A 72089-nucleotide genomic window follows, 5' to 3' on the forward strand; every position below is an offset into this window, starting at 1 on the left:
AGTGCATGGATGGATCTATGATTAAAATGACTGTGTTGCAGCTTGCATAAAAGTAAAAAACTATGTTTTTTGGTGGTTGGTACAGACTACACCCCAATCTCTAAACAGAGATGGCAGTGAAGGCACTATCAACCTTTTCTTGGAGCTCCAATGAATTACAATCCTCCTATTCTAATCTAAGCAACTGAAAGTGATTTAACCATAAGCTAATCCTACTCAATCTCATTAAAGAAATCAAATCAGCAGACTGTGTTCTTGAAGTGCATGTGAAAACAAAGAAACAAAGTGCTGAAAAGAAAGGCAAATAATACTACAAAGAAGAGGAGGTCTATTGCTCTCAGGTTGGGCCCTAACCTGAGAGCTATAGCTCCCTTAAAAGCTCAGAATTAGATCCAAATCTGCTTGCCTTTATTCATAATCAAGAGTCTAATGTCATGCCAAAACTGGCTTACAAAAACAAACACCGAGCTGTAGCTCGTGCTCAGAAATTACAATATTAGTTCAAAAGTTCAAAAAGCTCCTATCAAAGGCTACGGCCTTCATATTTATACACAATGAAGATCAAGCTAGCTTCCTCCATTCGTGGAGCTTGGCTGTCCAACTGAAAGTCAAACTGCTGATCTTGTAGAATCCGTTGGCTGCCTTTAAGCTCGGTGGGGAGAGCTGTTGGAGCTCGGAGTTAAGGTGAAAATCACGAGGAAGGTCATCAAGACTGTGGACAACCTCCCTATGAACCCGCAATGTCACCTTTGCTGCCTCCTTGTCTCCATTTGCGTGGTCTTTTGCTCTCTTTAATGCCAAAAACCTGAAATCATCATGTATTAGCCACATAGATATAATGCCTGCCCTTCTTCCTACAAATAACACGAATATACTAAGAAATGAATGCATAAGTGATAAAAGATGAATGGTTGAGCAAGGTAAGTAGGCCAAATGAGCCCAAATTGTACCAAAAATTGGGGCTCATCAATCCCCATGAAGAAATGTTGTCTTCACATCCATCTGTTCTACCTCAAAATCAAAAGCAGCAACAATAGATAAAATTCGTCTAATAGAAGCTACATTGGAAACAAGAGAGAAAATATATCACCCAAGTCAATTTGCTACACCTGGAATAACCTTTTTCTACCAACTGAGATTTGTATTTCTCCACCTTGCCTTCTACATTCATCTTCTTCTTAAACACCCATTTGCTTCCAATGGGTTTCCTTCCAGTCGACAACTCCATCAAATCCCAAGCCTCATTTTTGTCGAAAGATGCCAATTCATCAACCATGGCCTCTTTCTAGAGTTTTCCAGCCTCTGAATCTACTGCCTCCCTGATAGTTTTGGGATCACCATCAGTAACAGATAAATCAAAATTTGAACAGAAAGCATATGAACTATACCTTTCTTCCTACCTTCTTTCTCGAATTGGGCTAGTCGTGGAAAGAATATAACACATACCCAATAACATTACTATTTTTACTTTGCATCTTTTACTTTAGAAGTATTAATGTTGTTATTGCTAAGCAATACAACTATCATTTTTCTTGTCACATCTTAGACATTTTCAACCTTTTTATCTTTTTTAATAGTGGATATCATTTTCTGTGATGGTATCAATAAAAGAATTATGTCCCTTCTACTAGCTTGTTTTCCCAAGTACTAGGAAAATAATAGAAAATAAGACCATATGCTCTTTTTTTCCTAATTGATAGAAAATCATGCTTATCCTAAAAACAAGAAAAAAAATACAATTTGTCCCTCAAAATGAGTTAGAACCTAGTAAAAAATAGGGTTAAAATTTTGACTAAATCTAAGGTTTGATTAACTCTTAAAATATGAAAAGTACAAGGATTATAAAAACCAACATTAAAACAAGACATCTATCCCCAATTATGCAACAATATAAGTGAGTGAAGGATATTTTGCACAATGAATTCTTTTGGGTTAAATATGCAACAAAAACCTAGGGTTTTAGGTTAAGAATATGCAATAAAACCATAGAATTTTAGGTCCCAAAAAGTGCATTAAAATCCTAAACATCTAGAGGTTTTGATGGTTTAAAATTAAATGTATGTTAAACAAAACCCTAAATTTACCCTCAAATATAGAATAGAATTTGAAATTATAAAATATGATTTACTAAAAGGAGAATATTATTACCCACTATATCATTTTGGGAATATGGGGTCAGTTATGGACTCCGTTGAATAAATATAAGTAGATCAAGGGTGATATATCAAGTTTTATAGTATAAACCATAAAAGATCTTCCTAATACCATACTTTCAAGGGAAGTTACTCCACCGTTAACCTTCCAAGAGCTTTGAATGAAGGGTTTTTCATGAAGAAACAAAGATAATGCACCACTACCACTAGAGAAGTACAAAAAAAATCAACAAGATAGAGTGAGACTACTAAACCCTAGCCCAATACCATGATCGACCGAGGGGTTTATCAAATTCCCTGCTCACATGGAAAAGCATACATTGGCTAAATAGGGAAATCCTTTAAGGCTTGGCTAAAAGAGCATATAGTTGAGAACCAAAATAATCAAATCTTGAAATCGATTATAGTTGATCATTCCCATAATACCAATTACCTCATCAATTTTGATAACTTAAAAAAAAAAAAAAATCATCTCCTTTCTACCTCATTAAATCATTAGAGAAGCCCTTGAAATAGAAAAGAAAACAAACAATTTCAATTGAAAAGATGGTTATAAGCTCAATCAATCTTTGAAACTCACTATCCTATATATATCTAGTAATCTCAATTCTCCTACCACTTATAACAAACTTGGTGAAGTAAGAAGTAGGACATCGAGTTGGTGAAAGAAGAAGCAATAATAAGACCTAGTAAAGGAAGAAGTAGTAAGTAGACTTAGCAAGGAGTGATGTCTCTTGTAGGTTGGTGCCTACAAATATTGTTTTTCGTTAACCATATTTGGTTGTTATATATCAAACATATCTATCTATCCATATGGAATATATTATCTCAACTTACTATCAATGTACCTAATAGTCTTGAAGCTCCTAAGACTTTAGGCCTTGGTGGTCTGCTTTGACCACTACTAAGGATCTCCTCCTCAACAATAATGGCCCACTAAACTACCTCATGAAAATTGTGAGGCATTAAAATCCTCGCCTGTTCTTGAATGTTGCAGTTCATAAGATACACTAACTTGTTTACCCTTAATTTTTTTGTGTTCAAGTGTGAGGCATGCCATAGTAAAACCATAAATCTGGCCTCATATTCTATTATGGATCTTCCTCCCCATCTCAAGGCATTGAACTTGTTCAATTTCCCTTTTATAAAAATTTTAGGTAAATAATATCCTTGAACTTGTCCTAAAAAAACTCCCATGACACTTCTGTAATGTCCATACCCAATTGTGGTAGAAGTGTCTTCCACCATAACAATGTGTTTCCTTTTCTAGCTATGCTTCAACTACTTTGATCATTCATAGACCCTAAAAATTCCATAAATTTTAAATTCTCTAACTCCCTATGCATATGGTTTCTAGTTTGGTTTTTAGACCCTTATGCATGCATTGATGTTCCTCCCTAATCCCACTCCAAGTGGTTCATTAAGGTGTCTGACATTATTTGAAAAAAACACATCATGTTTAATGCTTCTCCTATACAAATATGTTTCTATTCTAGCACATTCTCTTCATCTCTAGGAGGGGCTATGCGAGTAGTCTGTGAAGTAAGCACAATGCTACATCCTCTTGTAGCTCTACCCCTTCCTCTTCCTATTCTATCAATATTACCTATCATGACAAACTATCGACAAAATGCAAAAATTATAATGGTTCCATGGCTCCAGTGCACAAACCATGCTTTGATACCACATGTAATGCTTATTGTAATAACCTTAAAATTTTACTTTTTTTTTTTAAATAAAAAAATATATATATTTAGTATATCTAAAATAAATTTTCAAATTAATGTATCTTTTAAATAGTTGTCTAAAACTATATGATCAACCAATAAAAAATTTCAACAACTAAGTATACACATCATACCATATATAATAAACCCATTATAAATCCTCTCCTTATCCCATATATAACTATGATTCTATTACAATAACTATATGATAACTTATAATTAATGAACTATATAATTTTCTACTCAATTAAATGCCAAAATCATTTAAAATCTATAGTAACAATTTAATTATTATGTTATAAAATGGATTATTCTAAGTCACGCATTACATTGTAACGATATATATATATATATATATATATATATATATATATATATATATATGTATATATATCTTCTTTATCCAAATTTAGTGATAACTTCCAATACATATGCGTGTTTTGCAGTGGGGTTTAAAGAATTAATTTTCTCTTCACAATTTTTTACTCAACTCTTTTTACATAAACACATATTGTTATTTCATAGAACTAAATTCAAGTTACCCACATTTAAAATGATTGGATAGTTTTAAGAACATAAGTACATATATATTAGAAAAATGTTAATTACTCTAAACCACTTAGTCTTATTAATCTAAATTCAAATCTCATGTATGTATATATATATATATATATATATATATATATATATATATATATATATATATATATATATATATATATATATATAAAACAATCTTTTAAATCATATTATAGCTCTATTATTTATTCTAATTAAAATTATAATGATACAAACAATGAGAATTAAGTCAACGATTTATTATTACAGATTATAAGATTAAAAAAATAAATAAAAAGGAAATATAACATGAAATGCATTGTGTTGGAAATATTGGTTTTGGATTTTTGATGCCCAGTTTGGATACCCTATATTTGAAGACATTTTTACTCTAATTTCCTAGCTCAAATTGGAGATATGATATGTGGTTGGAACTCTTATTTTAATACAATTATAATGGTATATATAACTCCCTCTAACTCCATATGAATAAGCAGATATGAAAGATTTCATCAGGATGACCCAACCAAAATACAAGCTATCAAACCCAACCATTTTTACAAATTGGATCCATAAATGACCTTAGAAACACTATTAATAATGGGTATATGAGTACATTTGAAGTTTATCCAAGAAAAAACATATTGGAGATGCGCAAGGGGAGATGAGGAATATTTTTGGGGTGATTTTTGGAGTTTAAATTTGGAAGCAAAAATGTGATTTATGGGGTGAATGAGTCATTGTTAGGTCCCTATAATATTAGTGTAGCCCCCACATTGTTATTGTTGTGCCCCCATAGAAGACCACTATTTTTCTTGTTGTGCCCCATAGAAATACCATTATTTTTATTGTTGATCCCTTACATTATTATTATTATGTAGGCCCTAATTATATTTTGACCCCTTAGGCTCCTATATATACCAAGGAGGTCTTGTCATTTAAATCATCAAATAATTGTTCATTCATGTTATGTAAAAGGAGGTTTTCCCCTCGAATAAGCTTAATCTCAAGTCATAGAACTATTTTTTATTCTAATTTTATTATATAGTTACATAACATTTGGTATCAGAGTTTTGGATCCTAGGGCTTCATTGCTTCAAACAGGTCATTTTGTAATTTTCACTATAAAGTTTTTCATATGAGGCTTTAGAATGTGAAAATTTTATCACACGGATTAGAAATCATGGTGAACTTAGTGTAAAAATTTGAAATCTTGGTTCGCTATATTTTCATATTTATTGCCCAAGGATTTTAGGGTTTCTACGTGCTCTAGAATTCAATCTCAAATAGGAAACTTAGGGAAAACAACATAAATTTCTCTTCGAGCATCTGATTTTAATTTTGTAAATAGTTACTAAATTTGAATGGAATTTAGTTTCTTTGGGAAAAATTACAGGGCCAAAGGTCATAAAAGTGACACGTGGTAGTCCATACAAGTCCATAATCCAGTAATCCCGGGAGATTTTGTATAGATTTCTCTTGAAGAATCCAATTTAAGTCTAAGTTGCAGGGTATGAAATAAGACACATAAAACTACCGCAGGATGAACTTTCATACCTTGGGATGTTGAAATTACAGAGATAAAATGTTGGAACTATGGCTAATGTCTTGTCCTTGATAACAACCTACTTGATAAAGATGTCAACATTGTGATAACATGATGATTATGGAACTTATGTAGACTAGTACAAATGTTACAAGTGATATAGACAGAGAAATAGTTCAAAGACAGATGGATGTTAAAGGTGAAGTTTTAGAAAGTATACGTGGATCATATGCAGAAGGGTCACATACATACATAGGTACCGTAAGACAAAGTCGCATACAAAATTCAAACAATGCTATTTTGGATAACAGGGGTCATTATGATGGTATTAGTCCATAGTAATTAGAACAAAAATGATTATTTGATCCCGTCAAAGAATACCAACGACATTATTGAGGGATTTACCTAAGGTATTGGCTAAGACAAAAACTATATAATTAGGAGATGGAGACCAAGGTGTTAGGTGTGCAAGTGATGAATTGTTTATGAATGGTTTGATTTGAAATAGGTGTGCAACAAGGAGCATGGAGATGGCTCAAATCTGATAGATCTGAAAGGAATACATATTGCTTGGTATATTTATGTTTGTAGTTAATATTGATAGATCTATGATGATATGAATCTTCATATAATGATGTATGATTGTAACAATAGAGTGTTGAGATTTGGGTTTGACAGATGTTGCGAAGGTATGATTCAATGATTTTAGATATATACGCAAGTTTGCTTCTGAATGGTTGCGTACATACATGGATCCATTTTGTAGGGTCACGTATATATTTTGAGATATGGTTTGTAGTTTGTTGAGATTTGTACGTGGGTGTTATACATGGTAGTTGTGTACATACACTGATACATTTCATTGATGTCACGTATAGATTCTATGGTTTGCAGTGAGACTTGATGATAAAATTTGATGAGTTCTTCTCTATTTGTTGTTGTCTGCCAATGATGTCTCTATCTTGATAATATGTATCTGAAAGTGATGATTGAGTTAAATGTGGAATGGTAATGATGCTATAATGTGGTGATATTTGATTGGTTTAGTGATCAGTGATTGGGTGAGCTGATTTGTGACTGGTTCAATGGTCTATGAATGGTTCAATGATTGATTGAATATTATAATTATTCATGATTCAATTTTCAATAGTTTAATATCTCTACACAAGTGTTATATAGAGGAAGCATATACAATAGCGAGTTTTATTCAATATAGTTGTGTATAGATTTTGATATTTGTTTGGTCGTGTTGGGTTATATTAGAAAATTAGAAAGGTAGAAAGATTTTCTTATTCTTTGATAATTACTTGTGATGTTTCTTATTGTTACAATTCTTTATATCTTCTTTCCTTTAGTTCATCAAGCAATTACCAAAGCAGTAGTACATAAAACAATAGACACAAGATGAAGGCACTATGCCAAGGAAAAACCCCCCTCGAGGGAAAAACCAAGTAAATAAATTCTTCCTTTCAATTATATTCATTGAGACTCTTCACCCTAGACCAAGAAAAGACCTTTCCTCCACACCAATTTAACCTCCTATAATTTTGACCCCTTTCCAGCAACTTCGACTAGGCAACAACTTCCGACAACTAGCAGCTTTTAGAAACATAGAAACTTGGAAGAATTCGATCTCCCAATCTAGGAGATGAAACAGAGAGAGACAAAGACACCAAAATTTTGATATTTCCTTTCTCTTTAGACTTCCCAAAATTTGCATTCACTTTGGCTTCCCGACAACATATTTCACACCTTTTTCTAGCTACAAAAGAACTTTGTGCTCTTACCTAGCTACAAGAGATATTGAACTTATGTTTGTTAATGATGCTCCAAATTAATTCGATGAGCTTGTATTTATCGGCTCCATGTGAGGCCGAATAGGGTTCTTAGGTTGAATTTATATTCTTCTAGGCTGACATGGTGTGGAGGATACATAAATCATATTTGACTCAATACTTAACCTTTCTACATGATTCAAAAGCCCAAGAAGGGTCTCTTTAAAAGTAAAATAACTCTATTGACTCAGAATAAATCCTAGAATTCCTAAATTTGGACTTTGACCTTAAACATGGTGACCCAAGCATGAAACCCATGCTTTAATAAGTCACAATAATAATAATAATAAAATTCTTTTTCTTTATTCTTTTGACAAGTACAATACATGATGACTCAAGTACATTAATGAAGACCGAACATTGTTACATTTTCCAATAGTCCCTCTTAACTTGGGAGATATTCATAATGTACAAATACAATGGAAGATCTCAAACTATACGAACCATGAAGAAATTTAGGCATCGTAATGCCATGGGCTAGATTCTTGACGAGGGAAATCTATCCAAGTGGTCTTTGAACAATTTAGGCACCACAATGCGACAAGCTAGATTCCTGGCTAGGGAAATCTATCCATGTGGGAATAATATGGACTCAACATTTCAACCCCTATAGGTATCATCAGGCTTACTTTCCAACCACTAACCCAAAAATCTGTGTATCTAAAACATAGCTCATTAACCAACACCACCTTTCCAACTTTGGGACCCAAACATCAACACAAAGTGCTGGCCAGATCTCTTCCCAGGAAATCCTTCACTCACAAGGCCTCAGAACCCTTGATCCAATAGACCAAGGATGAACAATCTCTCCTAATAAAACTTATTGGTAACAAACATGCAATCAAAACCTTCGAGAGATTCACCTCTACAAACATAATATTCCTCAATTATATACTTTTCTTTCCTACTTCTCATGAAACAACATATCCTAAAAAATTCATTTTTTAATCAAAACCAAGGGAGATATCTTCTATGAAGGATTCCTTTGGGAGATCAACCTCTTCTTCTTCATCATTGGAGAATATTTCGTGGTTTTCAACCATTTCGTCATAGTTATTATCATCCTCATCATGATTTTCACATCGAGAATCTTCACCATGTTGAAGATGGTGTACATGCACAACTTAAATAGCAAGTACAACCAAAACTATAGAAGCATGGAGTTAGCCATATCAGAATCACAGAAGCATTACAATATTATATATCAGATACCTAGACTTTATTCCAAACAAGAGATATATACTCTTCAACATCTTGCTAGGGACTTTGCCATAAAACCTAGACTACTTCACAACAAATTTCATTCTCTAAGGTTTCAATGTTCCTTCCAAAGGTATGTCCTACCTTGCTTCAACATATAGAAAACCCTAGAAAAAATTCAAACAAATATCTGCATGTGATCGAAATCAGTGTGTATGTCTGACAAGATGTGTGCTCTCCTAGCACAATGTTGTTTCCAACCATTAAGATCGACAATTGACTTATGCATGGTGATGAACCTGGAGAATAACTTCCACATGACTGTCTCGAGACGTAGTACTTCATCAAGTATTGCTTTCTTCAACTCTGCCCTGGTGGATTCTGTAGAATACTCTTCACCCTTCTTGGCCGCTTGTAGCTCCTTAGCCATGCGCTCATTCTCAGCTATCAAGAATCTTACACTTGAGTTGGTGGCTTCGGCATATGCCTTTGTAGCATCGGCCAATGTAGCTTGATGTCTGTGCACATCAGACACAATCACTTGTTATTCAAACTACACAGGAGATACATGGACATCCGGAGTGAGCACTCTGTGTGAGTGCACAACTATGTGTTGTGACTCATCCAAGGATATGTTGTGCACATCTGCTTCCATATTGTCCTCAAGGATTTCAGTGTCTCCCTGATTGCTTGGGACTTACTCTGCTCCCAGATGTGGTGAAGCTGGTGGGGTGACCCCTTTGTGTTTAGGCATGAGGTCAATGTATTGATCTAGCTCGGGCTAAACCACATCCATGTCCATATGTTACAACACATGTTCGATCTCTTGAGAAAAGTCCTGCTCCTACGACTTCTCACCCTGTTTGTTATCTGCCAGCTGTTCGAATGAATCAATAACCTGTATGGGTGCAGTTTCATCAATGTGTGCATGTTGCGCCTCCTACTGTTTTTGTTCGTCCTACACTTCCTTCTCTCTTCTGCATATCTCTTGTTATTCCCTTAATTTTTGCTTCAATTCCTGCAACTCCTTTTTCTTCCTCCTCCAGCTTTTGCTTCTCCCTCTGTCTTTGTGTAATCCTTCTGTTGCACTAGCGCCTCTTCGCTTCAATATCCAAAGTTTCTCTTAATACAAGAGCATCTTCTTTGAACTTGCAGCTTTGCTTCACCTCTGCACTATCGGAAACCTTCCTCTTGCCTTTGTAAAGTGCATGTCTTCTATCCTCTGCTGCTGCTGATGTTGCTTCTATCTGGGATGTTGTTTTCTTCTGCGCTGCTAACCATTCTACAACCATTCCAACTGGTTCATTGAGCCTTGAGAAGTTATAGTAGTATCTCCATGGATCTTCTTGAGGACAATGACATGCCCAGTGGATCCAAGGATGATACACTCGTACAATGGTATTCCACTGAGCGATGTGGGTCATATGGATTGAAACTTCTGGTGCCGAAGGTGAGTCTATTGAATCCCTCTATCTCAGCCTCGGCATGCTTGAGATTTTGTATCTCATACAACCCGATCTGCAAAGGAAGAGTGGACCAAGGTACCTTCTTCTTCTGGTGTAGTCTTAAAACCCTTTGAAGATGTGGTATGCAACCTCTTGCATGACCAAATTATCCATGGAAAACATCAGTAAAACATGTGGAGCCTTCTCTGCGTTGTACATCCGGATGAAGGTGCCATGGGGTGAGACATACCAATCTGCTATGTTTACCAATGCGTCTGTTGCTTCTTGTGACATGCAAGGTGGATCCTGTTCAAATATCATCCTATAAACCGGGGTGATGAAGTGGTTTGATAGCTATATTACAACTCCACAGAAGCTACATTCAGAGAACAACCTGCAATAGGTGTGCACATAGATTTTTGAAGGTGTTCATGCCCAACCCAAGACATGGAACTACTGACGGGCACATATTGCATCAAGTATGTAACTAGACATGAATAACTTTTCTTGTTGACCTTTGGGTGGATGTCGGGTATCTGCTAGTTGTCCCTTCATCTGGAGAGCCAACATGTCAGACCAATTGAAAGGTCTTCCTTCGTTCACCAGCTGATCCAACACAATCACCCAACTCTGTGGGAAGGTCTCTTTGCTCTCTTGGTCGTATAAGCAACATGCGAAGATGACCAAGAGATCATAAGCCTTCTGCAGTATCCTTGTCTTGTAAACCTGGTTGGGTGTTGTCCTGAACTTAGATGGCTCTTTCACCCAGCTCTTCAATATGTCTCTTGAGTTTGCACTGTTGCTGGCCCTGGTGAAGGGTGCATCCATTATGATCATCGACTGTGGAAAGTGATACATCACCTGAAAGTCCTTTTCCCTGAAGGTAGCAAGTTATGTTCCACTAACACTACTCAACACCATTGTCTCTAGATCAGTATGCAAGACAATCTAGAAGATCATGTCTGTGGAAATGTGGGATACCTGCATGCAACCCGATACAAGCCAGACTTGTGTATGTTTACATAGACTCTACAGTCCTCCATATTCTCCTCAAACGTACCTGAAAAATATGTCGTTGATGTCCTTCCATTTGATATTGATCTCCTTGTATATGAACAACTTAGTATCTTCATAGATGGGAAAGCTCATAGACACTTGCTTGACCATATCTCCAGATGTGCTCTCAATGGTGTCCTTTGACCCTGCTCTCTTGGAAGCCATTGTACATGTACTGTTGAGAGACTACTAAGCACTTGTGATACCTGGAGACAGAGCAACACTCATGGAAAGCATAATTTTAGTTGAAAACCAAAAGAAACTTGAGGACTGACATGCAACACATCTGGGTGACTAACTAGAATATTTGCGCAATTTTCACTGGGAGGCTGGGAGACTGACTGTGAAAACTACGCAAAAAATAATCCAGACTATCAGTGAGTTAACTAACTGCTGAAACTACACAGAGCATAGTCTATCTTGGCCTGCTGAGGACTGAAACTGCGTAGTTTCAGTCAGCATGACTGCAACCTGAGAAAATTGCATTGCACAATTCTGGGGGCCAACTGAGGCACTGCCTCTCAGAATTGTGCAGAGCACACTCTAGGAGGCTAGTGTGAGGCAAGCTCTATGAAATTTTGGGGATCAAGGAAAGGCTTTCCATCCCAGAAATTCAAAGTGCAAGCCCGGTAAGGGAAGGTCTGAGCCAAGGCAACTCAGACTTGCCAACGGGTGACTGAAAAAAATAAGGACTGAATGCATGTGTGAAATTGGGTGCAAACATGAGTGAATGAACATGCATGCAATCAGTGAGTGCAGGATTTAGTAAAATAGGAAAACAATGAAGTGTGTGAAGCGAGTCATCGCAACGACGACTATTAGTGCAGAAACAATGTCATGCATGTGACAGCAAGGAGATGCAATGAAAAACTTGAAACAATGCTTCTACAAGCTAACATGAATTAAAATGACAACAAGCGTTCAATAAAACCAAGCAAAAAACATTCACACAAACCAAAACACAAAAAGTGACAAAAATGCAGGAAAAGACATGAAAGGCAGACTTACCCAGAAAATGTTGAGCTGAGTGTGCCGAAGTTTCTAGATTTGATGGGGAATGCTAGAAATCCAAGAATTAAGTGAGGAATGAGCTCTGAAGCATAGAATAAATAGTTTTTACATGATTGAGGCTTGTGATGTGCATGCCACAAATCTAGGAAACAATGACACTTGGTAGGAGGTTTCTAAAGTGGTTTTTTTCATGTAACCCACAACTGCTAAAAATATATCCCTAAAATCTAGGGATGCTCTCTACTTTTTTGCTTTTTTCTTTTTCGAGAAAAAGTTTCCCATGCATGCAAAGCAAGATTGCTAAGTCCTAGAGGGAATCGGTCAACTTGGGTGCACATGCAATGGACTGCAAGCCTCTGGATGACTTTTGTGTAGTTTCTAGGTTGAGTGGCTCTGGCTACCCCTCAAACTCTGTGCAATTTATGGATTAAAGCCAAGGCTACCAGCTAAAATTGCGCAAATTTTGAGACCAAGCCCAGTCATCGGTTGCTTTGCACAATTTTAAAATGGAAGACACTCTGATTGCTCTGCGCATTTCTGGAGAGTAGCACAATGCCTTGATGCTTTGCGCTATTCTGGATAGCAAGGTTAGTTTTCCTCCAGTTATGTGAAATTATCCAAATAAGCACAAGAGCCAGTTGAAGACCAAGTCATGGGATGTCAGCTTGTGAGTGAAAGGAAAACAAGTTAGCAAACACAAGTTGATAAGCCAAGAAACTCAACTGGAAGCATATGTACCTAGGAAGTGCAAGACATGTTGCTAAGGAAGGTTGGTAGGGAGGCTCCAAAATGAAGCTAAGGAAATATTTTGGAGGATGGTTGTAGCCGATACAACATTGATAACACACTGGTAGAACTCTAACTCTTTGAATGGACCTTGTTTCGTGAAAATCAAGTTTAACTCCTCTGGAAGTATTGTTCAATTCTCTGATCATTGTGGTTTCCACACTAGATTGAGTGAAAGATGTAGCACTTACCATGCTCTTGATTGGTCAACACACATTCCAAGCCAGGTCAACTTAGTTGTTTCAATTGGGGATGAGGGGTATATTGATGCGCAATTAATATGACTATAAGAGTTTAAGTTTCATCTCTGGTGTTTCTCCACTGCCAGCAGGCCTGGACAGTACGCTGGCAGAGTCATGCAGGAACACAAGCATCGCTTTTCTGCCAGTGAGCCTGGTCAGTACCCCGACGGAGTTACTTTCATCTCCTCTCCGTGCAGGAAGCTTTTCTCTTCTTTTGCCTTATTCATTTTTTCATAATTTTCAAATTTTTTTTTTCATTTTTCAAAGAACTGTGCATAGGCACTTATTTATTTCAGAGGAGGAAGAAGGATCACGACTTATTGAGAGAAAAAGAGGTTGTTCCTTCAAAGAAGTATGTTATTTATACCTCTGACATAGTTGTTAAGGTTTCCCCCCTCACCTTACTCTACTTGACTGAGTTGAAAAGGATTAATCGAAAACAACTGACTAGAGTAGGTGGTACTAGTTAGAGCGCAAGTGTTGTGTTTTCACCAAGATTCACTTCGAACAGAATGCATTTTCCATTGGTGTATCATTGATTTAAGATAACAAGTCTGCATAAAGAGAGAGGATGCCCGATGACCAAGTGTTGATATTTTACAAGTCCTCTTGTACTTTACCCTGCTTGTCTTAAGAGTCGCACATAGTTTCATGCAAAACTATCCTACGTACGTAAACAAGCAACACGACAATAAAGCAAAGAGAATAATAAAATGCGAAAGAAAAGAAAGTAATCAAAGTAGGAAAGCAAGAAAACAACAAAAAAATAAAGAAATAAAACATTCATGCAAGCAAATACTACTCCTACTCCTAAGCTAATGATGCATGGGTCTGCTCACGTGAAGTGATATTTCCAATGCAGGCACTGGTGAATTGGTTGACCCATGTTGGTGAAGGCATGGTTCACGAAAAGAAAAGTTAAGTGAACCAACAAACATGAAAGATATAACAATGAATTCCAACACACTCTGAGCTTAAACTCGTCCACAGAAAAGAAAAGAGTGAAAGTGCATGACAAGCACTATATGGACTTACCATGGTGCTGTGATACACTGCATGTAGATGATAAGCATTGCACTCTCTTGACTGTGACAGACAAGAAAACATGAGAAAGAGAGACAACTTACGTCTTTCAAGTGTGCTTGTTGTGTATGACTCCTCTAAAGCATGAGCAATGGGATCATGTGATTTGGGTGGAGGAAGTGCAATATGTGTGTTGGATTGATCTTCAATGCATACAGATGAGTGATGAGGAGCCTTGGGTACTTCAAAAGTTTCCTAATCAGAAGTGAAACTAATCTCAACACAACGAGGGCCTGACATAACCATTAAATCGGGTTGAAGTGCCTCGACAGCCTATGGGGTTTCAACTTCAACGAGAGATATATCATCATAAACAAGTGCCCTTGAAATATCAACAACAATTGAATCAGCGTGATCGAATATAGGAGTAAAGAGATCACGACAATTACGATCAAAAGAATCAATGAGTTCATTAACATTCTCATGATCTGATGAATCATATAGATGGGTAGATGAGAAGCAAGAATGTTCACCCTTTGCCTTTCTGGAAAAAGTAGATGAAAAATCGAGTGGATTTTCAATGAAAAATTTGTCCTCTCTGTTATAAAATGATGCACTGACATTGGGTGTGTTTTGCAAATGACCAGAAGTAGATGCATTCATGAATGGATTTACACAAGGAAAATCAGAGATAGTAGAATCACCAAAGATGTTAGGAAAAACCGCAGGAGGCGCAGACAGAAGGAGATCATCCTTCACCGCGGGTTCAAGATCAGATTCCCAGTCAGACTCATTGTGAATGAGAGCACGGGTTGGTTGTGCAACACCAACTCCATTGATGAATTGATTCTTGTTCACAACAGGTGTAGAGTCCAGAATGGAAGAACACAAGACAACATAATCTGGAGGATCAATAGAATGCGGGGACAAAGGTTGGGGTAACAAGTGCATGTGACAACCCATGGGATTACCAACAAAATCTCTGCAGAAATTAAGAGTAGTGAGGGTGGGAGAATGTAACAGTTGAATATTATTACGTGCACACTCTCCCATACCACTCTACAGGGGTGGAGATACTTGATGAGGGCAAGGCGAGCAGTCAGTTGTGATAGAAACTGTGTCCTCTTGTGATTATGTAGCTCCATCACCAAAGTATGTTGAGGGGGGTTTCAACTTTTTATTCACTTTAAGAAAGAGTGATTTGTGACAGATGTACTCATATATGTCCATAAGATATTGGAATTTCATCTGAATTTTCGGAGCTTAAAAAGGGAGTAGACGAAAGCACGCCAAAAATTCCGTTAGCGATTCATGCGGGGACTTTCGTTGTTTTAACATATTCTTATCAAGTGCTTCAGGATCAAAATGATGAAAAATAGATTCTATTAGATCATTGAACTGCTTGAATGAGTGCATGCAATTGGGAGGCAGTTCACAACACCATAGTGACAGGAATTCATGAAGTGTGTGTGTAGGGAACACACTGACCTATACTTCATCAAAACCTTACACATTCTCCATGAATGAAAGGAAGTCATGTAAGTGCTTAGGCCAGGCCACTTCACCTTCACCATCATATGTGAGTTCAGATAAGTCATTAAAGAACCCCTTCTTGACTTCAAAGGGATGTCCATTGGACAAACATTGTGGAGGGTTAACTATAACAATATCCATGATAGATGTGCGAAGATTCAAAACAGGATGTGAGGACTCATCTTGTCATATGGCCCTCCTTCTAGCGCTCGAAATGCTGATGGTGCTCAAATGTTGACGGTGATGGACCTACCAACATGTCAGGGGATATCCCTGGTATGAAGTCCCAACTAGACCTCACACTGTTTGTTGTAGGGGTCCCAACAGTGGGTAGTACGGTATCGCCTTGACTGCGGTTACACACAGAGGTAAGTAAGATGTCCTTGTTGGAAGCAAGGGTTTGACCTTGCAGTAAGTCAAGGAAGATGTATGAAAGGCTATAACACATGGAAGGGGAGAAGAGTGTGCCCCTTAGAAGGCTCTGATACCATGCAACTTGAAAGGGAACACATGAGATGAAAGACATCCCAAGATGGAAAGTAGGATAACCGACGATCAAAAGTGATGGATTATACCAACCACACACTTCTATAAGATTCTTACAAACACATATGGAATAGTCCATACATACATGCGTAAATTACAGCTACATACATCATTTGAGTAACCAGGATAGCCGAACTACAATAACAATATATGCATGAAACATGTTTCCTTTGTTATATTAAAAGAGTGAAAGATCCAATCATACATACAACCATGACAACCACTAGCCCTGATAGTGGAACATTACAGTCATTGCTGCCTGCTCCTCCAAAGAGATGTACTAGCTCTGCACTGTGGAGAAGCCAAGGCTCGTAACAATACACTCTAAGCTTTCTCTAAGTTATACCTATGAGAAGCTTGGCTCCCAAAAGCCTGTACAATGAGTTATGACGTCCTATATATAGAAAAGGGTGAGGTGACCCTTCAAATTCCCCATTGAGACTCTTCAACTACGCTCATGACTCTTCAACTTACACATGACTGTTTACATTCTACTATTGACACTTGGTCTTTCAATTTGCAACATGTTTACAATACAATCTGCACATGTACCCATGTCAAGAATAAGCTTGAGTAAGCCACACAAGACATCTCTAAGACTCGGACAACTGTGGGAAGGCCAACTCATCGACATCCTCTTGATGATCGATGGTGGTGAACTGATTCCAAGCTTGGTAGTTTGTTATGGTGTCCGCGTACTCTGTGCTGACATCCTTCTAAAAGTGAAGTCTTGCCTCCATTGCACCTGGGTACACTGATTTGGCACCTCTGTCCAACTCGTTAGATAACATGCGCATCATGGTCTTGAGTACAACTATACCAATGACATATTGGTGCATAATGTATGTGCTCATCTGCAAGTCTACGCTGGTGGCTATGCACATCAACTAATCGAAGTACATGTCGAACTTGAATCAGACTTGGTTCTTTACTTTCATCTCAGCAAGTGTGCCAATGGATGGGATTTCATGCGTGTGCACAATGACATCCATGTTTCTGAACACTTGTGCATGTGAAGCCTGTAGGATGGTGATGAGTTGTCAGAGTTCCTCATAATTCTGGATTTGACTTCGGATGTGTGCCTTCAACTCCACTACCTTTGGCTTCATCACCTTTGGCAAGTGCAACGGGGCTCCCTTGTACCTCATTGTCCATATCTTCATTTGATCGACAAAAGCGTGTATGTCTGACAAGATGTGTGCTCTCCTAGAACAACACTACTGCGAACCATTAAGATGGACAACTAACTTATGCACAATGACGAACCTGAAGTACAAATTCCACATGGTTGTCTTGAGAGATGACACTTCATCAATTATCACTTTCTTCAACTCTGCCCTAGCAGATGTTGTATCCTACTCTTCTCCCTGCTTGGCCGCTTGTAGCTCCTTAGCCATGCGCTTGTTCTCATCTATCAAGAATATTACACTTGAGCTGGTGGCTTCGACATATGCCTTTGTAGCATTGGCCAATGCAGTTAGATGTCTGCGCACATCAGACACGATCACTCGTTAATCAAACTATGCAGGAAATACATGGAAATCCAGAGTGGGCACTCTATGTGACTGCACAACTCTGTGTTGTGACTCATCGAAGGATATGTTGTGCACATCTCCTTCCGAATTGTCCTAAAGGATTTCAGTGTCTCCTTGATCTCTTGGGACTTTCTCTACTCCCGGATCTGATGAAGCTAATGGGGTAAACCCTTGGTCCTTAGGCATGAGGTCAATGTCCTGAGCTAGCTCAGGCTGAACCACATCTGTGTCCATCTATTCCAACACATGTTCGATCTCTTGAGCAAAGTCCTACTCCTGCAACTGCTCACCCTGTTTTCTATTTTGCAGTTGTTCGGATGAATCAATAACTTGTATGGGTGTAGTTTCATCAATGTGTGCATGCTGCACCTCTTGTTGTTCCTGTTCCTGTTATGCTTCCTTCTCTCTTCTACGCAACTCTTGTTCTTCCCTTAGTTGTTTCTTCAATTCCTTTTATGTCTCCTCCATCTTTTGCTTCTCCCTTTGTCTTTTCAAAATCCTTCTGTCATGTTGTCGCCTCTTCACTTCAATCTCTAAAGTTGTTATCAATACAAGAGGATTTCCTTTGAACTTGCAGCTTTTCTCTGCCTTTGCAATGTCGGAAACCTTCCTCTCGCGTTTTTCAAGCACATGTTTGTTGCTCTCTCCTACTACTGATATTGCTACTCTCTGGGATGCTACTGCCTTCTACGTTGCTAATCATTCTACAACCATTCTGACCGGTTCATTGAGCCTTGAGAAGTTATAGTAGTATCTCCAAGGGTCTTCCTGAGGCCAATGACACGACTCATGGATCCAAGGATGATACACTCTTATACAGTGGTCTTCCACTAAGCCATCCATGTCATACATATTGAAACTTCTGGTGTCAAAGTGGATCTCTTGAATTCCTCCATCTCAGCCTCATCCTGCTTTATATTTTGGATCTCATACAACCCGATCCGCAAAGGAAGAGCGGGCCAAGGTGCTTTCTTCTTCCTGTGCAGTCTTGCTAACAAACTTGTCGAGATGTGGTATGCAACCTCTTACATGACCAACTTATCCATGGAAAACTTTTGTAAAACATGCAAAGCCTTCTCCATACTATACATCCTGATGAAGGTGCCAAGGGGTGAGGCATACCAATCTGCTATGTTTACCAATGTCTCCATCACTGCCTGTGACATGCGAGGTGGATCTTATTCAAATATCATCCTGTACACCAGGGTGATGAAGTGGTTTGATAGTTGTATTATAACAACATGGAAGCTGCATTCGGAGCACAACCTGCAATAGGTGTTCACAGATGTTTTTGAAGGTATCCATGCCCAACCCAAGTGAGGGAACTGCTGACGGGCACCAATTGCATCAAGTATGTAAGAGGACATGAATAGCTTTGCTTGTTGAACTTTGGGGGGATGTCGAGCATTTGTTACTTATCCCTTCTTCTGGAGAGCCAACATGTCAGCCCAATTGAAAGGTCTTCTTTCGTTCGCTAGATGATCCAACACAATCACCCAACTCTATGAGAAGGTCTCTTTGTTCTCTTGGTTGTATAAGCGTCATGCGAAGATGACCAAGAGATGATAAGCCTTCCACAATATCCTTGTCTTGTAAACTTGGCTGGGTGTTGTCCTGAACTTAGAAGGCTCTTTCACCCACCTCTTGAAGATGTCTCTTGATTTTTCACTATTACTAGGCCTAGTGAAGTATGCATCCATTGTGATCATCCGTTGTGGCAAGTGATACACCACCTGAAATTCCTTTTCCATGAACTTAGCAAGTTCTATTCCACTGGCACTGCTCAACACCATTGTCTTGAGATCAATATGAAAGAAAATCCAATGGATCATGTCCGCGCATGGAAATGCAGGATACCTACATGCAACCTGGTAAAAGCCATACTTGTGTATGTTGACATAAACTCTACATTCCTCTAGATTCTCCTCAAAGGTAGCTGAAAATATGTCATTGATGTCCTGCCATTTGATCTTGATGGTATCTTCATAGATGGGCAAGCTCATAGACACTTTCTCAACCATATCTCCAGTTGCGCTCTCAATGGTATCCTTTGACCCTGCTCTCTTGGAAGCCATTGTACCTCTACTTTTGAGAGACTGTTGAACACCTATGATACTTGGAGACAGAGAAAAACTCATGGCAAGCACAATGTCAGTTGAAAACCAAAAGAAACTTGAGGACTAATATGCAACACACGTGGGTGACTGACTGGAAGATTTGCACAATTTTCACTAGGAGGCTCATAGACTGATTGCCAAAATTATGCAGAAAATAGTTTGGACTACCAGTGAGCTAACTGACTACTAAAGCTGCGTAGAGCATAGTCCAACATGGCCTGCTAAGGACTGAAACTGTGCAATGCATAGTTTTAGTCAGCATGACTACAACCTGGGAAAACTTCATTGCGCAATTCTAGGGGCCAAATGAGGCACTTCCTCTCAGAATTATGTAGAGCACACTCTGGGAGGCCATTGTGAGGAAATATCTATGCAATTTCTGGGAACAAGGTAGGGCCTTCCATCCCATAAATGCGTAGTGCAAGCTGGGCCAACACAATTCAGACCCGCCGACGGGTGACTGAAAACAGTAAGGACTGAATGCATGTGTGAAATTGGGTGCAAATTTGAGTGAATGAACATGCATGCAATCATTGAGTACATGATTCAATAAAATGGGAAAACAATGAAGTGTGTGAAGTGAGTCACCGCCACGGCGACCGTTAGTGCATAAACAATGTCATGCATGCAACAACAAGGAGATGCAATTAAAAACTTGAAACAATGCTTCTACAAGATAACATGCATTAAAACGTCAACAAGCTTTCAATAAAACCAAGCAAACAACATTCAAACAAACCCAAACACAAAAAGCGACAAAAAAGCAGCAAAAGACATGAAAAGCAGACTTACTCGGAAAAAGGTGTGCTAAGTGTGCCGAAGGTTCCTAGATGTTATGGGGAATGCCAGAGCTCCAAGATCGATTTTAAGAATGAGATATGAAACATCAAATAAATAATTTTGACAAGAAGGAGGTTTCTGACGCACATGCCACAAATGTAGGAAAAAGTGACACTTAGTGGGAAGTTTCTAAAATGATTTTTGCATGTAACCCCCAACTCCGAAAAATAGATCCCTAAAATATAGGGATGTTTTTTTTCTTTTTCTGGAAAAATCTGCCCATGCATGCAAAGCAATATTTCTCAATTCTGGATGGAATCGGTCAACTTGGGAGCACATGCAATAGACTGCAAGCCTCTGGATGACTTCTGCACAGTTTTTGTGTTGAGTAGTGATCCAGATTTAAGCAGGAACGCAACAAATTACAGAGATAACCATATACACAAAGATGCAGCGGAAATAATACTTCATTTCATTAATGGAAAATACTGACATATGCTTACAAACAGAAATGGCAATAAACTAGCTAGGGCGATGGTAGCTTATCTCTGAGAAGAGATGTGATGGCTACATGCCTCTGAACTGTTCTGAACTGTATTACAATGAGGCTCGAAGGCCTATTTATTGTTGAGAAACAATGGAAAACCCTTCACATACCGAAACCTAACCCTAGAAGATGAAACGCCAAATTGTGGGCCCCGTTTGGGTAAATTGGTACATCAATTTCCCGGGGTCGTAACTTTGGCATACGATCTCCGTTTGACGCGTACGATAGCTCGTTAGAAAGATCTATCCGAGTACTACCACTTTGGGAGGCAACATTAGGGCTCGGTCGCCCCAGAATTCCAAAAAAAACGTCGTTTAGGGCCTCAAAACGGCTCCGGAAGTTCAGGACCCGAAAAACTGCTAAAAATAGTAAACTGTGCTACAATTAAGGAAACTGAAAATGCTGAGAAAGACAATGGTGGGGGTCCAGGTGGACCTGGCAGGTGGCCACCAATATCCACCTGGATCAAGTAGCCCTTGCTTCCCCTCAAGCTTTGCACAATTTCTGGACTGAAGCAAAGGCTTCCAGCCAAAACTGTACAAATTTGAGAGCAAGCCCAACGATGGGACGCTCTGCATAGTTTTCAAAGGGAAGGGAGTCTGCTTGCTCTGTGCATTTCTGGAGAGCAGTAGACTGTCTTGATGCTTTGCACAATTCTGGAGACCAAGCCTGGTTTCCCTATAGTTCTGCTCAATTCTCTAAGTGAGCACAAGAGCTGGTTGAAGACAAAGTCATAGGATGTTAGCTTGCGGGTGAAAGGCAAAAAGTTAGCAAACACAAGCTGATAAGCCAAGAAACTAAACTGGAAGCATATGTACCTAGGTAGTGCAAGACATGCTGCTAAGGATGGTTGGTAGGGAGGCTCCAAAACAAAGCTAAGGAAAAATTTTGGAGGGTGGTTGTAGCTGCTACAATAGGTCCCCAATAACAATTTGGGAGTATAAAATTAAATATTTAAAGACAACCATCAAGAAATTGGTCAAGGAGAGGAAAGAGGATAATGCATCCAAAATTATCCAACATAAAACCTCCTTGAAAGGAACTTAAAAGAGAATAGAGCAAGACATTGTAAAGAACTTCTTCTCCAAGAATGGAAGGATTTTTAATAATATCATAAAGCCCTTAAAGAAGAGGAAGAGGTGTAGAATCTTGAATCCTACAACCTTTAGCTTCAAGCTTGGGATATTAACACACACATTTTTCATAATCAAGTAAAATATTTCCCATGGAAGAATAACATTGAAACCATTTTGGTAGATGTCACCTAGTCAATGAATTTGGAAAAACCAAGAAAGAAGTGGTCTCCCATTACAAAATGCTCTATTTTGAGCCACAGGTTTTGGATGCAATTGTCATTGTGTATATAATAGAGGGAATTATGCCATAGATATCCATTACAAAACACTCTATTATGACCCACAGGTTCTGAATTCGATTGTTGTTGCGTATATAATAGAGGAAAATACTCCACAGAGGAAAACACAGACTTTCAGAAGGAAGTAACAAAAGAGGAAGTCAAGACATGTTTTCCCTATGTCGGAACAAAGCACTTAGCCTAGATGATTTCCCAACTCATTTCTATCCATTGTTTTAGGAGGTGATCAAGTTCAATTTAATAAGGAAAGTAGATTGTGTGTTCAAAAAATTTGCATATGGCTCCTACTTAGCCTTAACGCTCAAGGAGGTCAGTCTGTCCTCTTTTGCTAGATTTTGGCCAATTTCTTTGTGCAACTTCTTATACAAAATAATCTCCAAAATTTTAGCGCAAAGATTGAAGCCTATTCTCCCAAAACTCATCTTAGAAAATCAGGGAGCATTTGTTGGGTTAAAGGAAAATTATTGATCACATTGTGCTAGTGCTTCACTAATCCTCTTGTTTAGTTGGTTTTACATTTAATGTTGGATTTAGTGGGTCTCTGATCCTTTTGTTTGGTTGGTTTTGTATTTAGGTTAAGATTGAACTTTTTGAGCTAATTTTATTGTTCTATCAAAACAAAATATAATTTAGCTTTTCCAAAATTTTGTGATGTCAATTTAACTCATTTCTAATTTAGAGTATTTTATGGAGAAAATATTTTTAAAAAATAAAAAATGTATTGCAACAAATAAAGGATGTATTTTGTTTTATAAGAAAAAAAAGAAAAATGTATATGCGTATTAAAAATTAAAATACAATTTTTATATTATTATATGTTAAGGATTCTCAAATGTAATCTCTAATCATTACTATTATATTTGAGAATGGTTTTTCCTTATATTTGGTGATTTTGTAATTTATCTTTGTAATTTTTAATAATTTAGACTCTTGTGTGTTAGTATTAAATTTGTTCTACTTCAAATAGGGTGACAAGATAGTTTGAGGACATTCCCGATGGTAGCATGATATGGAAGCCAACTAACCGTAAGAATATGAAATTAAGGTTATAAAAGGGCTCTTTAACATTGTCCATTGACCACTATTAGTTTAACATTGACCAATGAAATTTATAATGTTTATTTTTCAAAACAAAATATTTTTTCAATATTATTAAAAAACTAAATTTAAAATATTTTAATTATATATATATGAACTTTTTTTATAAAATGACATCCCACATAGCCAGGCCCTTTGGCACACTAGACTTTGAAGAGATACCCAACCTGTGAACGCCTTTGACCGGTCAATCCCTGACCTCCAATTAGACATTAGAAACCATTATATTTCAAATGTTATTGTATATACATTTAGATGGTAAAAGAAACCCTAAAACACCTCTTAGTGATGAGCTCATGGATTGAGCAAAGAATAATTACAGAAAACCAATGCAATATGGTGCATGTCAACATTTCCATATATATCTTCTTCAACTTTAGTTTCATTGTTTCAACAAACTTAATTTCTAAGTGTTTACTTGCTTGATTCATTGTCTTCCCTTTTAGCTTGTGGTTATCTATTTATCCTCGGTGCTTCTATGAAGGCATCTAATTGTCGGGACAAACTCACTAGATTTATATAACCCACCCATGTCCTACTTGCAACCCTCTACTTTACCAATTCCTTCCCATTCCACCCCACTCCTAGCCTCCTAATTCCTCATGCTTTTCAAATCCTTGTTTCCTAAAACGCTACCTTTGCATCACTCTACATTCATCTACACTTCTATTGGCATGTATTTGCACCCTTTTGGTGCAAATGCTTGTATACTTTGTTTGGATTCTTTTGTAAACCTAAATAATTGAAGCTATGTTCCTTCTAGTCCATGGATACAATTTCCCATGTTCACAAGAACTGAGTTTGAATCAATTAGATAGCATGTTCGACTTGTTAATTTCTCTAGGTTTATACTATGTCTAATGAGAGTTATTTAATTCATTTATTCATATTGTCTTTGCAAGGGGTTGTAATTGTTGGGTACAATTATTTACCCATTAATTGCATCTCCTATTGCAATGATATGAGATTACTATTTCTTAAACCTTTCTCCATATTTGAAGATGATAAATAATTCCATATGATGAACCTCGTCCTATGGTGAAGTTTTCTTGGTATGGATTTGATGAGGAAGAGATCTCAATGAAGAAATTGAGAGAGAATTAGGAATTGCATCCTTAAACTACATGGAGTGTGAGGATTTAATCTTTAATGGGGAAGAAGCACATTCTTCTTCTAATATTCACACAATATGCAAAAACATGAAGATGATGAAGGAAATGAACAAATATATTGGATCTTATGTAGGGAGCTCAATGTATTAGGTGGGATTTATTGTTATGGGTTTGATTTTAAGAAACTATATGTCAAGAAATATGTAAAGGGGGTGAACCAATGAGTGGATAAGACAAAAGTTATGGATCAACATTCCATAGCTATCACATGAACTAATTTGATATTTGAAAGGAGTTTGGACTTTGTGTGGTTTCCCAAGAATCATCACATGAGCTATTGTCATGTTTTAAGGGACTAGTTGAATTATGACATCATATTGAAAAGCACTATTATGAAGGTTCTACCCACTCAACTGTTACATGAATGGTTGCACTGAAACTATATTTAGATGAAACTTTTGTATACTTAAGGTAGGTACCTAGGGTATTCAATAGATAGGTCATTCCTTGTTTCATTTTCATGGTATTAGAGTTTGGTTTCTTAGAGATGAGTTTCATTCATTTCAAAATTATGTTTAATTAGAATCCTAACCATTGTATGCCCTAAAATAGCTAGCTATAGAGTGATATCTAACCCACACGAGTGTATCCCCTAATAGTTGGTGTCATTTGATAACCCATTTGGGGTACCCCTCTAAAACATTTTTTGGAAACTTGCATATAGTTAAGGAAGTGGTTGGTTGCAAGTCACTTCTTATGAATGTTTATTGACCCTCATAAAGGTGGTTAACAATAGTTTAATCTACAATATATTTTTTACAATGCTTCTTAGCTTGGATCTAAATATATATTAGAACTTAAATAGGTTGAAGTTGCATCAAATATAAGTCTATTTGGGATCAATAAAAAACCTTGGGTTATATGGATGGGTGAGTGCGAGTAATATATTGACTATGTTACTTTAATTGCCAAGATAATTTGATGGCGCTTCATAATGCGATTTCATAAAGTGTTGGCCCAATCATTATGTCAACCAATGTTGATCTATGTAAAGGATATACATTTAGCTACATCTATCCTAATACCCTAAGATCTATATTTTAAGTAAACTAACATGATCAACCTACCTTGTACACCAATACAATGATTCCACGTTTACATTGTACTTGGAGGCACATTAGTCATAAGTCAATGAAACTTCAACAATGATGCTAACTAGATGAAAATGTCTACTACTTGCAAGTGGACATGTACTTCATCTAGCAAGTACATGTGTTTTCCTTGTTGTAGGCATCACTTTGTTAGGGTAGTTTGTGTTGTAGAACTTCAAAGGAAAATGGGTTTTACTTGGATACCAAATGACTTGATCAACCAACATTCATAGTGCACAATTTTTTTAGTGTTGACCCCTCATTAGGTCAAGGGATGTAAATTAAGACATCATTATGTTATCCAAACTCTACTATTATACCCAATACCTTTTTGAGATCTAACCCCAATTAGTGAAAACATGCACATTGCATATCAAAATGACTCCAGTTATATAACGAGAAAAGATGTTGAGCAAGATGGCTCAGATGCTTTAATTAATGAAGTTGATGATGACTCTTCCAAAGATCAATTCTTATTCCACATCTTTTAGAAATGGGTTAGAGAATAAAATATGTACAGATTTGAGGGACAAGTAGACATACAAATTAGAAAAGTGGAAAACTAAAGGCAACTAGACACCAAATGAAAGTAGAATATTATGCATGAGACTATGTGGTGAAAAGCATTATCCTTCTTCCTTGTGTTTTTCATTCCTTAAATATTTATTGCTAGACTTTTGCTTGACACAATTCCAACATTATATAGGAGTAATGGCATCTTCATGAGGCCCCCTTCTTCCACACTTTCCTCACATAAATTGCATTTAAATAATGGTATAACCATAAAAACATATGAAGCATTGCATGTCTTTGATATTGTATTTCATTTTCTCTATAAAATCATTACAAAATAAACTTAGTTTATTTAAAAGTTTTGAAAAAAATATATTTAAATTAATTTCATTGTGGTTTATAGCCCAAATTACTCCAACAAGTTACCCATTCACAATGGTTTAAAATAAAAATAATAATAACAATAATCTAATTTTGATATTCTAGTATAGCCAAACATCAAGTTATTGTATGAGGCCCTCTTGTTTGTAAACAAAAAATTGCTTCTACATAACAATTTCATTATTTATATTACCAATAAGTATATATTCTACCATTTCAAATTCAAATCTATATCTTACCAGAAAATGATTTGTTTTTAATAAATAAGTCCACTCAAATTATACTTCATATTTAAAAAATATTCATTATTATACAAAATATGAAAAAAAACCACCCTATATTAATTAAAATTAATAAATAAAATATCCATTATTCCAAAGATCTAATTTTTCAGAATAACCAAATATTATAAAGGCTATTTCTGAAATGTGAGGAATTCCATAATCAACCAATCTCATTAATTCCAAGAATTCCAGCTATAGGATTGTTAGAATCAACCAATGAATTATATTAATCAAATAATAAAAAACATAGCATTTAATATTTTATAAAAAAACCTCTCAAATAATTAAATTTGGAATTGAGAGGTACCCATTCAGAACGTAAAACAAAATGTCATTACATAGTTTTCCTGTACCCAAAGCAGAGCCTCCTCTACATTATTGGGAGCTCATCTTTAGATGATGAACCCACAACTTTCCATTTCAGAGCATTGAAAAACGTCCATTGAGAAGAGCTGAAAGAGTACATAATCGATGAAAGAGTGTGCATAATTATTAGGAAAAAAATCAATCCTGGAAGAGTACGTCTGCCACGATGGAAGTAGCAGCTCAATATATAGAAGTCACCGATCATGATCGATGAAAGAGTACGTCTTTTCCATTTCAGAGAGCAATGAAAAAACGTCCATTGAAGAACCCCAAATTTGACATTAACAGGGCATTGAAATTTCTGAAAAATGGATAACGATTCATGGTGACTTCAAATTTTGAAACAATAAGAACTGTGAATTTCCTGCTCCATTTCTCAGACTTGCTTTAAAAAATAATTTGACCAGACAGTTTTCAATCCTGGTAGTATCCTCTTTTCTACCATCACTGTTTTAAGTAATCACAATTTGTTTACTGTGTGAATTTCAACATTTTTCAATCTATTAAATACCCTTTTACCTTACCTGTTTTAAGCAGTCACGATTTATGATCAAATGACAATTTATCTAGGACAAAGATAATTACAATTCCCCTTCCAATTCCTCCTCTGTAATAGGTCTCAAATTAATACTCTATTTATGAATAAACAACACACAGACAACTTTGCTTTAAAATAACACCAGATAAATATATTAACATATTATTACAATTGAACTACTGCAGTGTTAGCTGCCTGGTTTCGCTTGAAGTATCCCCATGTTACCATCGGCGCGCTGGCTGCTTCAGCACCTATCCTGTATTTCGATGACATTACACCTCAAGATGGTTATGACAGGGTTGTGACAAGGGACTTCAGAGTATGTTCATGGGTTTGTTATTTCCTTCCGAGATCTATATATTATCATGTTCATCTGTTGATCTGTGATAGTATTGTGGTTTTGTGTGGCACAGAATGCGAGTGAGAGCTGCTACAATACAATAAAAGAGTCATGGGCAGAAATAAATAAAGTTGCGTCACAGCCTGGAGGTTTGGAGAGCCTAAAGCACACATTCAACACATGCAGGTAAGAGTGTTACCCAATTATCAAAGATCCCAATTTTATTCAAACAGCGATGGCCACTTACAACTAATGAAACCCATTTCTGGATCTCAGGGCTTTCGACGCAAGCAGTTTGATGGATTGGTTAGCAACTGTATACGATTCGTCTGCGCAGTACGGTTCTCCGCCCGTGAAAGAGGTAATGATAATATAGTGTTCTCCTGGAAAACAATTGGGCAAAAGTCAGAAAGATGTATTTCCCTGGTGTGAATGGCATAAGGGAACATTTGGGATTTCGATTTTAGAATATTTGGGAATTTGATTTTAAAATATTTTGGAATTTGATAGAAAATTGATTTAGTTACTCTCACTTAATTTCAAATATCTCTAAAATCTACATAAAAAATCAAAAATTAAAATTAGAACTCTTTGGAATTAATTTAACTTTGGGTGCCATATTTGGCTGGGTATGGCAGATATGCAAGAGCATCGATGGCTTTCCCAAAGGCACAGACATCCTTACCCGCATATCCGCTGGATCAGCCTTTTACTACAACTACGACCTTGAAGGGACATCCTCCACCACCAACAATACTTGTCTCGATATTCAACAATATCCTAATGAGGGATGGAGTTGGCAGGTTCAGAACTTATTTTTTCTAATTAATATCAAGCAAGCTGAAGTAATGAAATAGTCCTGCAAAATGGATAACGATTTCATTAACCTGGGAGATGAACCGAGCATTGAGAATACTGAAATATGGATAACGATTCATGGTGACTTCAAATTTTGAAACAATAAGAACTTTTAACATGCCTGTGAGAAAAGACTCATTGTTCGAAGCTCCTGGGACTGTCTCGGGATTAAAGCTCCATTTTTAAACCTGCAAAAATCTGTAGAGTATCGAAAATTGATTAGTACATACTGGGAATATACTTACAGTCTGTTTAATCAACTGTTGAAAAAGCATCTAAATTTCATATTCAGGGTAATCATAAATAGATAATACATGGCAACATAAATTTGTTTGAAATTTTTAAAATAAAAAATAAATATGAGATTGAAAAAATAATGATAAGATTGAAATATTTTGTACTTACAATTTTCACACTAGAATGTAGAAGAACTTTGGTCATTTGATGTTATGGAATTTATATTTGGTGCATTTGTATGGCCAAGTAAATTGGATATACTTCTTTTTATAGCAATTGTTTTTGCCACCAAATCTTCTTTGAGATTTTCCAACACTATTACCACATCTCTCATAGTTGGCCGTTCATCAGGTGAATCTTTTGAACAAAGTAAACCAACTCGTAGCAAAGAAAGTAGACAATTGTGTATATTATTTTCTTCAAATCCAGCTCCATCCTGTGCACTAAACAGATTGTTGTCAATCACCTCCTTAACTTTGTTTGGAAATGCTAGGCTCACCCACTTGTGCATGTTTAGGTCTCCAATAAACATGTTGTTGGTTGGTCGTTTTCTGGTAAGCATTTCCAATAACATAATGCCATAGCTGTAAACATCTCCTTTGGTAGAAACTCTCTCACCCAATCCATACTCTGCATTAAAGGAAACCTCAATAAATATTTATCTCACTAGTGTATACAAAATTGTTGATGAAAAATGACAATATTTATCTCACTAGTGTATACAAAATTGTTGATGAAAAATGACAATTAAAACTAATTTTTAAAAAATCCATACCTGGAGCAATGTAACCCATAGACCCTTTCAAAGTAAGTGTTGAAGTAAGTGAATCACCAAAGTCTGCACCAATCAATCTTGCAAGACCAAAATCTGTCACATGGCCTATCATGTCTTCATCCAACAACACATTGCTGGGTTTTATATCACAATGCACTACTTGCACATGAGAATAATGATGTAGATATTCAATGGCATGGGCCACATCAATGGCAATGTTTAGTAGTGTTTTTAATCCCAGGCCACACACTTCCTCATCATTGTTGTCATTTTTGTCATGATACAAATGCTTCTCTAGGCTTCCGTTAGACATAAATTGGAACACTAAACCTTTGAAATGGAGGTTGGAGCAGGAGGTTATGATTCTCACCAAATTTCGATGTCGAATCTTTTGCAAGACAACACACTCTACTTTGAAACTCTTCTCACCCTGGTCATTTTGCAATTGGAAAACTTTCACAGCAACAATTGTGCCATCACTCAAAATTCCTTTATAAACAGATCCAAAACTACTTGATCCCAACAAGTTGCTCCCGGCGAATCCATTGGTTGCTATGTGAAGCTCTTGAAATGAGATCCTTTTGTGCTCTAACTTTTGAAAAACGGATTCTGAGGAATCAAATCTTTGCACATGTATATTTCGTCTCCAAAGGAACCCCAAAAGTAAGCAACATAGTATAAAAACAATAGCTCCACTCATTGGAAATAGTATTTTCTTCACAAGTGCAAAATGACTTCTTGATGTTGGACATGCAGGTAACATGAATACTTTTGGTCCACAAAGGCCTGGATTCCCAATGAAGGACATGATAATTGTTTGATTTGCAAAAAATCCCGCTTTTGGGATTTCCCCTCTGAGATTGTTGAAAGACAAATTCAAACACTGAAGCATTTTCAAGTTTTGGAGAGTCACTGGTATTGGACCTGATAAGGAGTTGAAAGAGAGATCTAGGTTCACAAGACTTAGTAAAGTTCCAAGTGAATCTGGAATAGAGCCTTGGAAGGCATTTCTAGATAAATTCAATGTTTGTAGTTCACTGCAACTTCCAAGTGTGGGTGGAATGAGCCCAGTCAAGTGATTGGAGGAAATGTTTATAGCCTGAGCCATTGCAATTTTACTAATCTCCATGGGCAACGAGCCATCTAATAAATTCCATGATAAGTTCAAATAGAATTGTAGATTAGAAAGTTTAGCAATTTCTCGTGGAATGCTTCCAGTGAACATATTGTGAGATAGGTCAACCAATTCCAAATTTATATAGTTTCCTAAGATGGCAGGTATGCTCCCTGATAACTTGTTGTCATGAAGTAAGAGTCTTCTTAGTTGTTTAGACGGTGGAAGGGAAATGGGAATCTTTCCAGTGAGTTTGTTTCTACTAATGTCCAAGAGACCAAGTCCTTGTAATTGTTCAAATTGATTGGAGATTTTACCTTCTAATTCGTTGTTTCCTATGTCCAATCTTTCTAATTTTGTAAGGTTTCCAAATGGTGGAATGGTACCATTTAAAAAGTTTCCACTTAAATTTAGAAAGATTAGGCTACTAAGATTGCCAATATGTGGAGGAATGTTTCCTTGTATTTTGTTGTTTGCTAATGAAAAGTAAGACAAATTGGTAGAAAGTCTCCCTATGGAAAGGGGCAAGACACCACTTAGTTTATTGTCACTCAAGTGTAGTTCTTGTAAGTGAGAACAATTGGTAAGAGATACAAGAAAGGGCATGGTTGTGGTGCTACCACTGTCAAGCTCATTATTGTGCAAATTTAGTTTTTGAAGGAGGGATAGCTTACCCAACTCTATTGGCACACTCCCACTCAATTTGTTGTTGTGTAGAAATAGTATTTGGAGTTTGGAACAATTCCCAATAGAATTTGGTATGTTTCCACTAAGTTGATTTCCCCATAAAGAGAGGGTGATTAAGTTGTGGAGCTTAACACCTAATTCTAATGGAATGTGCCCTCTAAATTTGTTTTCGTAAATTACCAATTTAGTCAAAGTGGAGATATTGGACAATGAAGGGGGAATGCTGCCGGACAATTCATTTGTAAAAAGGTAAAGAGTTTGCAGATGGGTGAGAAGGCTCAATTCTTGTGGAATGCTGCCAGTGAGGTGGTTGGTGGAAATTTCCAAGTCAGTCAAAGTGGAGATATTGGACAATGAAGGGGGAATGCTGCCAGACAATTCATTTGTATAAAGGTAAAGAGTTTGCAGATGGGTGAGAAGGCCCAGTTCTTGTGGAATGCTGCCAGTGAGGTGGTTGTTATAAATGTCCAACTGAGTCAAAGTGGAGATATTGGACAATGAAGGGGGAATGCTGCCAGACAATTCATTTGTAAAAAGGTAAAGAGTTTGCAGATGGGTGAGAAGGCCCAGTTCTTGTGGAATGCTGCCAGTGAGGTGGTTGGTGGAAATTTCCAAGTCAGTCAAAGTGGAGATATTGGACAATGAAGGGGGAATGCTGCCAGACAATTCATTTGTATGAAGGTAAAGAGTTTGCAGATGGGTGAGAAGGCCCAGTTCTTGTGGAATGCTGCCAGTGAGGTTGTTGGTGTTAATCTGCAAGTTAGTCAAAGTGGAGATATTGGACAATGAAGGGGGAATGCTGCCAGACAATTCATTTGTAAAAAGGTGAAGAGTTTGCAGATGGGTGAGAAGGCCCAGTTCTTGTGGAATGCTGCCAGTGAGGTGGTTGTTGGAAATGTCCAACTGAGTCAAAGTGGAGATATTGGACAATGAAGGGGGAATGCTGCCAGACAATTCATTTGTATAAAGGTAAAGAATTTGCAGATGGGTGAGAAGGCCCAGTTGTGGTGGAATGGGACCAACCAAACTGTTTTCATACATTCCTAAACTTATCAACAAGGAAAGGTTTCCTAAAGAAGAGGGAATGGTACCTGTTAGACTGTTTGCTCCCAAGTGAAGCTTTTGCAAATGTGACAGGGAAGACAACTCCCCGGGGATATTTCCGCTCAGATTGTTGTAGGAGAGGGCCAACCAAACCAAATTTCTGCAGCTGCTGAGTTGATGTGGTATATTTCCTTCCAATTGATTGCTGTAAAGCCAGAGCCACCTCAAACGAAAGAGGCGTCCCAATTGGGGTGGGATATGACCGTGGAGCTTATTGTGTGAAAGATTGAGTGAGCGTAGGAACGACAAATTACCGAGCGAAGGGGAGATGGTGCCGCGTAGATCCATGCCATCGAGATCGATGGCGACCACTCTGTCTGGATGACGGCCGCCGCAAGTAATAGCTGTCCAGTTGCAAAGGGGGACTGTGGGGCTCCAATTGGCCAAGGAATTATTGGGATCGCTTGTAGTTAGCTTCTTAAATGCCAACAGGGACTGTGCATCATCATGAAATGAATGCGCAGAGGAGAAAGGGAAAAGGAAGAGGAGAAAGAGCGCAGGCAAAGCGAAAGAGGGAGACGGCATGGCGATGGAAATGGAAATAAGGGCGGGCTTCCGGCAGTGGGTATCGTGGGAAGGAGGGAGAGAAGCAGTGTTGCAGTGGGTATGGGGCTTCTGGCAACGAGTATTTATAGGAGAAAGTGCGCGTTATGTGGAGAAACAGTGTAAACGTCCGAGGAGTGTGGCGTGTGCGAGGAGGCGTAATAAGATTGAGGGGCGAAGACAGAATGGCGAGAGCAATGAGGTCATTGGTCTCACAGTCATAGCGGTGTTGTCAAAGTGGAGAGTAGATATATAATCATGACTTGTCGTTGTGGTGAAGCTGCGAGTCCGCCCGGAGAAAGTGAAGATGGGAAAGACAAGGGATGGATGAACTGGATTAATTGAGGAAGGGGGCAGGGATGGATTGGATTAATTGAGGAAGGGGGCAGGGATGGATTGGATTAATTGAGGAGGAGGGCGTGATGATTGCGAAAATTAGTGGGTTTTCCAAATATCAATGGAATGGTACACATACAACGGAGGTCATTTTCATTTTCACTTTCTTTATTGTTAGATAAAATTATATTTAAAAATGTGTGAAGAGAAATAAAAATAATAGGGAGTGTGGCGTGTGCGAGGAGGCGTAATAAGAAGAGCTCCGTGATTGAGGGGCGAAGACAGAATCGCGAGAGCAATCAGTCTCAGAGTCATAGCGGTGTTGTGAAAGTGGAGAAAAATAATAGTAGTTTTTTATACTTATTTTCTATTGCATTTCAACATTTAATATTAAAATATGAAATAATAATTATTATTATTTATTAATAGTCATTTATTTATAAAAATAATTAGTTATTTATTTATTTTTATTATAATTGATATAGAAAATAGTTTATATTTACTTTATGTTACTTTTCAATATTCAATTGGAGAATATGAGAAAAAAATAATAAAATATTAAAAATAAAATTGATTGTTTAAGTTTACTTTGATGGAAAAAAAGAAATAGATAGATTAATAAAAAAATAAAAATAACTGATTAATTACTCACTTTTTATATGACATTTTAATCTGAGAATATTAGTAGGAAAATGAAAAATTTGTACAAATTAAAATAATTAGGTATTTATATTTGCAACTTATTAGATTAATAATTAATAATTTTTTGTTTTCTATTCATTTTCACATTGAAATATGAGTGAAAAAAATATTTATTTTTTGTAAAAATGAATAAAAATAATGAAAAATAATTGATTATTTATACTATTTAAAAAAAATTGTATAAATGAATAAAAATAATGAAAAATAATTGATTATTTATATTATTTTTTTATTGGATTGAAATAAATAAAAAGTTTGTACAAATAAATAAAAATGATAAAAAGAAATTAATTATTTATACTCCCTCACTTTTATATAAGTATGTCGACATTTTATTGATAATATATAATAGTCTTATATAAATATATTAACATTTTATTAATAATATATGGTTTTATTAGTAAAAAATAAAAAATAATTAATCAATTTAATTGAAAAGAAAAAAGATCGTAGCTATCTTGGAGGTAAATCTTAACTTTTTATTTGTGCATCCTACTAATAATATTCTACATTATTCTATGGATTTTAAATCCCTCCCATCCACCTAATAATTCTTGATAATTATAAAAGCCCTATTAAAAAATATAAACTTCTATTAAAATAATTATTAATAATTTTGAGTTTATTTAATGATTTATTTTCAAATAATTAATTAACTTGATTTGATTTATAGAGTAACAGTTCTATCTATTATATTATTGTATGGTTTTATTGTCTAGCCATCAAAGTGATATCAAAACTCTAGATAACCACCATCATTACACCATAAATTAAAATTTGAAAAATATAAATAATATTTTTCTTTTAATATTTTCAGCGGTGGGATCCTCAACAACTTTTTTTCCCTTTTTCCACAAGTAAAAAATGCTCAGACTTTCTCAAGGGTTACAAGACACATGAATAATTATCACATTTAGAGAGTTTAATGGTTGTTGTTGTATGTACCAACAACACTGCAAGCTCACATATTGGCATTATTTATAAAATTCAATCATTTCATAAATTTTGATAAAAAAATGTTGTTATAGCATTGACCAATGCAATTTATAATATTTAACATTGCAAAAATTAATATTTCAATATGGATATGCCTCATATATTTTATGTCATTATTTATAGATATTCTTGCTATATTTGTTGGTGATTTTTAAATGAGTGTAGTGACTTTTTATTCTTAAACTTTAAAAAGGAAGATTGTAAATGCTAAAAGAAAGTCAAGGTCAATCCACACCATTCTTCATGGAAAGCAGATTAAGAAACATAAAACTCTTTTAACAATTTTGCACTAATTCTATCCAACCCACCTTGATGCACTAGAGCTTTGAGGAGATTAGAACTTGGCTTACTAAAAGCATCATCAAACATTTTCAAGTGAGTTTATTGTGCAAATAAAATAGACGTAATTTAAATATCTCCACTCTCTCTCTTACTGTAGCAAGTATCATGTCTTTGAAATAAATGCCACCTAGAAGAAAACACGTCAAATGAATATTCAAAAGATGAATTTGTCAATCTAGGTGTTACCATTTATCTAAAAATGTATGCATTATTGCGAGCTTCAAAATCATAGAGGTCTTCTAATAATGATAAGTAGTGCGGGCATATTGAATTCTCAAGCCCTCAACACGTTTTGAGACCAATGCAAACATTTAGAACTAGAATAATTTTGATGGATAAAAAGCACACTAACCCCTACAGCTTGACATCAGATACATTGTGCATCCTTCATCACAATCGTTAGGGTAGAGGTGACAAATCGAAATTAGTGCGATATTACAAAACTCAAGTTCTAGCTGAATCAAAAGATGCATGGTCATCGCCTAGAGAAACAAAGTCTCATAAGCCAAAGTATAAATCAGAATGACCAATTCAAATCACAAAAAATATTTTGAAGATTACACAGCATGAATATGCATAATTCAAAGGAAGAATGATAGATCACTAGCCTATCATTTTTCATACAAAATTCATTCTATACCAGCTAACAATTTCCGCAAGTAAAGTAAAAAGAGATCAGAATGAAAAACACTTTAAGAGACCCTACAGATCTAACATTAAGTACACCACGCCACATAGTAAATGACAAATTCAATATACTCACTCAACAAATAATAACATACCCTAATCTCATCAAATCAGAGTAGTGTCGAGTTGGTTTTGTGGCCAACCCAGCTAGCTCACACCCTCTATCAACAATTTAGTTCACACAGAGATTATAATCATAAAATGTATAACATAATTAAATAAAACCTAGTGTGAAGTGCTTTGATTAATATTTGAAATCTCAGCCTTTACATGGTGCAGGAAAAGATCAGACTCCAACAAACAGAGGGAGTGATCCACATATTGACTATACTCGCGTAATGTTACATTGAAACCATCTCTCCCCAGGCTCAAGGCCTTCTTTCAATTTATATATATCTTTACATTACAAATCAGCCTATTTACAAGCCAATCGAGTACAGAAGGAACAAATTACAAATCGTAACAATTTTCCATGGATAAAAGTCAGATATAGTTCTGGTGCAACTAAATTTCAAATAGAGGAGTTGAATCTGGTACATGAGGGACTATTTTGGTAAATCACTCCTCTTTTCTTAGCCTGTGACTGGTGGTGAAAACTAATTGCAATGTTGACCAACAAGCGTTTCCCAAAATATCCTCGCACTGATATTCAAACTTCGAAGTAAGTAATGTCCTCTAAATTTGAATAATTGAAGTAGTCTACATATTCTTTGCCTTTAGTGCAGGAATGTGAGTGCAGGAACTTGATGTGTGGTGCAGGAACCCTTCAAAGTGTGGGTAGTCTATAACTTATAATAAACTAGTGCAAGAATCCTCATGAGTACATGAATCCCAATTGGTGCAGGAATATGATGCATAGTATAAGGAGGTGAGTGCAAGATCAAGGTCTGTTGGCATATGCATAAAAAGGTAATCAACTAAGTTTAAACCTGCAAACACACGAACTATTATTAATGATGCTTTTAATTTTTAAATCTCATTAAAACAAGGGAATCATGGAAAATAGTAAATAATTACTTTATTATCTCCAAGAATGCACAAAACCATGACAATAACCATTCAAACTAAACAAAATCATCAGGGATTTTTGAGTAAAAGGTGATATAAAGAAAGAGAAAACAGAGGCCTGACATTCCCCCATGTTGATCATTTTGCATGTCCTCATGCAAGAAAAGCAGTTGTTGTACTATCGCTCCTTGCAAAAAAAAATTTATTAAAACATCTATGGATGACCTTTACACTCATAATAGTGTTCCTGCAACTCTGTGTAATCAACATTTCCTTTGCTAGATAGAGCTTGTTCTAAAAAATAGAGTGTCTGTTGGACTCTTTATTTATTAAGATTGATTTCAAGAAAGTCTAACACAAGGGCTACCATAGGAATACTAAATTGCAAGGATGGTGTTATTACTGAATAAAATATCCAACTATTAAAATTTCCACGAGTATCTTAGGGACAACATTGATCATAAGTTTTACTTTAATATCCTCATTGTAAATATAAGTGACATGATTTGAAATTCATGGTGTTAAGAATAGACAGAATAATACCTTCCCACAGTGACCATCTTACCATTATCTAACATATATTTGAAGCTCCTCTTATCCGGGAAAATTGAATCACCTGCACTAAGGGTCCCGCCTCCATAGTAAAAAAATAAAAATTAAAAGTAAAAAAATAAAAATTAAAAAAATCCAAAAGATAACTCCAAAGCATAATGTCGGAAGAATCCTAAAGCCATTCTTAGGGAGATATGATAATGAGTTCAGGGAAAGACAAAAGCAACCAAGTAAACCACAGTGTAAAATCAACTCTTATACCATAGGCATGGCCTTGCTGCCAGCTGGTGTCTATAACCTCAACAAGGATGACTTTTAACCCCATGAAATGCATCTGTCCCATCTATTAGATATAGATTTAGAGTCAATTGAAAGCATTTACATTTGTTTAGAAATTAATTGAAGGCTATTGTCTTGGCTTGGTAACCAACTAATGACAATGTCATCACAAGAAGTAACAAGAATGAATAAGCCGACTCGTGATGAGACTGGTTGTCTTCCAACTTTTCAACTGAAAGCCATTACCCTGGTTTGGGGACTAGTAGCGGTAATGTCATTTTCGTTAGGACCCGTGATCATGGTAGGTTGGCTCATAATGAGACATCCTATCCCTCAACTAATATGTTTATGAAAAAAACTATGATTATGATTGACCTCAGATAGGTTACTTAATAGGTGGCGAGGAAAATCTGCTCCTTAAGAGCACAGTATGGCGTGAAAAGTTTTTAATTACTAATATTTATTGATTGGTCCTTCTACCCTAAAGACTCATTTTAAAGAAAACATCTTAGATAATGACTAAAATATTCCTCAAATTGATCATGCTAGGGTTCTTATGATAACTTGTTAGGGTTTTATAGGAGTGGTCCACCATAGGAGTATTTTCATCAATACCTTCGAAGAGAAATTTGAAAAGGTTTCTTGGATGGTAGTTTGTTAGAATGAATAGGCCAGAAGTAGCATTTTCACCTTATGAATGGAAAGTATTAAACACAACTATAACAATATCCCTAACTGAACCAATGGATAATATCGGTCAATAATCAAAATCACTTTATCAATTATGAGGCATTTAGAGTGAATTGTTTTTGACAAGTCTGTAACTAGGGGATGTTACAGACCCCTCCTCCTTGGGGAACATTGTCCTTAGTGTTAAACCACATCAAGACCTCAACAAAACCACTGAAAAGAAAACATATTTCCCATGGAGCTTTATAACTTAGCTCGTTGCAATATTTACAATGAATGACCTGCTCAAAATCAAAACATCATGACAACATGAAAAGATAACAACCATACTTCTTATTGGAGCTTTATAACTTAGCTCATGGTGGTATTTACATCCATATACATATGTACATATACCAAAACATCAACAAAACATATGCCAAACATATGTCAAACATCAAACCAAAATTGCTTTGCCTCCACTAGAAAACAAAGAAGGATACATGGCCCACATTTGATCCACCATCTCCCATGTAGCTTCTTTGGGCCCAAAGTGCATCCACTACACTTTAACTTGCTCTATGGATTTGTTCCTGAGCATGAGTTGCTTCCATTGCAATATGCACTGAGGCTCCAACTAGAATTCTCCTTCTTGCTCCACCTACAATATAGACCACTCAATAACATGATCAACATCCTTTATATACCTTTTAAGTAATGAAACATGGAAAACATCATGGAATTTCCCTATTCAAGGCAGTGTAAGTCGATAGGCCACTGTTCCAATCCTCTCAAGGATCTCAAAAGGCCCACAATACCGTGGTGCCAACTTGGCACATGATCCAATCCTCAAATAACTCTTCTTGGCCTTGATGCACAAATACACATGCTCCCCAACCTGAAACTCCTTGAATGCTATATGTTGGTCCACATAAATCTTTTGTCTATCTTGTGTTGCCGTGAGATTCTTCTTTATAACCTGCATTTCCTATTCCATGTTTGCCAACATATCTAGTCCAATAAGTACCCTGTTCACTGGATCACTCCAGTTGATGGGAGTATTACAACTCCTCTCATACAATGCCTCGAAATGACTCATCCTCAATGAATCCTGATAATGATTTTTGTATTTGAACTCAACCAATGGAAGATAATCCTCCCATATTATTTGCTGGTGCATCATGTACATCCTCAACATATCCTCCAAGATCCTATTGACCCTCTCTGTTTGTCCATCTGTCTGCAAATTATAAGTTGTATTGAAGGCCAACTCAAGATCATGAGTCACATCGTTCTATTCGTGCTCATTCAACTTCCTGGACTCATAGCACACCACCTGTCCCTCTTTCATAAGGACTCCACCAAGTCCTATTTTACATGCATCTGTACACACTACAAACTCTTTATCTAGATCTGCAATCTTAAGGAATGGAGCATTGGTCAACAATGGCTTCAACTGCCTGAAACTCGTTGCACATTCTTCTATCTATTCGAACTTCTTATGTTTCTTCTACAAGGATTTCATAGGATATGTAATGCATGAGAAGTTCCTGATGAACCTCCTATAGTAACCTACCAATCCCATGAATGATCTCACCTAATCCACATTCTTTGGAGCTTCTCACTCCATGATGGCCCTTCTTTTTTGCGGATCTACTATTATGCCTTCCTTGGAAACAACATGTCCCAAGTAATGCACCTCTATCTGAAAGAAGCTGCACTTGCTAAGCTTGGCATACAATTGATGCTCTCTTAGCAATCTCAATATTGCTGCTAAATGTTCAGCATGCTCTTCTTCATTCTTGGAGTATATCAAGATGCCATCAATGAATACAATAACAAACTTTTCCAAATAAGGACACAACACATTATTCAACAAACACATAAATGTAGCTATGGAATTAATAAAATCGAATGGAACTACAACAAAATCATAATTCCCATACCTGGTCTTGAATGAAATATTGTAGGTATCCTTTTCCTTGATGCGTACACGATGGTATCTTGATCTCAAGTTGATCTTAGAGAACATTGCTTCTCCCTTCAACTGATCAAACAAATCAACAATCCTCGGTAATCGGTACATGTTATTGATCATTACCTTGTTCAACTATCTGTAATCAAAGCACAATCTTATAGTACCATATTTATTATTTACAAACAACAATGGTGCACCCTAAGGTGATACACTTGGCCTAATGTATCCCTTCTCAATGATCTCCTTTACATGTAATCTCAACTCTACTATCTCTAGAGTACTCATCCTGTAAGGTGCCTTTGATGTTGGTGTTGCCCCTCACACCAACTCAATAGAGAAATCTGTACACACTACAAACTCTTTATTTGGATATGCAATCTTAAGGAATAGAGCATTGGTCAACAACGCTTCAACTGCCTGAAACTAATTACACATTCTTCTATCCATTCGAACTTCTTATGTTTCTTCTGCAAGGGTTTCATAGGATATGTAATGCATGAGAAGTTCCTGATGGACCTCCTATAGTAACCTACCAATCCCATGAATGATCTCACCTAATCCACATTCTTAGGAGCTTCTCACTCCATGATGGCCCTACTTTTTTCCAGATCTACTATTATGCCTTCCTTGGAAACAACATGTCCCAAGTAATGCACCTCTATCTGAAAGAAGTTGCACTTGCTAAGCTTGGCATACAACTGATGCTCTCTTAGGAATCTCAATATTTCTGCTAAATTCTCAGCGTGCTTTTCTTCATTCTTGGAGTATATCAAGATGTCATCAATGAATAAAATAACAAACTTTTCCAAATAAAGACACAACACATTATTTAGCAAACACATAAATGTAGCTAGGGAATTAATAAAACCAAATGGAACTACAACAAAATCATAATTCCCATACCTGGTCTTGAATGCAATATTGTAGGTATTGTTTTCCTTGATGCGTACCCGATGGTATCCTGATCTCAAGTCGATCTTAGAGAACATTGCTTCTCCCTTCAACTGATCAAACAAATCAACAATCCTCGGCAATTGGTACATGTTATTGATCATTACCTTGTTCAATTGTCTGTAATCAAAGCACAATCTTATAGTACCATCTTTCTTCTTTACGAACAACAATGGTGCACCCTATGGTGATACACTTGGCCTAATGTATCCCTTGTCAATGATCTCCTTTAATTGTAATTTCAACTCTACTATCTCTAGAGTACTCATCCTGTAAGGTGCCTTTGATGTTGGTGTTGCCCCTGACACCAACTCAATAGAGAAATCTACTTCCCTGTGAGGAGGTAACTATGGAATCTGTGCTGGAAACACATCTTGATACTGCTGCAATATAGGGTACGTCTTGAATATTTCTGCATCCTCAACATCTTTACCCTTATCACTAGATATATGGTGCAAACATCACACAACCTTTTCTGCAACTACGCTTATCCTGCGTAGTGGTAACCATCCTCATTGATGTAGGCTTATTCTTTCCCTGCAAAATTCTATTTTCCCCATTATCATCCAAGCACTTAATGGCCTTGTCGAAGCAATCCACTTTGGTCCTGTGAAGGTACAACCAATCCATACCCAAAATCATGCTATACAATCCCAATGGAAGTACATTCAAATGTATTGTTGTAGGCATAGCATGTAACTCAAATGCACAAGCTCTTACTCGATGGTGAACTCTCTTATTTTTACTTGTATCCAACTGTACGAACCAAGATTCTGCATGCAATTTTTTTCTCAAACCACACTTATCCACTAGGTCATGATTAATATAACTATAATTTGATCTAGGATCAATCAAAATAGAAATAAATTGATCACAAATCTTACCGTCCATATCAATGATAGATGATTGACGATCTACCTGCCTGTTGTCCACAACTGCATAGATTTGAGGAATGATATGATCAACATCACCAATTGTATGTGCCTCCTTAGAACTATAGATCAGGGGTCTGCCACCATGATACTGCGAACACTCCCTCTTACGATGATCCTTTCCACATATCCAACACTACAACGATGCTCTACCATTGCCTCTAGTTTGCTGCTCTCCATGTCCCTTCTCAACTGTATTGAACTTCTTGTAAGGGACTACATTTTATTTCTCACTTGCATCTTGAGGTCTTCCTCACTTTGGTGGCCATTGTCCTTTAACTTTCTCATTTCCTTTCAAGTCACGCTATGCTCAAATTTGCACTTCGACTACCCATAACAATGTTTCAACTTTCAGATGGTCTCCTCCAATGATATAGGCTCATCGAACTCAATTCGGTCTGTCTATGCTACTGGAAGTCCACTGATGAACCTCTGAACCTTGGCCTTCTCCTCCTTGAGGTAAGGCACATATCTCAATAGCTCCAAGAACCTGCTAGTATACTCATCGTCTGTCATGGAACCCATCTACAACTCATAAAACTCCTTAGCTCTATCATCATAGTACCTTTATGAAAAATACTTCTTCTTGAAGAGCCTCTCAAGCTCATTCCAATTCAAGTCATTCTCATGAATACCTCTAGCATTCTTCACATCATCCCACCAAATATTTTCTTTCCCTTTGAGACTAAAAGTGGCTATCTTTTCTTTCATGTTTTTTGAATAATCATGCAATCTAAAGAACTTCCTCATACCAAGAAACCATGCCTCAAAATGTTGTGATTTGTTCATCTCTCTAGCGAATGTAGGTGGCTTTGCTTTCTTAAACTCATCTAGAAAATACCCCTTGTCACTGCTTCTGTAAGGATGATAAAAATGACGATCATAATGCCTATCCGAACTAGAATTAGAGTAGTACATGTGCCTATCACCCCTCCTATCTAGAGTATCCAAGGACCTGCCATCTCTGATCGTGTCCTCTCCATCCAACCTGTACTCACCATGAGACCTGCTGCCATATGCCCCATTAGTTTTTTCCTCCTGCTCATGGATGATCTGAAGTGGCCCCTATCGCTGCAATTTTGAAAAACTCTAAAGGAGTATTGCATTATCCTCTACTAGTTTCTCTTGTGCCTGCATGATTTTTTCATTGTTCGCCGTAAAACTCCTTATTTTTTCCTTCAAGATTCTCAACGTGTTTGCTAAATCAGAAGAATGCCCAACACCACGTTGCTTATCTAATCCATAGGGAGAGCCTTGGGAACTGTAGTCCACAATATTGCTAGTCATCTTTAATATTCTTCCTGTAAGGTATATCATGTCAACTAAACCAAATCATAATAAACCAACTTACCTTAGTATAATTTGAGGAGGATACCTAGTCTCCAAGATGAACAAATCAAGATAATACATGGATAACATAATCATGACATCATATAGAAATATAGCACATAGTATGTAACCATATATCTATCATTCTAACTAGAGTCCAGTCATCAATGCATGACCATATCAACTACACATACCATGAACTCATGCATGACAACAACAACCATATCACTGTACACTTGACCACATGTGAATACTAACATGCATAAACAACGTGTAACCAATCATACACTCATGATGACAAACTTCACACCAACAACATCCTCTTTCACATGGAGACATCACTACAACCATGACCAACACCATGCATATGCAACAAGCACATAGACCACAAGGATGATTAACACACGTGCAACTAATATGAATGCATGAAAAACACACATCCCATCTAGTCTAAGGGGTGAACCATGCTCTGATACCACTTTGTAATGCCCTCCTCCCACATCTACCCAAATAACTAGCCAACCGGGGTAAACATGTGACGAGAAGTTACTATGATATGATTCAACCTCCTAAGTAACCTTAAGGAAGTAGAATTGATGGAAACACACCATACGAGACCTTTTGCACCTGGTACAAGACTCCCAAAATGCATCCCAGTCATTCCCCTAACCAGCCCCTGGGTCTCACTGAAATTTTAGACCTATAAAACCCTAAACGCTCCCTTGATATGGGCAAGAGTGCATTTGAGGACCTATGGATGCATGCACAACATGTGTGTGCCAACATCCAAGGAATTTTCTACCTAGCACTGTGCGTGCAACACCGAGATTTGAGCCAATTTTTCATGCCCAAATCCCAATTCACTACTCATAATTCAATGACACTTTTAGAATCCATGATTTACATAATAACAAGTCTTACAAATCAAAAATTGACACCAAGACTAGCTCTGACCATCCCCAACCGGGACTGGTGTTTTGTTAAACACTTGGCATCAATGTAATTTATAGGAAATGAATACAAGATAGAGCATAAATGACTGATAACTCATATGAGACTTGACAAGGAGGATCACCATGTGTTGAAAAATGTGCAACAAGAAATGTTAAATTTAGAATGTGCTAAAAATAGACTTGCTAAAAATAGCATGCCTAAAAATAGCAATTTGGCCAGTGAGGTCATTGGCCACATTGGGTGAGAGGTGAAACTGCTAAAAATAGAAAGTTCTAAAAATAGCATTTCTGGGTCCCTTCCTATTTATTGCAGTCCCTAGTTTATCTATAGGAAGTAAAAATAATTTTGGTCTTAACAGTAGTTGGAAATATTAATTAATTAATTCAGTTGAGTTAATTAGTTAAGGAAATTCGAATTTGAAGTCTTTGTGAGCATGCACATGAGTTGTCCCACTGATTGAGGAATTTATCCTTAATTTCCTCCACTGATTGAGGGAATAAGTATGAGTTCTATAATGAGAGAATCAATTGACTTAGTTCTAACTAGTCAAGTCTAGTTAGATTATTTTAACAAGTTGTTAAAATAATAAAATATAGTTTGTTAATGCTTGCATGCATGTGACAACTATTATTTTAGATAACTAAGAATTCACTCATGGATAACTGTTGCATGTCAGTTCTGTCAGAGACCCAGTTGAGATCAGATGTGGGACAGTGTACTATCAGATGCTTGACTATTTCTAGTAAGTAGTTTTTGCATGGTTGAGGAACTAGTGTCCTCAAGGATTGCGTAGTTGGACCATTGGTTAACTTGGTATGTTTTGAATTAATTGCATATGATTTTTCTATTATTTCCTAAGCAAACTGCGAAAGGAAATAGGGATTGGACCATAGGTAAAGCCTTTATATACAAGGCTTGGTTGGTTCATGAGACACATCTTCACATCTTCATAGTTCATTGAGACCTGGATAGCTTGAGAGTTGATTCTTTTTGTATTGTGAAGAGGATTTCCACTTGATTGATAATACATGGTTTGGGTTTTATGTTGGTGCTTTCCCCTGGATATATCTTGTGTTATGTGTGATTATTTCTCTTGATCAGTTATGCATGTTTCTACTTGATGTTGCTCATGAATTCGATTATGCTTCCACTTAATTTTTTGTAGAAGTAGAACAAGTATTATGCTTTAGGACATTGCATATATCAGTTTGTTCTACAAGTGAAATTTCTACACCATGCTCTTCTCTTAACTATTTTGACATCAATTATCTCTTGCATCCATTATCCTTTCAGTTACAAGTAAATACATGAAATAACCATGACAACAACCAGTCATATAACCATGCTTATAGCCAACATTAAACCATGAAAATAACAATGAGATAACAACCAGTAAATCCACATATTACTAAGTACCAAAGCAAGAGAACTTAGATTTTATTAAAAATAGGAAAATTTGACCAGGTTCGAGACTTCCACATACCACCTCACTGTAGACATGGCTAAAAAAAACATTTATTTAAGCCAGTCACCCTCATGCCATATTCCAAGCATGAATGTGGGATATCATGGATAAAGCAATCCAAAAAAAAAGCAAGGGAATCCAGAGGTTAAACCACCTCTACTCTCACTAAACTGTGATCTCACCAAAACTGACACTGATATCACAAAACCAAACCGAGCTAGGAATGCCTCCAAACTCCATCACTATCCTTAAGGAATTTTCTTTCTCCTTGTCTCTCAAGCTTTAATACAATCCACACTGGATCACTGGGCCCTAAACCGAGACACCAGTCTCTCAGGATTTATAGAAATCCACACAAGATTACTTGGCTTTAAACCAATACTACACCCTTAGTCTTTACCATGTATCCCGCCAAAACCAGTCAAGGAATTCCTAGGCCTTTGGGATTTTCCTGAGACCACCTCTGCCCCGGATTCTAAAACCATCTGGAAATTCCAAAGCTCAAAAATGAGAAAACAATCCCATCACACCATTCCTATCCAGAAAAAGGGAAGTCTAGGCTGAAAACCACTGTCATAACCCAACAAAACCTTGCCACCCACAACAAGAGAACCATACACCAACACGCAAATCCATGCATGTCAAAACCAACTAGGAAATCATAAATGAAATATGTTACCTGCAAGTATTCTTGCTGAAGTTTCTTGATCATGCTCTTCCTTGCTTGATCCTCACTTTCCTTCCTTTCCTTTTTCTTGCTTTTCCTTCCTTACCCGAAGGCTAGAGTGCTCCAAGAAAAATCTAATTGTCCAAGAGTGAGAGTGAGAGAGAGAGAGAGAGAAAGAGAGAATATTGAGAGAGCTCCAAAACTAAATTGACAAAAGGTACCAACTAATCCTGAGAAACCTTTTTATCAATTAGGCTTTTATTTTCTTTATTTTCCATTATTTTCCTTCAATTTCCTCATCACATGCAACCTGTGACTTTTCACCTTCCTTTTCTCCTATTTTCCTTTATTTTCCTAAATAAATGTGCCAAAAATACTTTTTTTCCTTTTTAATGCCTTAGCCATTTCCTTTGCCTATTTTTCTTAGCCATAAACACATCCAGTGATGCCCACTAGGATATATCTACCCAACATTCAACTTGGAACAAGTGTCGCTTAATCATGGTTGTATTTTTCCTTTATTAACTTTCATTACATGAACTTTTAACCAGGGGTTGTTACATAGAGAATATGTGTAAACAGAGAAGGTTAGAATCATTGGAGATTGTTTAATGGGTTGTAGATTCACAATATTAGTATTCACTCATTTCACCATAAGTAGATGAGGAAATAAGTATGTTTAAGATGTGCCCACCTTTGGTTGGTTATCAATCCCATTTCCACAGATCTAAAATGTCACATTTCAATAATAATTTTTGCCAACAATATCAACAATCCAATTAGATTCCAACATGCTAAGATTCAAGCCCTCAATAAATTTTCAATAATAAACCTTTCATTCATAGTTTCAGAAATAACATAATCAATATTTTGAAAACATCTAATTATAAACAGTCGCTAGCATGGGAGATTGGATGGCACGGTCTCGCAGCTCTAAAACCTTGGATGAGAAGGGTTAGGGATTCCCTCATCTTTTTTGTTGCAGTCACCTTTTATTCTCTCACCCTTCGCTACACCGCTATCACCGCTACGGTTGACATCCTAACTATTATCTCCTATGTTGTCATCTTGCTACCCTACTTTCTCATGATGTCGCTGTTGCTGTCTACAGAATGTCAGCAATGGATGTCGACGTGCTTGACTATTTGGAGGATCCAAACCCCGAAGGGTCCATCTGGACAAGTTTCAAGTCTACGTCAGAGCAGGCAGATAACAGACCTCTATGCATAGTATCTCCAACTTTGCAAGATTACTCGCACTGTTGTTTTGACCTCGGACCCTCCTCGCACCCCATTTTGTCCGCCGACTTCTCCATCGGAACACCGGGTCTCGAGTGCCCTCCCCTCTCACTGGAAACCCTAAAATATCTCATTTCCTGCATACCTTTGTCCCCTACCTTTGATTTCGTGCCTTTGTACACCCCCCATTTGACTCCCCCTTCCATAAACCCTCACACGGCCGGACAAGACTCTGTTTTCGCCTCCCCTCTACATGCGGTCGTTTAACACTTTCCGCCTCATTCCTTGGCTACTCTTGGCCTCTATTCATCCCCATATGGGTGTTTTGATACTCCTATTGTTAAAGCTCGCTCCAGAACCCCTCTATCTCGGCGGCACGCATCGGGCTCACAGGACCCTCTTCGGGAACATCCCACTTCTCCGTGGACCAGAAAAGATAAGAAACAGAAGTGTGTCAAGGCCACTCAAAAGCAATTGGAGATCAGCTTTGGGGTGGGTGTGTGCATGGGGGAGGTGGTGGACACAAATAACTTGGTGTTGGTTGGTAGGGTTCGAGGACGTGCCTACACTGCTTGCAGATTATGACAATGGGTCATGGAAATTTTGGGGCATATACTTACGGAACTCCCAATTGTAACCACTTTGGCTCGAGGGTATTTCGCTCTGAGTTTTTCAAGAGAGGAACAAAAAACATGGGTCCTATCGCGATATTGGCATATTGAGATGGCTCCCGTCATGCTAAAGCACTGGAACCCTTTATTCGACCCTGAGCACGAACAGTTGGGAGCTGGACCAATTTGGGTCAGGTTACCAGGCCTCCCCCTCATTTCTGGTCTAAGGATGTTTTTACACGCATCGGGAATGTTCTTGGAACATATCTAGATTTTGAAAAGTCATATGAATCAACCAGTAACAAGACCATGGCTTGAATATTGGTTTATTTGGATATCAAAGAAGGATTGGAGGAACATATTACTTTGCACTGGCAAAGATTCACATGAATTCAGCTCTTGGACTATGAAGGCATGCCCTTCCACTGCCAGAGGTGTCATAAAGTGGGGCATCTATTCAAGGAATGCCCATTCGTTAAACCTATCGTCTCCCCTACCAAAGCTCTGGAAGCAGCTTCCATAGGAGAAGCATCTACTGCAGAAGAGCCGACTTCACGATCTCAAGGGACGCGTCACATTGTTTGCGAAGATGCTCAGGTCCCTATTTCGATTTCTCCCAGGCCTCCTTCACCACCTATGACGAGATCCTGGGCTGCAGTCACGACTGCTCGATCATCGAGTACTTCTTCTCCCCTCTTCTCTGCATCTCCTATTAATTCTATTGTTTCTATTATGCATCATCATGTTGCATTTTCATCCATCCCCGACATCACATCGTCCCTGCTTTCATGCCCTCTGGACTTGAACCCTCCAATTATATCCACCACTCTGCCTTCCATACCTGATATTCTCTCCGACCCACCCCTAGAGATTCCTACTTCCTCTTGGCATTCACACTCATACAATCTTCGGTCTAGGGCATCCCTTCCACCCGATCTATCTAGGATTGGGCTGATTTCCCCTCCTAAATCCTCCAAGTCCACCAAAGGTAGACATTCCTTCATCTCCAAGGCGATCATCTAGGTTGGGCTGGATGTGGCTTTGGGAAGGCAATCCACATTCGAGAGGGTTCTTAGAGCATCGAATACCCTTAATCAGTTTCTATCATGAAATGGTTATCTTTTAATTGCAGGGGCCTGACAAGCCCTGTGAAAAAATATGCCCTCAGAAGGTTGTTGGAATCTGAGACCATCGATATCATTTATCTTCAAGAAACCCTGGCCAATGCTGACTTGATCATCCCCATTCTTCATTCCCTGAAGTCGGGTTGGACTTTCCATGCTCATGATGCCATCAGAATATATGGAGGTATTGCCTTAGGTATCAATCCGCGCACCATTAAGATTATCTCCACCTAGGGTGGAGCTGGGTTTATTGGAATGGAGATTTTCTCCTCCAAATTAGGGATGGAGATCAGAATATTAAATATCTACGCCCCCTGTCTCAACTGGGTTGATTTTTGGACTCATCTACTCAACTTATCCGTTGTAAATTCTAACAATCTTATCCTAGGAGGGGATTTTAATTTCTCTATTGGATATGGGGAATCCTAGGGCAATAATGACCATATTGATCCACTTTTGAACATCATGTCTCACCTCATGGAGAATCACCAATTGATTGATATCACCATGCAAAAATTGATGCCTACTTGGCGTAATTGAAAAACTGGAGATGCTGCATTAACCAGGTGATTAGATCGCTTTCTCATAAAGGGACATTTGATTCAGGCTCTTCCTAATTATTGTCAGTGGGTTGGAATGGGTGGAATCTATGACCACACTCCTATCCTCCTTGAGCTCTTTGGGCCCATTCCTAAGCCTAGGGATCCCTTCAAATTCAATTCCTCTTGGTTAATGAACCCTGACTACATCAATATGGTCATGGATTTTTGGCATACCCACCCTCCATCCAGGGGGATATCTATAGTGGAGGGCTTCTGTCAGAATTTACTCGAGATCAAGAGCCTTACTATTAAATGGGCCAAGGAAAAAAGGGACTGAGATGAATTAGCCCTCTCTACCATTAAACAACAAATGGCGAATCTGTTAGATGAGCATGGAAGAGGGTTTATATTGGATGATTCTAAAACTCACCTCACTAACTTAGAGTTGTTGGTGCACTAAGATGACTATTAAAAGCAACCTTAATGCCTACATTAGTTATCAAACCAGGGTAAGTCTGTTTATTTTAAGAGTGTTCAAAATTGTTTATGTAAGTGAATTCAAAGGCTGATTCATAATGAAATGATTTAGAATCGTTGCAATGATTAATATCTAATTCTCGAAGTTCAATCCAAAACAAATCTAAAGGAAAATCTTAAAGAATTTGCAAATCTATCTTAATCTATTGTGCAAAAAACTGAATCTGAATGCAAGTAAAAAGAATCACTCTTAGTAGATTGACTAGTATCAACAATAATTGATTCAGCAAGAAAGAAAGCTACAACAAATGAACAACAAGAAACTATTCAAACTTTTCACTGAAAGCAATCAACTGTAAACTAAAGATCTCTGATAACACTTCTTCAAAATGAACAACAATCAAATACTTAAACTAATATGATAAATTCATCAAAGATTAACACACTGCTATAAATATAGCAAGATCTAGATTCTAGTTTGAATGGCAAAGGTAAATTGTAACAACCAATACTTACAAGAATTAGAATAATTCTAGTTTCATGAAATAACAGGAATAAACAATTACAAGAGTAAATAGAAATAAGTATGGCACAATTAAAGCAGTAAATCTCCTATCAACCAGGCCCAGAGTCTCTAGAAGCCACTGTTGAAATATACTCAGAATGCGATTACAAGTCAAACACGGTATTTATCATTAAACTCAATAAAGATACATCGTCATCGTAGTGAGAATACTTTATGTCAAAAGTGAATCGTTAAAATCTCTCAATTCCTCACTAGCTTAACTTAGTTACATTCTACTTCATCCATCGAATTTATATAATTAATGATATAAACAAATAGGAGCGAATCCTGAGTATCAGGAGATCTTGAGGATTTCACAACCGATAATCTGATTTCATTACAAAATAAACTCGATTCTCCTAGTATTCCGCTATCCTTCATGAGCGAGACATTTGTCCTTTTCCTTTTCTTGGTTGCTGTTGTTCCATCGTTTGAACATCAGTTGTTCAATTCATATTCTTGCATATAAAAATAGCGAAAGTTACCTTTAGTGCCCAAAATTACCCAATTCGTTAATGATTGATTTTATCTAGCTTCTATAATAATTTCTTCTAAATTATTTTCTAAAATGAAGATAAAATTAAAGATTAATTAAGCTAAGATGAGGATAAAACATACCTTTTCCATGGCCCAACATACTCCTCTGCTTACCTTATTGCATGTCCTCATGCAATCAGATGATTGAGGCGCAGTTGTATCAAAGAATAGGTAGGATAAAATTCTTCTTTATATAGCCTGAAACCATTTTTTTGTTTTAAGTATTGCAAAATCCTAGTTTATATGGTAATCTCACAAATCATAATCATAGTAATACCCTTTAGGGGGGTACCAGATAATAGGACATCTGTAACGGCATCCTATCCAGGCAGGAGCCATGCCTAGGACCATATTGTTGTACCTGTTTAGGCGAGCAACAACTGCTTTAAAGTTTATGTACCCAAATGGCTCTCATTTCTTGACATTGTTAGTGGAGGCTTCCCATCTTTGCCTTGCTACCAACAAAGCTTCCTCCTTAATGTCCTGAAAGTATTCTCTTCGTGCCTGTATAATATATGTATGGAGTGGTCCCAATTTAGCCACAACCTCCTTTTGTTGCATAAACCTTTTATGTTGGACCGAAAGATATAAGGGTTTCGTCGGTTCTCCTCTGACCCACAAATCTATATCTTGTTCCCTTTTCTGAAAAGTGTTATAGGCTTTAGCCCATTTAACATGATTGGTAGCACAAGGGAGGAAAGCTTGGAATTGAATGTTCCCAATGAAGGGGCTAGGATTACTATCCAGTTCATCCTCCAAGAAGAAATTGTGTAGGTATAATTTGCATAGAAGGCATTGTAATTGCTCATTTTGTTCCCTAAACCATTGGACAAAGTCTGGAGTGGTCATGAATTCTGCTGACTTACCTACCCTAACAGCTTTAACTTTCAGCAATAGGTAGCTTTCTAACAAGAATAGTGCATAATTAGTGGTAGGTGACCGACAAGACAAAGTGTCAGAGTAAAGAGAAAAAATAGTTTCAATTTTTTCCTTGGCCTTCTGAAGCTTGCCTTGTGATTTCTCTAATTTCTTCTGCTCATCTTTGAAGCTAGAAAAAGTCTCGTCTTCTGTTGCAGTAAGTTCATCGAATTTCTTCTGCAACTCCTAGTGTACCTGTAACGGTACTACTTCTTCCTTAACTCCTATTGGGTCTTTGTTAATTCATTCTGCAATTTCATGTTAACAGTTTCGCTTATTAGAGGAACATAGTGAGGGGTTTCCTCTATTTGAGTTTCACTATCATATGTTATCACTAAATCAGTTTGAATAGCAGCCTCAACTATTTCTTGGGACATACAACAATATTCTTGGGCATTCTCCTCAAAATCAGTTTGAACAACAACTTCGACTGTTTCCTAGGGCATACAGTAGTTTACCTGGGCATTCTCCTCAGAATTGGTTTGGAACGCAACATTTGTAGGAAAGTCCATTTGGGTCTCCATTGAGCAAACACAAGGACTTTCAGTCTGAGTCCCAATATTTGCGAAAGGACATTTTTCTGTTTGAGTCCCGATTGAACAAACACAAGGACTTTTAGTCTGAGTCTCAATATCCTCCAAAGAACAATGTTATGTTTGGGTCCCTATAGTTTCCAATTCCACTTTCAGTTTCCGAGCCTTAACTGCTTCTTTTAACCACTCTCTCAATTGTTTGAATTTTTCTTTTGTTTCTTGTATTTCTTAATCAGATTCCTCAATATGTCCTTGTACGATTTTTTCTTCGAGGGGTTTCTGATTGGAGTTGGCACAGTCGTATTTATTTTGGGTTCATGAAGATCTATGCCAATATCAGGGTTATGTTCCAATGGAACAATATCTTCTAATTGATTCTCGTCTTCAAGGTCTTCTTCTACATCGGCTTCTTTCTTAGGGGATTCCAATGGAACAGTATCTCATAAGTGATTTTTTTCTTCAAGGTCTTTTTCTGTATGGGCTCCTTTCTAAGGAACAATATCTCCTTATTGGTTTTTGTCCTCAAGGTCTTCTTCTGCATGGGCCTCTTTCTTAGGGGACTCCATTACAACAATATCCACTAGTTGATTTTCATCACCAAGGATTTCTTCTGCATGGGCCTCTTTCTCAAGGGACTCATTCATAGAGGGAACTGATTCCCTCTGATCCTCCAAATTATCAGCAGATGGAAAAGTTTCAGTATGGCCAGAACTACTGACAGAGGCGAACTGGTTAAGGGAATGATTTTTCCCTTCAGAGTTTCCAGATGGATCCCTTTCTTCACAGTATGTACCCATATTCTCCAATACTTGAGCCATTTCTTCCTCATATTCCTACAGAAAATCATCTTGCGGGCTTGGAGAGGGCATATGAGATGACCCTTCTTCTTTTGTTGGAATTGGGGTGCACTACTATGATTTTATCATTGTAGAACACCTACATTTCATTGGGCTAGAGGCCAAAGAAGGATTCCTTCTTTTTCTTGCCCTTTTTGGACCTGTTACCTTTACTCTTTGTTGTTCAGTATCTGTGTCATCCATGTTTCTATCATCTATCCCTGTTTGTGCATCTGGGTTTCCTTCTAGTGGGGTTAAGGAAGGATTTACAAAGTTATCCCAAGTTAATTATTGTTGGGCCAATCCATGAATAATGATTAACTTAATTAGACTGATAACAGAATGTGGGTCTTTAGCCTTCCTAACCTGACTAGCAATATCATGCAATAAGGAATTTAAATAGAATGGAAAATTAATCATAATTTTCTGCTTTAGAATAGCTAACAGTTTGAGTTGTCGAGGTTTTACCACATCTTGACGTCCATCACAAGTGATGTACCTCTGAACAATGGTCATCAATTCCTCACGTCGTTTCTTTAAAGATGTGGGGTGAATCCCTTTTCCTTTTCATACCAATTGTTCATCTAGGTCTTAGAATACCGCAACTGCGTCTTGTAGGAGAACATGCTTATCAATCCATCTTGTGCCTTCTGCTAGAAGTCCAGAGACTTCAGCTATAACTGCTTTAGAAACTATTATATTTCTGCCCTTCACTGTCGTGCATCCATCCTATAGAATTTGCAAGAATTCAAGTGATATTTCATCATGGAATCCTTGTAACTTGGCCAGGTACTAAAGCCATCCGACGCGCTCAAGAATTTCATGAGCCTATTTTGATACTCAGAGTACTGTAGGTTCACTACGGATAGCTTTTCCTCCCATGGTTGTTGTTTCTTAGTAGCTGGTTCACTTCGCACTTTTGCATGCGCTTCCTCACAAATTCTTAGTTTGGAACAACACAATAAACCATATACAAAACGTTAAAGCTATTAAAAGAGTAATGACGTCGATTTAAAGTTGTTATTAAAAGGCGATGATGTTGTTTGTCACATCTGCATTTTTTGGCACACTTAATAATTAATTCACATGCTATCCATAATGCCTACCTTCCCCCCTCCAATCAGAAAATAGTTTGATAATTATTACGCACGCTATTCATAATGCAAACCTTCCGCCCTCCAATTAGAAAAGGGCATCCACGACCATAAAGCATGGGAAAAATGGAAAGGGCGTTGGGGATTCATAAATACAGCTGGACAACAATCAAAGCGGCATAAATACAACAGCAAACGGTCAGACCGGTACAGGTCGCAAAGATTTGAAATGACCGCAAAAGGAATAAGATAGAGAATGGATCATTATGCGAAGAGATATTTTTCTTAGGTGGAAAAAAATGTGACGAAAGCATGACCAATGGTAAATGATAACGACTGATGGTATCGATTGGTTAGACAATATTGATATAATGCATATAAAAGTATATTTTACCATGCACCTTGGTTAATTTAGTTATAAACGTTGTTCAAATGGTAAATTCACCTTTAGAAATGGATCAATAGGAAATAATAGGATAAGAATAATTTTCAATGTAACATAGAACTTCAATACCACAAGCAAAACCACTACTGCCAGCATGCATTCATAGCCTTGACAGGTTGTTTTTTAACCCAAAAATGAGCCAAAGCCCTCCATTTAGTATTTTGATGGTTTTCTTTTTTATTGCTATAAAGAGACCACTATGATGGCATGGTAATCAGATAATCATAGTGCCATTCACCAGGATATAATAAAGTGATCAGGTCGGCTCGTGATGAGACCCCCTGTCCTTCTGAAAGTTTTGACTATCTATAAGGTCATTACCCTGGTGTGGTGGCCATAATGGAATGTCACTTGTTACATCCTTATGATCATGGTAGGTTTGGCTTGTGATGAGACCCGCTATCCTCTTCAAGAAGATTTGTATTGTATTTTCATATTTCCATATTTTTATTATAAATAGGGGGAGGATCATTTACTCAAGAATTAGGGATGGCATGAGAAGTAAAAAAATGCCAATGAAAGTTATGCTTTTATCCCTATATCATCATATCAAAGTGAATTATCAATTGAAAGTGAGAAAGATAAACTAGTGTTGGCTTAGGGGGTCGATAAACTAGTGTTGGCTTAGGGGGTCCTGACATAGGTTCAGAGTTAGTTGCACCAAACAAATCCCTACACTACTGGCCCTTTTGGCATCAATCCATGGTGCGCGGACTGAAGTCTCACCCAAAGCAGTATGGGGTGATGCTGGAACCAAGTTTCCGCACCCAGAGATCAGTGTGATTTCTTCTTGAGGCTTGGATCTGCCTCCATGCAGATCGATAAGCCTTTATGGCTTATCACTATAGCTTCCCTTAATCCGCCCTTAGACCTTCGCGAAGGTATACAACTGGATTTTTTGGACCCTGAACAGGAAGATTATCTACTTACGTGCATCTTATATTACCTTTAGATTGGTATTTACTCAGATCTACCCGAGTGTTCGATAAATTTAACAAACAACGTTAATATCTTCGTGTAAATAATTAACCTTAATTGTGTTTAAATAAAACTACATATCAAGTAAAATCGTGTGTCAATACATTGTTATTTCATAAAGGCATCATTCATCATAGTATATATCACAATCATACATAACAAAAGTAAAGAGATAAAACACAGGGATTTCCATAACAATCTCCTTTATTGATCTTCAGTGTAAGTTTACAGACTCAATACTTCCCTGTGCACTTAGTTGCAGGGGTCCGTGCACTCAGCTGCGGACACTACTCTAGGCCTCTGCTCACTCATTTGCGGAGCCTCTTCCTCCTCTAAGACTTATACTTCTGCGCTAAACTTCTTTCGTCATACACATAGACTACTTCCTCTTTTTCCTTGCCTTAGACTCTCTAAGATAGACCTATTTATACAATTCCATTGTCTGCGAACCATGGGTAGATCTCAAAAATCGACTCAAGTTTACATAAAAGAGGGTAAAAACCCTTTTTGACTTTTAACTCTCTACGTGCTCCACAACCACAACTTGTGGAGACTTTACATCTTTTTATATCAAAACTTGGGCTTTTGCCCCAAAATTGACCCAGGGGACCCCATCCCAACAACCAGCATGGTATTTAGATAGTGAATCATTTTATGATATGTCCAAAGAGAAAATATTCAACCAGCTATTATATAGATGAACCAGGTCAGTTTCAGAATAAAGATAACCATCAAAGGTTTTACAAGTCATAATGGTATTAATATTACTATTTTTCCTTTATCTTGGGTACATATTCCAAATCCAAAAAGATAGTTTTGATCAGAAAACATGGGACAAAAAAATGGAAGTTTGATTAAAAATGAACGGCGATGGAATAATAATTATTGGTCTTAAGAAAAAGAAATCATAGTTGTTCGTTCTACCGAACAACAGCTATTCAATTGACTGAACAACAATTGCTCAATGGATTGAACATCAAACACACAAAAAATAAATCAAAGTTGTTCAATTGACTGAACAACAATTGTTCAATTGTTTGAACAACAACTGTTCAATTGATTGAACAACAAACACTCAAAAACGAAATCGGAGTTGTTCAATTGACTGAAGAGTAGTTGTTCAATTGATTGAACAAAAAAACACACAAAACAAGAAATCGAATTTGTTCAATTGAATAAACAACAAAACACACAAAAAAATAAATTGGAGTTGTTCAATTGACTGAATAGTTATTGTTCAATTGATTGAACAACAGCTGTTCAATTGATTGAACATCAGCTATTCAATTGGTTGAACAACAAACACACAAAAAGAAATAGGAGTTGTTCAATTGACTGAACAATAGTTGTTCAATTGATTGAACAACAGCTGTTCAATTGATTGAACAACAAACACACAAAAAAGAAATCAAAGTTGTTCAATCTGCCAAACAATAGCTGTGTAGAATTTTCTCTACAAATCAGCTAGCTCATTGATATCATGTAGAAATTTCACCTACAGATCAAACTAATATATGCAATGTGTTATCTCAAAATCAGACCCTGATAGGCTGCTGTGATTAGGTAGACTTTAAGTAACTATTTCAAACCTACTTTAGGTTGAGGCTTAGCCTCCCCAACCTGAGAGGGCTCTCTCACAGGATTAAAGAATTGGATAATGAATAAGATGGCTAACTCTATGAAACAAAATGAACAAGTATAAGAGGTTGAAACACAATTAAAAAGTATCCATTGGGTTTATGGAGTCAGATATGCTTCAGTATTGACAGTAAGGTTATCTTTGCATAGAAGTCAGGGCATTCAGAATCCAACATATGTAAACATGCCAAACACATAGAGGACCAACATAGTTTACAAATGTATGAAGGAAATTAGAGCACTGTTAGTGATTTCTAAGTAATCAGACATTCATAACACTATAGATAATAGGAAAAAGACAACACAAGACATTCAAAACATCGAATTCCTTTTGATTCCTGAGAAGCAAGGCCAATACTGTATTACTATAAAACAGAGTCTTTACACAAAAGCCAATATGATTGCTTTTCTCAATAATTTTCTAACCCTAAGTACATTGCTCTCTCTCCTATATATAGAATTCTTTACATAGCTGAGATTCCTCCTCCAACATGAGGGGAACTCGAATTCTGCTTGCTATGACACCCACTCAAACTTTAACTAATTATTAAATACAACAACCACTAACTGGAAGTTTTAGAAACCTAAGACAATTAGGAGTCTAACTCCACATCATGCTGATAATAGCATTTATTACAATCAAAACTCGTTCTCTGACAAGTGGTTTCCTTCAGTTTAACTTTGGTGGATGTTTAAAACTCCTTGCTGGCCCTTAATGTCTTATCTCTTTACTGCTGCTGGAAAGTAGGAAACTGCCCCTGTTTTTCTGCTTTTGGTTTCCTCAAGGATATTCGAAACCAATTAACCATGTTGTTCTTCTTTGATTACACAAAAATGTATTGGAGTGCCACGTTCTTCATGTGCTGTAGACCCTTCCCATATACTCGTATGAAGACAAAACCTCTTCAAAGCTGTTTGAGATGTCATGGACAATACTAGTTGTGATCATTTGTATAACACAAAGATTAGAGTTCCTCCGCTTGTTTTGCCCTGGCTGGATGCTTGCACATTGTAAATGATCCTTTTTTGAAATCCCCTTTCAAAAAAGTTTCCCCTTGATTACTCAAAATTGGTCGACTGAGTTTAATTATGCAGCTACAGCAGTTTCGTAGCGCGCTACGAAACTACTGTGTAATCACAAAACACAGTTTTTAATACCAAAATTTGACTGTTTTGAGCCTCTTGATATTGAAATGTCCTTTTCAACTACCCTGAAGCTATTCAAAACTGAATGAAGATGCATCATTCTTCAAGAAAAACTGCAACAAGGTAAATCATTAAAATTTGGGACATAACCTTACTTGCTGTGGGATTTCCTTAAGGAAATCTTTCCTGCTGGCTTAGCTGCATCTTCAAATCCTCAATTTGCCTCTTCATAACTCTGATCCCAGCTCTCAATCTCGTATTAACTCTTCTGATGAATTTTGCTTCCTTTATTGCGGGAACTGACCAAGTGTAGTATTGAGCATGACAGTCGACCACCTCGGGTATTTGAATTGTTTTTTCTTCCCACAGAGCCTCCATTTTGTTAAAATGAGCTTCCTTGATTGCATGTTTCCTTGAGGCTTTCTTCAATTTAGCAATTTCCATGTTTGCTAATTTCAACTTCTTTTTTAACTCTTCAACACTATATTCCTCTTGAGGGATAACTGCCTTACCTTTATCTTTTTCATGCAGCTGAGATGATATTTTTTATGAAGTCACGAATCCTTCATGAGACTGTGCTATCTCCTCTGTTTCACTTGCTTCTAGCAATGTATCTTGTACCTGTCTTGAATGCCTCATCACAGGTCTTCTTGGCTTAAAGACAAACTTAGCAACGGGATCATCAAACTTGAGCTTTTTCGAGGCTTTGATCTTTTTGGTCTTGTCCTTTCCTGATTCTATCAAATCTGCTTGAAACAAGGGAGATTCTTCAATATCAATAGCTTTTAGTAAGTCATTAAGACTTCCCTTTGAAACCGGGCTTTCCTTAGTAACAACTGTCTTGCCTTTTTCCTTAGCTAACTGGCTCCTTGTCATTCTTCTTTGTACTACTTCACCTGTAGATGATTCATGTACGCCCTCTCTGATTTGAGTTTTCTCTTTCTGGGATTGTTGGGGTGTATCTTGGATTATCAGTGGTTTGGTGGGTTCCTTTACCTATTTCCTAGCCTTCAATTTTACAAATCTCCTGGATCTTGTTTCTGCATGTTGGCCAGTTGCTGTTGGAGAATCTTTTGCAGCTTGAGGACTGAGACCAGTCTCGTTCTTGAAACTAAACATAAACATGAACGTGGGCCAGTCCCTACCTACTTTTTGGAGCTCATGCAAAATTATTAATTTAACTAAGCCATGATGGAACAATGAGATCTCACAGGCTTCCCTTTTTAACTGCACCTTGTCACACATTTTGTCTATGCTACGAAACAAGTAGAAAGGTAAATCAAGAGACACCTTTCCTGTGAAACGCAGTAGAAGTTTGAAGTGATATGAATACACCTTATGATACCTCCCTTCACAGGTAAAGTACCTCTGTATGCAGGTAAGTAAATTGGTATATGAGTCCTTGACAAAATGCCTGGGCACATACTTGTTTAAATCTGAATCAATAAACTCCGGTTTCAGAAATTCCTTGCAGGGGGTCATGTCAAACTTGAAATTTTTAAACCATTTCTCCTGTCCCCTCAGAATCTCAGTGACTGTGGATATGACCTCTGGAGTGATTGGCAATTCAAGCATCCCAACTTTTGTATTCAGTCCTATGAAATTCAATGCAAACTCCTTGGTGATTTGCATATGGCCTCCTTGAAGCTTTTTGCAGAAATTCCAACAGCCAACCTGCTTGAATGCGCGTTCAACTTCTTTGTTCTTTAAGATAATGTCTAAACCTTCAGGTTCGTTCCTCAAGCACCTGCCTGACCTGTGCTCCTTTCCTTCTGTATCCCTCTCCATGGGATTCCAACAGAATGAAAATTTGAAAGACTGGCACTGTTTCAATTTTCAATCGCTGCCTCTCTTGAAAGCTGGCTCGCTTGAAAGCTGGCTCGCCTGATTTCCAAGGAATTCAAATTGAACACTTCACAATTTATTCCTTACGCATGAATCCAACCACAAATCATGACTATGAATACTTGGCTCTTCTTGAAACTTGAAATCTGAGCGTACCAAGGTACCTAACGACTCTAATGATGATGATAAGTGGTTGGACATGATAGGCGAAGTGTATAAACTGACAAATTATGATGTAAACATAACTAGTTTTGATAGATATGACAGCTGAGCAAGATTTGGTACGAATCCGCACGAATCCCCGATTTCGTAGCGCAGCCATTGCAAAATCTGGGTTTTGCGCTACGAAAACACCTAAATAAAGTTTATGCGCTACGAAAAGTCCTATATAGTTTCGTAACACATAAGAACCTTCAAACAAAGCTGATACATGGAAACTATGTGAGTTATGAGACCAGTGATGAATAAAAATGGATTATTGACTTTGGTTTAACCATGCCACCAAGACTCCTAAGGCTTAGACACTACATTAAAACATGGAAAGACTGAACTTAGACTAACACCTAACCTTTACAATCAAACTGATGTGAACAATTTAGAAATTGCTTCTTAAGTGATAACACAATGTACTAAATCATAATACTAGATCTACATCTACCATAAACTTTGCGGAAGCTAATCAACCATGAGCAACATCAAGCATGAACACATATAACTGATAAGAAGGAATTAATCACACATAACACAGAAGAATTTACCCAGGGAAAGCACCAGCCTAAAACCCCATCTTTGCATTATCATACATAGGATTTATACAAAGCCTTAGCTCTCACACAGCTAGCCAGCTCTCAGTACAATCCTCACAGATGAAGGTGGAAATACATCAGGATTACACAAAGCTTTAGCTCTCATAGCTATCCAACTCTCAGTGCAATCCTCCTGGATGCTCATAGGCAATCAAGACTTCTCCTAAGCCTTCTCCTTTGCCCTCCAAGCCTCCTATTTCCTTGCACAATTTTTCCTGGGTGATCCTCTTGTTACCAAGTGTAACACTAATCTCACACCCTGTAAAACTGCACAATCCTCAAGGAACCTTAATCCTTCTTCTTGGATAATTTTCCTTTATAGGAAAAAATTCATCCAACTGATAGTACATTGTCCCTTCTCTGATTTCAACTGGGTCTCTTTCTGAACTGACATGCATGAGTTATCCATGAGTGAATCTTCAGTTATCTGAAATATAGTAGTTACATGCATGTAAGCATTAACTAACTGAACTCTCATTAATTTAACAAACTGTTAAATTAATCTAACTGGACTTGACTCAGTTAACTGAGCCAACTAATTACAACTCATCCTTATCTCTTTAACTGATGGATAAATTCATCAATTAATAGATAAACTGTTGCATGTGCTCACATAGACTTCAAGTTTGATTTTCCTTAACTAATTAACTCAAACTGAATTAATTAATTAATATTGAAACTGCTGGTAAGACCAAATTCGAAAGTTACTTCTTATTTATAGTCTAGGGACTAACTAAAATAGGAATCCACATTGCACTACTAAAAATAGAACTTCTATTTTTAGCACTTCCATTTTTCATTCCCTATTGCCCAATCCAACACTGATGCCCAAACTGCTATTTTTAGAAGTTATATTTTTAGCACTTCTATTTTTAGCAATTTCTTGTTGCCAATTTTCAACAAGCTGTTCAATTGTCTGAACAACAACTATTCAATTGATTAAACAAAAAATACTCAAAAAAGAAATTGGAGCTGTTCAATCTACTGAACAATAGTTGTTCAATTGACTGAACAATATTTGTTCAATTGATTGAACAAAAAACACGCAAAAAAGAAATCGAAGTTGTTCAATTGACTGAACAACAACTATTCAATTGATTGAACAACAAACACACTAAAACGAAATTGCAATTGTTCAATTGATTGAAAAACGACTGTTCAATTGACTGAACAATAGATGTTTATTGAATTGAGACTTCTGTGATCCATATCAAATTTTTGAAAAATTCTTCGACGAAAATCACATGGAAAAATTTGTGTCAACGCGTTTCGAACCAACCAGTGTGGTTCATCGTCAGGACAAGTTGAATGAGCAGATCTGGCTATGCACTTTAAATAGATAGGGTAGAATATCCACTGACTCAGATTACTCGATAAGACAATAGCTAGATTTGACCTCATAACGGCTAGTTTGACCATGATAAGGGGTATTAATTTATATTATTTATATAAAAGAAATTTCAGTTATTAATATAGAATAAATTAATATAATAAGTAAATCATAAAATAAATTAATTACAAATCAATTAATTTTAAATATATTAATAAACCGAAATTAATTTAAAAATTGTTAGAAACGTATACTAGAATATGTAAAATTAGTAAATCATTAAATAATAATAAACAAATAATATATTAATTAACAAGGATAAGAATCAAATTAATTTAGAACTGTTAAATAAAAATATTAGTTAGTTATAACAGCTAAATTGACCATGATAAGGGGTATTTAATTTAATTTTATATATATATGTATATATTCGGTTATTAATATAGAATAAATTAATATAATATAATAAATAAAACCTAAAATAAATTAATTTCAAATATATTAATATAATAATAATAAATACATAAATAAATAAAATTAATTTAAAAAATAAAAAATAAAAATAAAAATAAAATAATAAATAAACAAAATATATATATATATATATATATATATATATATATATATATATATATATATATATATATATATAATAAATAAATAAATAAAATAAGAAAAAACAAAAAATAATAAAAATAAAAATAAAAATAAAAAATAAAAAATAAAAATAAAAATAGAAATAGAAATAAATATAAAAAATAAAAGTAAAAATAAAAATAGTATATTACAATAGATTAACTTTCAAATTTACCTCATGTAAATTAATAATAATAATAATAATAATAATAATAATAATAATAATAATAATAACTACTTCACCATATTAAAATTAATTAATAGTTTAAATTAATTAATTAAAATAGATATAAATTAATTTATGAAGATAAATTAAGTTTAAATTAATAGTCAAAAAATAAAAATAAATAAATATAGATAAATAAATAATAAATAAATAAATAATAATAATAAATAAATAAATTACCTTATAAATAATAATAAATCGATGAAATAAGGGAGGAAACGAAAGAAAACGACTAGGAGGAGAGGGCTGGGATCCAGCAACTACTGATCTTCCAGCCATCCTCTCTATTGAGATTGTTCGGTCTTTTCTCAATCTCCAGGGCTTCCCTAAATTTCCGGTGATGGAATTGCGACACTCTAGCAATCACACTAGCCTCCTCGATGCAGACACGATGATTGGTTTTCTCCACATGCTCTGCTAAAGCGGAAGACTTAGTTCTCATATGCTTGAGGTCAGCTGCGTGCTCACTAATCCTTTGATTAATGGAGCGACCAGTCTCACCAATATAGGGGGTCTTGTGGGACCCCCTATATTGGTGAGACTGGTCACTCCATTAATCAAATGATTAGTGAGCACGCAGCTGACCTCAAGCATATGAGAACTAAGTCTTCCGCTTTAGCAGAGCATGTGGAGAAAACCAATCATCGTGTCTGCATCGAGGAGGCTAGTGTGATTGCTAGAGTGTCGCAATTCCATCACCGGAAATTTAGGGAAGCCCTGGAGATTGAGAAAAGACCGAACAATCTCAATAGAGAGGATGGCTGGAAGATCAGTAGTTGCTGGATCCCAACCCTCTCCTCCTAGTCGTTTTCTTTCGTTTCCTCCCTTATTTCATCGATTTATTATTATTATTATTATTATTATTTATATGGTAATTTATTTATTTATTATTATTATTTATTTATTTATTTTATTTATTTATTTATCTATATTTATTTATTTTTATTTTTTGACTATTAATTTAAACTTAATTTATCTTCATAAATTAATTTATATCTATTTTAATTAATTAATTTAAACTATTAATTAATTTTAATAGGGTGAAGTTGTTGTTGTTATTATTATTATTATTATTATTATTATTATTATTATTATTATTATTATTATTATTATTAATTTACATGAGGTAAATTTGAAAGTTAATCTATTGTAATATACTATTTTTATTTTTACTTTTATTTTTTATATTTATTTCTATTTCTATTTTTATTTTTATTTTTTATTTTTTATTTTTTATTTTTTATTTTTATTTTTATTATTTTTTGTTTTTTCTTATTTTATTTTATTTTATTTATTTATTATTATTATTATTATTATTTTTTATATATATTTGTTTATTTATTTATTTATTATTTTATTTTTATTTTTACCTTGAATAAATTTATTTTTTTTTTCAACCCTTGAGTGCTCTAATTTTTATTTTTATTATTTTTATTTTTTAAATTAATTTTATTTATTTATGTATTTATTATTATTATATTAATATATTTGAAATTAATTTATTTTAGGTTTTACTTATTATATTATATTAATTTATTCTATATTAATAACCGAATATATACATATATATAAAAAATTAAATTAAATACCCCTTATCATGGTCAATCTAGCCGTTATAACTAACTAATATTTTTATTTAACAGTTCTAAATTAATTTGATTCTTATCCTTCTTAATTAATATATTATTTGTTTATTATTATTTAATGATTTACTAATTTTTAAATTAATTTCGGTTTATTAATATATTTAAATTAATTGATTTGTAATTAATTTATTTTATGATTTACTTATTATATTAATTTATTCTATATTAATAACTGAAATTTCTTTTATATAAATAAAATAAATAAATAATATAAATTAATACCCCTTATCATGGTCAAACTAGCCGTTATGAGGTCAAATCTAGCTGTTGTCTTATCGAGTAATCTGAGTCAGTGGATATTCTGCCCTATCTATTTAAAGTGCATAGCCAGATCTGCTCATTCAACTTGTCCTGACGATGAACCACACTGGTTGGTTCGAAACGCATCGACAAAAATTTTTCCATGTGATTTTCGCCGAAGAATTTTTCAAAAATAGATGTTTAATTGATTGAACAACAATTATTAAACACAAGAAAAAGAAATCGCGGTTGTTCAATTGATTGAACAACAATTATTAAACAAACGAAAAAAATAAGAGAAATCCCTGTATTTACACAGTGATGCCTAAAATAAATTACAGCCAACCGTACGAAAAATATATACATTATTTCCAACTAAAGAGAGATAAATTTTCATGAAAGTAAAGCTATCGGGTCATCACTCCTTGCAGCTAAAATTTGCATAGTGGGATCATCACGTACTTGTTGGAAAAAAGACTCTTTGGTGAGTGGTTTATGATAAAGACGTACTCGATGTCCATTCACCTAGAAAGAATGGCCAAACTCATCAATTGTGGTCAGAGTGAAAGTGCCATTGTTGTGCACCTCTTGAATTTCATATGGGCCAAGCCACCTTGTGTGTAACTTACCCGGAAAGTCTTGAAATATGGAATCATAGAGGAGCACCCAATCTCCTTTCTGAAACATCTTCTTTTTAATAAGGTTGTCGTGCCACTTAGCCCTTTGCTGCTGAATAATTGCGGTGTGTTGTATAGAAAGTAGTCGAGCTTCATCCAATTCATTTATTTATTGAAGTAATTTAGTTTGGGCCTCCATCAGATCCAATCCCACTTCCTGGGCTGTTCTAATAGTCTTTATTTCAAATTCAATAGGAAAGATGGGTTCTTTTCCAAATAAAAGTTGGTACGAAGAATATCCAATAGTATTTCGCCAAGTTGTGTGATAGACCCACAAGGCCTCTGGCAGTCTAGCAGCCCAATCCCACCGATGTGTCGAAATTGTCTTGGTCAAAATTGTTTCGATGACCTTATTATTGCTTTCAACCTGCTTGTTCGCCTGTAGGTGATATAGGGAAGTGAATCTATGTGTGATGTGGTGGTTCTGTAGAGTGGTTGTAATCTTATGTCCTAAAAATTCCCCCCTCCATCTGTTATCACTTCCCTAGGTGAACCATACCACACAAATAAACCAAAAAGGAAATTAATTACGACTTCTTCTCTAGCTCTTGGCAAATCTACTATTGTTAGAAAATTATATATTACAGAGAAATGGAACACATAAATTATATTGCAGAAATATAAACACAGAAAACACATAAAACAAGAGAGACACAGATATATGTGATTCCCCCAATTTGGGCTACGTCCATGGGAAACAGCCAGTCCTTCCTTTTATATTATCCAGCAAACTGAAGAGATACAACCTACAGCAGATCCGCTATAATTCCCTCTTCGCTCTCACACAATATCCTCTCTCTTTCTCACTCAGAATAGAGATCTACATAGATGCAATACAATTCCCTCATATATAGCGAGGGGTTGCCTTCTCGGACAAAAAACCCTAAATTAAACATAACTTCTACCGTCAGATCTTCGCCTAATGAATGACCCAGATTGACTACGAAATTACAACATTTACAAGGCAATTTTACATCTATTTTTAGCTTCGGGGCCACTGCCCCCAATCCCCCGCACACCTGGATCCCTCTTGCAGCGCAAATATTATGGGCAGCATTGCCACCACATTACGAACTGGGGTCCAATGCGGTGATACCTCTTAATAAAGAAGATAATCAAGCTCCACACTCAACAACTGTTTCTACCCACTTTGTTACATAGTCTTTAGCAACCGGTATGTAGGCCATTTGGTTTGATGGCGAATGAAATGGGCTAACAAAATCTAATACCCATAGTTCGAAAGCTTCTATTACCAATTGGGGCTACAGTGGAATTTCGTCAGATTGACTAGGACGACCCATCCTCTGGTAGCTATCACAAGCCTAGACATATTTCTTAACATCTTTAAAATGGTGGGCCAATAATAGCCCATCTATAGTATCTTATGCCCAGTTTTGCAATCTACGAAGTGTCCTCTGCAAGGCTCATCATGGAAGGCCTTCAGGATGTCGCAAATTTCATCTTCACAAATGCATCTGTGTATGCACATATCAGATCCTGTATGAAAAAGGCATCCACCAATCCAAGAAAATTGGGCATTGTGCTGGACAATTTGTTTCCTTTCCCTTGTTGTCAAGTGTTTGGGAAACTTTCCTACCACTAGATAGTTTGATACATCTACATACCATGGCATTTTAATTGCTATGGCAAACAAATGTTCGTCTGGAAACTGGTCATCCACTACTAGCGAATCATTTATATTTGGAACCCGAGACAGAAAATCCATGACTGGGTTTTCTTTCCTTGGACGGTCTTTAATGGTGATTACAAACTCCTACAAAAGTAACAACCAACGAGTCATGTGACCATTTTTAATTGGTTTGTTAGCTAAGTATCTAATGGTGGAATGATCAGTATACATAAAAACTTGATAGCCAGTTGCATAATGTCTAAATTTGTTTATGGCATAAATCACAGCTAAAAAATCCTTTTCTGTTACTCTATAATTAAGTTGAGCAGCAGTAAGATTTTTGCTGATATAATAAATAACATAAGGCTTTCTGTCCTCCTCTTGGCCGAGGACAGCGCCTATTGCCGCATCTGATGTGTTCGTAGAGATATGAAAGGGTAGTTCCCAGTTGGGTCCATGCAATACTGGTGTCGTCGAAACCAATTTCTTCAAATCTGTAAAAGAAGTGTCACATTTATCAGACCATTTAAATTCAACATTTCCCATTAAAGCATACAAAGGCACATCAATTTGTGATTTTTTTTTATATTAACCTGCAATAGTAACCTCCATATCCAAGGAAGCTACGTACCTTCGTCTGAGTACAAGGTGCAAGTAGTAGGAGAATTACCTATATCTTTGTTGGATCTACCTATATCCCAGCTGCAAAAATGTAGTGTCCTAGAAATATGCTTTATGTCATCATCATGTGACACTTGACGTTACTTAAACACAAGCTAGTGGAGATACATCGTTCCATCACCTTTTCTAATGTCTGTACCGCTTGGTCAAAGTCATCCCCATACGGGGTAAAATCATCCATGTAAACTTCAAGTCCTTCATTTATCAAATCAGCAAAAATACTGAGTATGGCCCTCTGAAATGTAGCTGGGGCATTGCATAAACCAAATAATAACACTCTGTAAGAAAATGTGCCCCATGGGCAGGTAAAGGTGGTTTTGTCTTGGTCTTCAGGGGTGATTCAGATCTGATTATAGCCACTGAAGCCATCCAAAAAGGAAAAGAATTGTTTTCCTGCTAGTGTATCAAGGACTTGATCAATAAATGGAAGAGGGAAGTGATCTTTCTGCGTGGCTTTGTTCAATTCACTATAATATACATAGATCCACCACTTCCCATTTTTCTTGGGAACAACTACCAGCGGAGAGACCCACTTACTATCTGAAATGGGATAAATAAAATTTGTGTCCAACAACTTCTGTAGTTCTTCTTTTACAATATCTTCGAGATGTAGATTTAATCTCCGTTGAGGTTGTTGGATAGGACAAGCATCCTTTTCGGTGTAGATATGATGTGTACATAATTGTGGGTCTATGCCCTTCATGTATGGATAGTCCCAAGCAAAATCCCCCTTATATTTTTGCAGAACTTGAATGAGCTTTAGTTGTTGGTCACTCTCCAGACTATCATTGATGTTTAAAATCTTGCCTCGTTCAATTTCAATAGGCTTGCTGTTATGGACGGCAGTTTTCGGGATATGCTGATCATTGATATCTTTCAAAGGGTCTTCCAAGGCTTCATTGTCAAGAATTTCTTTTAACATTTGACATTTAACATTAGTCATAGTGACTGGATGATTAATAAAAGTATTGATTACATCGTCATCAGTCTGATTCTTGAACTCAAGCGCCTCTGCTGCTGTAAGTGGTGAACGAATAGTTTCTTCTAGGTATGTGGGTGGTTGTTTATGTACTTTCACAATGGGAGGACTTGGTTTGGCAGGAGGATATAAAACAAGATTCTTTACAGCGTCTTCCTTAGCAATGGTCATGCTGCCCTCATGAAAACCTATGTAAGTTTCGACTATTTCCAACCAAGGTCGACCCAAAATTAAAGGGTGCCCATCTAATTGACTTTTTGGGGTTATAACTAGAAAAACCACTGTGTACTCCCATGAATCAATGGAAACTGTAATGTCGTGTAAAGTTCCCTTTGGTTTTACCACCAAACGATCAACGATTTCTAGCAAGGTGGTGGTTGGTTCCAGAGCTGTGATACTAAGTGTCTCACAAGTTTCCGCGGTTAAGATGTTAATGGATGTGTCTAAGTCAGCCAGTGTGTTCGGTGAGGAGTGACCATATATTTGGACTGTAACTATGGGATTCCATAGATCTTCATATTTTATCGGTGTTTCCTTGCCCAAAAGTAAATCAAACAAGGTTCTTATTATATGGATAGTTGGTGAAGATTTTATTTTCCTCACAGGATTTTTTACACATAGTTCTTTAATCGTTTTAGCATAAGCAGGAATATCTTGAATGATCTAGAGGAGAGGGATTTTAATGCAAATATTTTTGAGTTCCCCTAAAGGATCAAAGTCTGGATAAACAATTGGTTTAGGTATTGTT

The 72089-nt window shown here is 36.5% G+C and overlaps 1 protein-coding gene and 1 long non-coding RNA gene across 6 annotated transcripts; one reads left to right on the forward strand and one right to left on the reverse strand.

Annotated features, from left to right (window-relative positions):
* Positions 1–27754: 27754 nt before the first annotated feature.
* LOC149208374 (uncharacterized) lies at positions 27755–34393 on the reverse strand. 5 transcript variants are annotated; one of them, XM_089396032.1, is made up of 4 exons: positions 33561–34393; positions 29778–29854; positions 29046–29181; positions 28577–28714 (listed from the first exon to the last, which is right to left on the reverse strand). In XM_089396032.1, exons 1-3 carry the CDS (start codon positions 34096–34098, stop codon positions 29071–29073), a joined length of 726 nt encoding a protein of 241 aa, XP_089252158.1. In that variant the 5' UTR covers positions 34099–34393; the 3' UTR covers positions 28577–28714; positions 29046–29070. The 5 variants fall into 5 exon arrangements, 3 of the variants coding, with proteins under 3 accessions (XP_089252157.1, XP_089252158.1, XP_089252159.1); XR_016252740.1 differs by lacking the exon at positions 28577–28714 and adding an exon at positions 29484–29657 and having other exon boundaries at positions 33561–34381; XR_016252739.1 differs by lacking the exons at positions 28577–28714; positions 29046–29181; positions 33561–34393 and adding exons at positions 29598–29657; positions 30062–30523; positions 30669–33554.
* LOC149208375 (uncharacterized) lies at positions 28708–29240 on the forward strand. Its single transcript, XR_016252741.1, has 2 exons — positions 28708–28984; positions 29075–29240. It is a non-coding gene; the product is annotated as an uncharacterized LOC149208375 (long non-coding RNA).
* Positions 34394–72089: the final 37696 nt, after the last annotated feature.

This window comes from Pinus tabuliformis, chromosome 1_2 (assembly GCF_031772625.1).
Source record: "Pinus tabuliformis cultivar Carrire ecotype Pingquan chromosome 1_2, CPIR1, whole genome shotgun sequence".
NCBI classification, from domain to species: domain Eukaryota; kingdom Viridiplantae; phylum Streptophyta; class Pinopsida; order Pinales; family Pinaceae; genus Pinus; species Pinus tabuliformis.

What these genes read in the sequence shown, in the direction of transcription:
- LOC149208374 (XM_089396031.1), bottom strand. Translation starts at nt 34,098, where the DNA reads ATGCCGTCTCCCTCTTTCGCTTTGCCTGCGCTCTTTCTCCTCTTCCTT. An exon ending in GGGAGCAAACAGTCTAACAG is followed by an intron (nt 29,855 to 33,560) that starts GTACCATTCCCT and finishes GATACTCTACAG; the next exon opens with ATTTTTGCAGGTTTAAAAAT. An exon ending in CAATGAGTCTTTTCTCACAG is followed by an intron (nt 28,222 to 29,777) that starts GCATGTTAAAAG and finishes TCCATTTTTCAG; the next exon opens with AAATTTCAATGCCCTGTTAA.